The following is a 72,089-nucleotide window of genomic DNA, read 5'->3' on the forward strand; positions in this document are numbered from 1 at the left end:
CAGAAGCCTTGTTTCTGCTTTAAGATCAGCCAGTGTTGTATCCAAACATGCATCCGCGCCGCTCACTGATAACCTGATGTTAAAGAGTAGCCACCCCGTCTCCTCAGTCCTGATTCTTTCAAGCATGTTTCCGCGTCCGACAGGACATTTTAATGGCATGATATGTTGAAAGCATATCAAGAATTAGGCTACATCATATGTCCTTTTTTAAAGTATTGTCTTATATTTTCAATCTCTTCTTTCATCCTTTCAAACTCAGTTTAAGATTTGTGCAAAGACAATGCTGAAAGTAGTAGGCTAGGCTAGGCTTGGTTATGTCCAATCACAAACAAGAAGTGTTGTCACTCCTTTTCTAAAATCTGTAATGTCATTTTTGTGAAATGTTGTTGTGTTTTGACCCTCAGGACCACTGTACATTTCCTTTGTTGCACTGTATAAAAAGCCAGCTCTGATTGAGAGTTGACAAATGTGCTATTGTATACCCACCACTGCAGTGATTGGCCAGATGGAGAGATCTGGGAATTGGAGAGCATTTTTAACCAATTGTCTATTGTCTAATAAGAATAGGAATGAGGATGAGGAAAAACCAATGTGTTTGGCATGTATCTCAGATAAACCCTTACTTCCCCTACTCCAGTAAACATCTAAAGAACAACTGTGAGCCTAATACTGCCATAGTGAGTGGGATGCCAGTCCTGAACTGGGTTAGCCTGTACAGTATTACTACAGCCATTATCCAGCTGAAAGCTTTGAAGATTAAAATGACCAAACACCTAAATCCACTGGTTAATTATAATGTTATCGCTAAAGGATTAAGGCTTTTATCTTAATTGTTACCTATGTGAAAAAATATAAAATGTTTATTGTGATATGAAAACAAAGATCCCTCCCTGCATTCCTATTTGTGGGGGCTAAGGGGGCTTGAGCTTTTCCCAGCATTCATTGGTTGACGGCACTGAAACATCTTGAAGAGGTTGCCAGTCGAAAGGCTAACTCACACACACATTCTCACTCACATTCACACCTACAAGTAATTTGGAGTCTGCAGCTCACATGGTCAGCTTGTGTTTGGACTGTGAGAGAAAACTGAAGCACCCAGAGGAAACACAAACACGGAGAGAGCTTAAAGACTTCACATAGAAATGACAAGGGCAGATATTGTATGATATTGAAGAGTAAGGACGACACCAGCATCTAATCGGACCAAAGTGATATTTATATATTTATATTTATATTGCAGTTACATTTACAAGCTGTTTATGCAGCTGAGCAACTAATTAGCTGTCTAGCCTGCAAACTGACGTCAGCAATGCACTTGTCCTCTGTGAATTTTCCTTTACCTCTCAGTGTCTCAGGTCTTGTTGGACCACTGTGCTCACTGTTCCCACAATTCAAAGAAAATGTTGTAGTGTAATTGAACTATTAGGGTACATTGTAAACACTTGTGGGAACAACAAAAAAGACTCAACCCAGCTAATGTATTTCACATGTTAAAATGCTCTAGGTTCTTCGGTTCACTAATTACTTTTCAGACTTGTATTATAATGTTTAATGTGTTTTCTTTGAATGCTGATATGGCTGTTTATTAAACTTTTAAAAATTGGCTATTTGTTAAACTTTTAAAAATTATTCCTCATGTTTTATTTGTCATTTTGCCACAAAAAAACCCTAATATGAAATCACTGACGTCCTGTACTTAGGTCACATGATGACACTCGAGCAAGTTCCTCCTGCTGAAGAAGACCATGGGATACAACAGAAAGCTTAGTAAGTAATAGTAAGTGAACCTTGAGTTAAAAACTTTATCACAGTAAAATATTTAAATATGAAATAACACACCTAAGTATCAAGCTAGAAACCAACAGGTGACCCTTATATGCAGCACTACAAATTATTTGTAATAACTGTTATTATAATTATCACTACTAGTAGTAGTACCAGTAGTTAAGCCTGTCACTTTTTTCACAAAATCAACGTCAAATATATGACACCTAACACATAATAAATGTACATGTATATAATACAAGTATATTGTATGATTAATGTTGCTCCGTTCATTTGGGGCGCCTCCACTGCATGTCTACAGTACCCTCCCACCCCCAAAAAATAGGGCTCCAGCAAAATCAGAGTGTAATTCGAACATTATCCAAAATGCTTCCTCACATTACTTCTCATATGGTTTGGTGTCATGCCATTAAGCATGGTTTGCTTTTATGCTGGATTTTCCCTTTAAGACAAGTAGCATTACTTTATTAAGTTGTGAAGTCTGATAAACTTGATAAATTGCTTCCTCGAATTGTCTCGTAATAATGCATTGTCATTACAAAACAGTATAAATGATTACTTTTTGCTTTTTCTCGTCTATCTGCTACAGCATCAACTCAACACGTACCGGCCAGTGAATAGGCCTATTGAGCTTTATTTGGAGTGGCTGTCTAACCAAGGTCCTCAAAGTAAATATGAATACAGTTCATTTTGTCAGGGTCACAGTAAGCTCCCTATTCAAACAGCTCCATGTCTACCACAATTTCCTCAACAGCCAATCACCATTGCACTGGAATCCAGGGAAACCATAGCAACCGTGAGGCTTTGGATGTTATTGGCAGGGTCAATGGAAAGAAAGAGAAGGGAGACGGAAGTCAAGTTTAAAGAAAAAAAAAACCCAACTGAATCTATGCAACTGCCAAAACTGCCACTGAGCTGTGGAGATTTGACAGTGAGCCTGTTGATGAACCTACTATGAGCTCAAATAGACAGTGTTTTAATGGCTCATTGGCTTGGTGTAGCTCACAAAGTCCCTATGTACTGTTTAAAATTTCACTGAATTGTCTGTCTATGTCGCTCTCTCTCACACTCCCTCAATATGTCTGGGTTGGTTGATGGTGAGCCACCCATCTTGCTTGCTCTGAGAGAACGAGATTGGTGCCAGGTTCGTGAATGAGTGTGATGTGTCTGTGATGGTTGAAGATCTGCTGTCTTTGCTGTATTTGTATTTAGAGTACAATTTTTTCCTTTACAGAGAGAGATAATGTCTCTGATAAACTTGTGTAAAGTACTGGTTCATAGTTTTAACTTGCTAAATCAACAGAGAAACTACAGGGGCTAACATCAACACCTGTTTTATGTAAAACAATCCAATACAGCACTCCAAAATGTAGCCTCCCAACTACAACTATGTGACAAGAAATCAAACATTCAAAGCGCCTGGAAACTTGGTTTCCAATCTTAAGTGTTTCTCTCTGACATTAGATATTTGTGACTGAGCAAGAACCAAACCTAAAGTTAGTTCTAAATTAGTAAGCATTTAACACTTAGCTAATCTGTTTCAATAGGAATGTATCGGTGTGGTTTGATCAAACCAATTAGAAGATCACAGATTTTGGCTGTATCTGAAATCACTCCCTATTTACTATATAGTGCACTATATTATATCAATCAATAAAATATTTCTGATTCTGATATCTTTACTGCCTTTTTTCTCTCTCTTTTTTTTGAGTGTCTGTGTTCAGAGTGTGTGAATTTATCCACTAAATTTAAAAAAAATTCCACAGTGGAATGAAAAAAGTAGTGTCCAACTTTGACAATGGTGTGTTGATGTAGGACTACATCACTTTTATTTAAGAGGGTGATTATGAAAATAGATTTTCAGGGTTCTTTAAACTTCACAAAGTAGAATTTATTACAGGGCTTTAGCACTGGACTGCAAATGTGTTTCTGTTCTTGTGTGAACCCCCTGTACAGGGATATGATAATCACTACAAATGAAAAACTACATTTAATTAAAGCTACATAGCTTATCCACTGTAGCCTCTTCTTGATTGTGCATTCATGTTTCTTTTTGCATTATTTCTCCTGTTTAGTTTTTGTTTTTGTTTGCTCACAGCATGTGTTCATACATGCATTCTGCTTTAACCTCCCCAGCAGTGAGTGGGAGAGGTTGAAATAACATAACAGTGGCTTGGAGGACATTAACATTGCTATGGAGGACACTCTCTTATAACACACACACACACACACACACACACTGCACACAAGATAGAGAGAGACAGACAGACAGACAGACAGACTGACAGAGAAAGAGACCTCCAGGAACAACCTCCAGCTGCCACCCCTTATCCAGAGCTGCACTGGTCCAAAGAGAGCACACTGGCCTACATTATAATGACACTGACATATACTGTACAGCGGTATATAGACTGTGTGCCTGCTTTAAGGCAGAATAATGGCAGTGTAAATACTTTGCATTACCATAGGATAAAGTATTTTATATTATATTTTATTTTTTAAACGTATCATGCTATGTGGATTTGCAATACATACATGTATGTGTGAGAGCTTTGCATGTTTATGTTTAACCGGCAGTGAATCAGGGCAGAGGTGTGGAGTCCTTCCCTATTAAAGTAAAGTGAGGTCAGTATCACACCTTCTCCACCAACAGAAGCTAGGCATCAGCCATAATTTGTTCATACTCTCAAAGGAATAAAATTCCGACAGCACAATTTTTTTTGAGAAGGTCACTCACCTGGTGCACACAGCCATGTTGAGGAATTCATGTATCTGAGCTGTGACTCACACACAAATACAAAGGACTGTTTCTCCTTCCATATTTTGCTGAAATAATTCAAATAACTGTTTTGCAGTGTAATCAGATGAAATTGTATCTAAATTAATGTGCATGTAATATTTTCTTTGTTAGCTTTGAAACCCTGATGACTGAAAATGTAACTACTTGGGATTGGTGATTGTTTCTGTAGACTATTTGTAGATTTTTTGTGTGTTTATGTGTGTATGTTGATGATGTGCATGTGTGTGAGACTAGCAGTTGGCTCTTCGCTCGCATTAATCTCCTGTCTTTGTTGTCTTATTCTGCCTTGACCCAAAACCAAGGACCAGTGTAATTAAAAAACACGCACCACACAATTTGTTTTGAGGCTTTGATTCAAGCTTATTAATGTCATTAAAATGTACTTTTTCAGTGTGTTCACATCTCAGGGCCATTTTGTAACATGACAACCAAAAAGAATGAATCCTCCTCATTCTTGTTATGAAAAATCACATTTATCCTTTTGTAGAAGCTAAGACATTTAAGTAGGTAGATATTTAAGAGTACGCGCGTAGGCTCGGGTCAGGCCGAAGTATAGAGGTATGGTAAAAGAGTGCAGTCAGGTGTAGGCTGACTAATCAAGTGTTGAGAGAGGGATGAGAATTGAGTCTGGCTATTTCTCACTTCTATGAGGACCATGTATAATTTCATACAGTCACTTTGTGGGCACAAAAAGGCATCAGTCAGTGGAGCAACTGTGACAGAATTTCTGTGGCCTGCTACCTGACCAACACGTCTTACTGCTGAGGACTTCATTAACAGATATGGATCTTGAGGCTCAAGGACTCGTTCCCAACAAACCCTTAACCTCATAGAACGCTGGCTGAAGAGCCTTATCCCAGCCCCTTTTCTGTTGTCTCTCTGCAGATCCTATCTAGCTGGAGTGAGACAAACTATATAGTGGCAGCTTAACCATTCTTTTCACCTCTCCCATCCCCTGCCAATATGGATAGCATGAGCTTCTGACATACTGCTTGCTTCAAAAAGATGCATCACATCTTTGGCTAAAGCTTTATCAGTAACCCATGGGCTGAAAATCAATAGTAGGGAGAAGAAACAGGTGGGCATTAGTGAGCATGCTCCAAAAGACTGTGCGAATTTGTGACAGTTGCTGTGCCAAACAAATAACAAGAGAAGGAGAAGGAGATATAGAAAGGGAGCAAGTAAGAGGCTGCCTTAAAACACAACCTATCCATGCTATATTGAGGGGGTTTCAGTCAACAAGTTTAAGTCAATTAGCATGTGATAAAAGGGAGGGGACAGAGAAAGGGAGACGGCAGCAGTTATGAGAAGACATCTTCACAGCTCATTTGCAACAAGGCAACATACAGCGAAATTCAAAGCATATGACTGACTCAGCTGCTGGAGATAAGGCAGCAGCAACCCCAGAGAAAAGATTCATAGTAACCCTACTGATGCTGTCAGGGAAGGACTATTGTCTGGGCGCTTGTTTTCAGCAGTTAACACAATGGCCATTCCACTCCAGCCCTCACCCTCTTCACCCTCAACACTGGTGCAGCAAACCTGAATTGACTGAATGGTTGATAGTATTGTGTTAATTCTGGACCTGCCTCCCCTTTTGCACACGGAAGAGGAGGAGGAGGAGGAAGAAAAAAGGAAGTAGTTGTCAGTGTTCCTATATGTGGCTGGTTATCAGACACATTAAAGGCTTTACAAACAGCCAATGGCCTCTTATGAAGCCGCTAGTATGGCCAGAGCCACGCTGTGCTGGGGAAATAATAAGAGTCTGCTCTTTTTCAACCCACACATACTGTAACAACCAAGAACATTCTGTTTTGTCAAAGCAAAGAGCAGCCATCACATTCTGGCAGTGATTGAATATTCAGCAGTGTATTGCGCTCACATTTTGAAGAAAATTAAGAAACACTTGACATAGTCATAGGAGTTCCATCTGCTTGTTGAGGCCCACCTGTACTCACACACTGACATGTGCTGGCAGAAAACACTAGCACCTCTCCACCCATCCATTCAGAGCTCCAAAGAGAGAGGAAAACCTCCAAAAAGAAAAAAAATCATTAGAGGTATTTTCGTTATGCCTGCAGCATGTTTTATATGCCTTAATTTGTTTATAGGTATAGTACATCCTATTTAAACAATACAAATATTTAAAACAAATTAAATAAACCCCTGAGAAAACTGACTCCCACTCAACCTGTATTCTAGACTGTTACATAATTGATTTCCCTGTTTTGTTTTACTGCACCAGAAGAGTACCTAATTTAACGCAGTCATCTTATTGTCAGAGGAAATATGCATATATACATCTAGTATCATAATGCCTCACAGCACATGAGTACCCGTCTCTTGATGGTACAGGAAGTTCAGCCTGGAGGTTTTAAATGAAGCCTTGGTGTTCTGTCAACTCACCATGCTCCATAATTATCCAAGGGGTCATACTGTAATTTCCTCTTTATCCCCAAATAGCCTCAGCAGGAGCACTTTTGTATTGCAACATAAACCTTTTCAATGACCAGTAACCTGCAGGGTTCAATTGCATTTGTTGAAATCAGTACAAAATAAGGAGGACTGATGAGTGGTTGTATGAAGGGCAACAGTATAAGGTCATAGGTAAGGCATCTCAGTCACCACAGAGACACTTATTTATGGCAGCTGACCTTTTAACTGTATGACGAAGATAATTCAGATTGCGCAGAAAAGCACTGACACATACAGCATTTGCAAAAACTAAATAAAAAAAATCAGTCTGCTTCTCATTGTTAGGTGACATATTTAGATTCTGGAAGTTCTTGCTTTGCTGAAGTAGGCTCGTATTGTACCTCACATCATGATGAACCACCCACCACTGTGTTTCTAATTATGAAAAAACACAATATATATTTTTTATCACTTGATGTTCTCACTAAATGTCAGATTCCAATAGGAATTAGAACCTGCAGATGATAAGGAAAAGAAACCCACAAACTGTAGAACTGTGGGATACATGTATTTTTCCCCTTCACAGTCACTGAGAAATCAATGTTAAGAACTAAGCTGAGGCATCAAAGACCAACAGCCTATCTGACCTGCATAGAGCCCCACTGTGGGTTATAATGCAGCATTGTACACCAGTTACTTAAAGACCCATTCATGCAGACACTAAGTAAATGCATAGGACCGTAAGATGGGGGGTTTGGGTATAGGATTTACAATACTGCCTCCACCCTTTACAATTAAACAACTTACACACAAGTGGAAATATATTCAGAGAAGAAAAAAACATCAGATGAAAATGTTTCTGATTAGAGAAATACAAACCAACGGTTTTTATTTTTCATAGCCTCCTTTGTCTCTCCATAAAAATAGTGTTGCTCAAAATAAACTGTTAAAAGAAAAAGAAAACAAAGTCATGTTTCAATGTAGTCCATGGAAAAGCCCCGGTATCAGACATTCATTTTGTTTCACTTCAATCCTGTGTTTTTTTCTCCAAAAGCAGAATGGTCAGCAAAGCTCTATATCACTGCACCACATGTCTGTTCCTTTGAAAAATTAGCATTGGAATGAGCCCTTGCAGAGACAAGTCAGGCAACTGCTGTAATGCATTATTAAATTAGCCCTAAACACTACACAAGCCATTAAGAAGCATGTAAAACCTAAGGGAAAAGAAATAATACAAAACGCAACCAATAACAGAACAAAGTATTTGCAACAACTGTTATTAGCCTGCACTTCATCTTTGCCAGTTAACACCAGTGGGGAATCATGTGCACACTAAATAAACATGTTTAGATACGCTACAACTAAGAAGCACTGGCTCTGTCAAATAAACGCATCTTTGCTCCAGCGAACAGAGGGTTAAACCTTAGCTGCAGAAATTCACTGCAGTCCAAAAGCATTTGGCCGATAGCTACTGAACAGCACATTCTATCTGTGCTATTACGCTGCTATCCTTGGACAAATGTTTCTATCTATCTAGATTTTGCTTGTGTGTCTTTTTGTGTTCCTAAGTCTGGAAATACCGTATTATTGCATATATTTGGCACAGTAAAAACTGGAGCTTACATTTGGGGCTGTATTTAGAAACTGGTGCCTGTATAAAGAGTTTTTTACTGCATCCTAAATATGGTCAAAAAACAAACTAAATGCCTCTTTTCCTACAGTAGACAGTACCACCTTCTATTATCAATCACAAAAGCAATTCAGTATCTTTGTCTTTTTTAAATAGTCACCAGTTAGTAGAAAATAGTTTCAAATTACTTTCTTTTCTAATATAATCTCGTGTCTCACCACTGTCTCACAATAGTTTCATTTATATATATTTGTATTTTTTTCATATTTATATACTTATACGTTTAGGCATGTACAAGAAACAAAAAACTGTCTCTGTTTTGCACTTCTGTACAAAAGAAAGTTACCGTTTTGTTCTTTGTGCATTCTATTGCATGGACTGGTGAGCAGATGGGTGGAGAGGAGAGGTTAGGGCAGAGTCAGAGATAGATCCATAGGGAGCATCACTCAGATCTGGGTCTCTTGAACCTTCTCCTTGCCGTGAGTAGTCTTATTGATGTAGGGATCAGCAATGGTGCTGATGTGGCTGTGATGCTGTCTGACTGAGCGATGAAGAGAGTTGTTCTGGGTCCAGTGGGCTCCGTAGCCCCCTTGGCGGGACGAGGAGGAGGAGGACACGTACCCAGGCTTAAAGGTGTTGCTGTTGTGTTCCACTAATGTAGGCAGTACCAACCCTGTGTCATCAGAGCCACTAGATCCGGAGGTGGGTGGTGGAACAGGAGGAACTTCGTCCTCCATCTGTATGATTTCTATGGTCCTGGCTGCTGCCACCGTGCTCCTCTGTTGATGCCGCTTACGCAACTTATAGAATGCTATCAACATGGCAGCTGCCAGCAAGGTAACAGCAACAAAACAGCCAATGATGATTTTGGTCGTTTTCATCACCTCATCCAGGCTGGCGGCTGGCTCACTAGGGACTCTGGCAGTGGGGATTGACACCTGCCTTGGAGTCTGAGTGTTTTGGAACAGCACAGTAGGTGTAGAGATGAAGACAGGCTGAAAGACAGAGGGCGAGGCAGGGATAGTAGGCTTGGGTTTAGGGGTCTCCTCCACTGTGGGCTCCAAAACTTCCACCGTTACGGTGGTAAAATAGGACAGATTAGACGTGTTGAGTTCGGCATTGCTGACGTTTAGGTAGGCCGAGGCATTGGAATTTCCTGCCATGTTGCTCACCATGCAGGTGTAGACCCCTGTATCTGATGGGAGAACGTTGGAGAAGTTGAGTGTCCCATCGTTAAGGACAGATATCCGTGGGTGAGCCGACCCATGGGTCAATACAGTCCCATTAGGGAGAAGCCATCGGACTGAGCTCATGGCAGCTGTGCGACACTTCAGTTCTGCCACCCTCGCTGCTGAGATGTTGAGATCTCTAGGAGCATCGAGTATGAATGGTGCCGAACACTGAAAGGTGGTCTGATCAACTTCCACCAGGTATCGTCCTCTCATGTGGGCTGGGGTGTGGCAGCGTCCACAGCAGGTGGAATTTGTGGGAATGTATTCTCTGAGCCACCAGGAGAGCCACACTACATCACAGTCACATCGCCAAGGGTTGTGGTGCAGGTGTAGCTCCACCAGGTACTGTAGAGGGGTGAAAAGGTTATGGGGGAGGGACGACAGGTTATTATGGGCTAAATTCAGCTCCACCAAGGCTGTGATGTCATCAAATGCATTCCTCTCAATGGTAGTGATGGCAGAGTTCATAATCCACAGTTTGCGCAAATTCTTAAGCCCATGGAAGGCCCCAGGCTTCAGTTCAGGGAAAACATTCTCTGATATTTCTAGCTCCTCCAATCCCACCAGTGGTGAAAGATGAGGAAACTCCCTCAGGTTGCACATCCCCAAATTGAGGTACTTGAGGTTTTGAAGGCCCTCGAATGCCCCATCAGAGATGTACTCCAACTTCCTCAGTTCTCCCAGGTCCAGTCTCATGAGGGAGGGGACACGGTTGAAGGCATAAGAGGGGATGCTCTCAATGGGATTGTTTCTGAGCCACAACTCTCTCAACTTTGACAGGTACTCAAAAGCTCCACTGGGTATGACCGTCAGTCTGTTGTCAAACAGCTCCAGGGTATTGAGGCTAGTCAGGCCATTGAAGGCCCCCACTTCAATCTGTCTGATAGTATTTCTGCCCAACTGCAGAACCTCCAGGTGATGCAAGTGCCTGAAGGTATCTGCCTGTATCGTCTCAATGCTGTTTTCCATCAGATTCAGGTACCTGGTGTTGGCTGGGATGTTCGGAGGAACCCTAATCAGGCCTCGGCGGGTACACACCACCTTGCCGAGCTGGTTAGTGCAGGAGCACACACCTGGACAGTTCTGTGGGTTAGCCGAGCCCAATGCAGGGTCTGTGGACTGGCACATACTGAGAGCAGGCACCATGAGGGAGAGCACGGCGAGCAGGGCTGCGTTCCAGGTAGGCTGCACACTAACCTGGCCCAGAGGACTCATGGTGTGGACGGCTCATTATTTTGCATGGTGGGGGGAGACGGCACACACCAGAGGACAGACCACCCTAGCCTGGCTGGAGCAACTCAAGGCTCCCAAGTTCCATCGACAGTGCAGGGGGATGCTACATCAAAATTAATGTGTGAGAGAGAGAGAAAAGAAAAAAGAGGGACAGAGGGGGAGACAGAGTGAGAGAGATTAATACAAAAGAAGTAGCAGAGGAAAAGCAGTGCAGCAATGTAAGAAAAAGGTTGAGTAACAGTACCAGTGACGTACCTCATTAGTTTGGAAGTGGTCCTTTTTGCCTCTTTCCAAATGTTAAAAGCAACAGTCATGCATCACGTTCATTTATAATTCCCTTCCATGGAAAGACATGAGATTGATGTTTTCTTGTTTTCCCTTTCTAAGAAAGTGAGGTGGCCCTCTATTAGCCAAGGGTACAAAATGGCTCCTGGTTTTAAAGACTGAGAGCAGCATGAAAAGCACTCACAGGCAGAGATAAGGCCATGAAGGCTTGGCAGGTGCCTGGATCCCTTCTGCCCCCACTAACTGCCACCCTACCAAGCTGCAGACTCCAAAATGCAGCTCCTCTGTGGAAACATTACAATGATCCATAATGCAGTTAAACGCGACAGAGGAGGAGAGAAGAAGTGACCAACTGAAATAAATAAAAATCCCCAGTTCTGTCGGCTCCTGATACATGTGTTGGCTCGTCGGCTGGTCGCCTGTTTGGTGGACAGACCTCCCTCACTGTGACTTTGCCAAGGGCTAGTCGGTCGCTGATTAGCCCCGTTGTGACAGAGACTGAGAGACAGAAAAAGGCTAAAGAACTCCCGGCACAGTCACCCCCCTCTCCTCTCCTCCTCTGTGTTCCTCTTGCTTCCTCCCAACATTGGGCTGGCCCTGGTCAGAGCAGCTGCAGGCTGCCGTGTGCACAGTTAGCAGTAATCCGTCTATTCCTCCTGGGAGGAGGGGGGGTTGGGGGTGGTGGGAGAGATGGTGGCGCTGGGTGGGGGGTGGAGAAGGGGATGCGCTGCACTGTTGGAGCTTCGCAAAAGGCGTCGGAAGAGAGAGAGAGCACTCTTGTCCTCTTCTGCAATGAGAGAAAAGAGAGGATGATGCTGGGAGGATGTGTGTGGAAGTGGGCTCCTTATCTGTATCCAAAAACAGAGAAAGGTATTGAGGATTCTTCTCTCCACTCGCTGTCTGTCCCCTGGACTGTCTCCTGCAGTGTTCTTCTGTATGCTTATTTGTTAGTTCTCCAGGGCTGAGGTAGTAAGTTGTGGCAGTTAGCCATGTGTGTGGCTGTCAGACTTGCGGCTGGCTGGTGGACTACTGCAGTAGCCAGAGTAGAACAGAGAGAGAGAGAGACAGAAAGAGAGAGATTGAGCGAGAAGGAGAGAGAAAACCACTGACAGATCAAGAGCAAGAGAAAGCTAGAGTGCGCGAAGGAAAGAGTGTGTGAGAGCGAGAGATGGAGAAGAGGAGGCACGAAAGCACTCAAACAGGCAGCCCACCGTCACAGAAGCAGCAGGAACAGCATTCTAATCCACATCTCCTCTTCTTGTTTATTCTCCAATCTCTCTCTTTTCTCTATCCCCCCCCTCTGTGTCAGTGTTGCAGGCAGCTAAGATGCTCGCTCTGCCCCCTCCCTTTGTCCTTCAGTGGGAACGTGAATGTACTGCTGACGCACTCCTCTCAGCTGCTCAGCCAGCCTCAGAGCAGTGCATTGGTTTGATGCAGTGTTCCTGTGTATTAACACATTCAACCTCCCCTCCTCCCGTATCCCTCCTTCTCCCTCCCCTCACTGTAACTATCTTCTCCTCTCTTTCTCTTTCTGTCTCAGTTTCTCACGTGTTCTGTCCCTCGCCTTCTTTTTTTACTCTCACTCTCTAGATCACTTTACCTGTGCCGATCTTCCCCTCTCTCTTGCTGTCAGTCTCCACGCCACCTCCCCCCAACCTATCGTTAAAATTGAAAGCCTCCCATTCCAATGTATCATACAAGAGGTCAGACTTTCTACTCCAACTCCAGAGTGGTTTTGTGTTTTCTGTCTGGTGAGCGCAGCAGTGCACCACTGTTTTCCAGAGGCGATGCGGTTTGCTGCTATTCCTCACCTCTTGTAAGGCACAGTTTGGTGAGTGTTTCCCTCATGCATTTTTACCATAAAGACAAACAGACAGATTTGTTTGTTGTATCTGCTTTACTTATTTTGTCAGTTGTAGAGGATTAATTATGTGTGTGTGTGTGTGGGTGGGGTCCGTGACATCATAGAGGACTGAAATGCTGACTCTGCTTCTCTGTGTCTGCTGGGCAGTCTTCTCTTCAGGGAGGAGAAAGATGAAAGAGCTTGCACACAGTTATCTCTTAGAAAGATGAGCGAGAAGAAGACAGAAAGATAGAGGAAAAGAGACTTACAGAGAGTGTGGGTGAGAGAGATGGGGTCGGGTAGGAGGAGATATATCCATGTCCTTGGTGAAATGGGGGAAAGGAGCCTATAGAAGGAAGAAGAGAAGAAGGTTGAGGGAGACAGATGAGGGAACATACTGCATACTAGCCTCCTCACTTAAATGGCAGAGAAAGACAGAAAAAGAAGGATGAGGAGTAGGGGTGAGGAGTAGGATGGACGAGAGTGTTGATAGTGTTTAGATTAAGCATCATTTGAATGCAGAAGAAGGAGTCTCCCTCTCTGCCTTTGGTTAATGACCACACTATCTCCCTCTCCTTTCCTCTCTTCTGTCACATATAAATTTGCTATTGGGGTTGTGATCTATACAAAAAACACAAAACATGCAGACAATAATAAATGTGCCACTGTCAATTCCAATTTTAATTCCAATTTATGAAATAAATAGGACATGACTAGGATTTTGCATTCCACTATGTAAAGATGTTATTGAAAAATGCATGCTCCGTGTCCACATTGGACCATTAAGTGATACTGAAGCTAATTTAAATGGATGCAAGATACAGTTTACAGAAGTAGAGCATGAGGACTAATGCATTTGTGTTATTGTATGTGATCCCTTGTTTGTGTTAACATATGTGAATATGAATAAAACATCATACTAAATAAATGAGAATGCTCAGTATTATCCTCTGGATACTTCTAAATGAAGTAGTAAAGAATGTTACTCTTCTCTATGCATTTTACTTGCAACACATTCATTTTAATCCTGCTGCATTTATGTCACCAGTCAAAAACAATGAACAAAATGCGCTTGGTCTTGATATAGAAGAACTATAATGTTTCTTCTCTTTTAACCTTCAGCAGACCAAATTGATTCTGATTGATAGAATGCATTCTAGCCCTAATATGCTTTTTTTAATTGTATCATGTAAAGTTTAAAGAAATGCATTGCTGTTCATACATCGATGACAATTGTGTGCACACATTTATTTTATATTGCACATGGTTTACATATTGTGTCCCATGCCAGCATTCATTTGCCTTCATGTTCATACTGACAGAAGGGTTCTGCATGACTTAAAACTGCAACAGAAGAAGAAACCGATGATAATAATGATGTTTATTTGAAATTAATTATTTGATATTTTGTTTATTAACACAAAAACAAAATCACCATTTGGGATAAATAAAAATAATCTTTGCACATAAGTAGGGCTGCATGGTATATCGTTTCATCATCGACATCGCAATGTCACATGTGCAATAGTCATATTGCAGGACATGCAATGTCAAGTAAGGTAAATTAACTCAAACATGTCATGCTGCAACTTTTTTGCTGCTTGTACAAAAGGAAAACTTGCAAGGTTCTCATTTCCCATGACTAATCTACAAGAAAAGCCCAGCTGATATTACATAATTTAGCCCTATTTAAGGGTTCTTGGATACACAGTTTGATCAGCTCCCAAGGTTCTCTGCTAAAACGGTGCACATCATCAATTATCACCTGCCTGTAAACATGCACGTGATGCGGGTACTGTCACAGATAATGTCGCCTGGATGCTAGAGGCAGGCGTTCAGTTACGTGAGGCGGCTTTTGAGTGCATGTATTCCCATTGTCAGCGGCACCTCGTCTCGGTGCTGGTTAAAAGTTAAGTAGTTACTGTCACAGGGCTGGGCCGTGCCCTAATGTAAGAAATGCTTAACACACAATACCTCTCCACCTGTTCTCTCTCCACTTGTCCATGCTGGTGTCAGAGTCGCATATAAGCTGATTTCTGGAGGGGTGGCAGAGGGCTGAACCAAGTGTGGTAGAAGTAGGAGGGAGGTTTTGTTTTGTTAGAAGAGAATATACTTTTAAAGTACCCAAATGATGAAAATTATGATTGTTAATTGTATATCTGTACATGAATAACACTGCATTTTTTCATATAGCAGTATATATAGCAAATAAAGACAAAATGTTCTGTGTGAAATGAGGGGTTATGGCTTTGAATTAAAGAAGAATGCAAACTGTCCTTCATTGCCCTTCGGTATTTTGAGAAATACCATTGTGTGAGCAACAAAGGGAATGAATGAAACTTGTAACTCACAGTTTGTTTAATTCATCAAAGAATGACTTTGATGGCTGAAATAACAGATGAAAAACAAAAAGATGAATGAAAAAGCTCACTAACATCTATTTTTTGAGAGGTAACATGCCAGATAGACTAGACAAGCATTTCAAAAATGTGCCTAGTGCAGCTAATGTACTTATTCTATTCTAATTAGATATTGTGCTTTAGCATGAGGAGTGAAGGAGAGGAAGCAAGAGTGAGAGAGGAAGAGCATGGCGTGGGGAGGTGAGGGAAGGGTGAAGGGGAGATAACTATTAGTTAAGGTGGCGCAGGCAGGGTTGGTCAGATAATTGATGGCCATGGTTGTAGCTGCTGTGTTAATACTGTTACAGGGGGCATGCACATGGAAAGGTCAGTTAACACACTGAATACATGACGTTTCCTCCTGCTGTCTTTATGGCTGTCTCCTTCTCTTCACCTCTCTGTCTTTCTTTCTCTGTCCTTTTTCTGTTTACATGGATCCATAGGGTATTAGAGTAAGGAACATCAGCCACAGCCTCTGTAGGCCAGTTCTCCTTTAAATATCTGAAATGAGCTTCTGGTGAGGATTTATTGCCATCTGAAAATTAAAATATGGTGTGTGGTAAATCATAAAGAGTTTTATGGAATTACTCTGTAGTATGATATAGCACCTTTTGTTAATTCCACAACATGAAAACATTTTTTAAATCTGTCTTCCAGTGTCATATATTATGAGCTCGATGGATTATCTGTTTAGCTCATTTCTGTTTGGGTCCTTCAAATGAAATTATAAATGACAACAGTGGCCAGATCAGGCAAATAGGTTTGTGTGTTTTTTTCACTGATCATGTAGCACAGCATAGCATTTATTTCCACTTTAGTCAAGAATACAAAAATGTGAAATTGTCATTATTCTGTTTATTGATAACCTCTATTGCTTGACATGCATATGGAGCAGCTGCCTTTTTTCATACAAACTGCATGGTGAACACTATTTCTATGCGCTTAATCATGAGTCACTTATAGAACCATGCTGTATGCTTTGTTTTTGGCGCGTCATCTGTAGTTTTAATGCGATACATACTGCAGTTGAACTAACAAAAATCTTGAGTCTAAATGTCTTAAAGGCAAAAAAAACTATTGAAGAAATTACAGAACCTATGCCTATGCCCTGTTCATTCACAGCTGGGCATATCTGAAACAGTTTCTCTTTGTGGACCTGTTATGATGTGGTCTGAATATGTGGATTCGGGGGATCAAGCTCCTGATACGGGACACTGAGTTTTCTGCCCCATTGCAACAGCTGTCAAACTTCAAACTCACTCTGTTACTCTGTCATGGTAACAGGCAGGCTACATCCACGCCCCTGGGAGAGGGGGAATCTTTTGGACACAACATTGCCATATGGCCCCAAAAGAGGCAAAAAATTATGAAACATTTAAGGCAGACAAGGCTCAGTACTGCTGAGAGTTAGAGAATGTGGTTACAATCTTTGGAGGGTGTGGGTCTGTACCACACTGGGATGGAGGCTGCTGGTGCTAAACATCTGTAGGCCAAAAGCAGCGTGGTGTAGGAAACAGTGGGTCAGGTCAATACTGAGCGAGTGACATCCTGCCCTACAAACCTGCGGCAGGGTTGGGGAAATTGAATGTTGCAGGAAGTTGAATCTACATGCTGATAAATGTGTGTCTCTGTGTGTGTGTGACCCAATTAGCCTCTGTGGGCTGTACCATCACTGAAGGTTCAAGCTGTGATGCTAGATGGCTCTGGGATTGCTACCAGTCGTCTGTGGTGATGCTGTCGCTTCCTAGGTCCGATGCTCTTACAGTGGATGGCCCGTAATTTACACATTCTACTACTTAACCTTTTCTGACACTGTTCACTCTTACTGCTGACTGCTGAGTTGCGAAACAACGTGATGACTGGTAGCAGCTGTTCCTCCTGAAGTGAGTGAGGGTTAAAAGCTGGAGGTCAAGACTCCTATAGGCCGAGACTAATAATGCCACTGCCAGCTGCTGAAGCTAGCACTACCACAGTCACATTACCATCACCCACTCCTACTAATGTTAAAAGAGCTCATACAGCTATTCAGCTGCAGGGCAGGCAAAACAACATCTATTGCTTAGTTACGGTTAGTGACTGTTTCACCAATGCAGCTTCACCTCATTCTGTAGTTAGAACTGACAGATCTAATTAACTGCTAGCATTAGCCATTACCTCGCCTTAGCTACTGCTCGATGTCTCCTCGCCCCTCTGAATCCCTCGCCACTCAGCCTGTGCTTAGTGTGGCAGGTCAGCAAAGTGCTGGAGCAGCATTTGGCCTGAGAATAGAGGAGTGGATGGTGAGAGAGAGGAGACCGGTGGAAGCAGATCGATGTGGCCTGTATTCATTAACCCTCGCTCACGGCTCCCTTCCCTCCCCAATCACATCCCCGCCATTTTAGGACAGCAGGAGGTGATTTATTAGCTGTCCTGGCTCAGTCAGCACCATCGACCCACAATCTGAGGAGAGTTGACTCACACCAGGATATACCGATTCCCTCACTGTGGGCTGAACTCACTCAGTGATCCGACACCATTCAAAGAGGAACCATTCTGGAGAAAGCAGTATGATCAACATATATATGTTTCTATTTGTAAATTTTGTCAGAAGGCAGGAGAGGAGGCTACAGTAGGCCAGTTTTTTTTTAGCACTGTTCATTGTGAGCCCAACACAGTTTTACAGGCAGTGGAGACACAGACCTACTTTTAGTGATGATATATATATATATATATATATATATATATATATATCATCACTAAAGGTTTGGTTGATGTTTGAATTGTTGCTCACAATATAGACTTGTGGAAGCATCTGACATGACCCTGATTCATTAGGCCTCATGTAAGGCGAGGCATGGTAAAGCTATGACTAAATAAAATACACCATGTCTCTTTTAAAACTGTGTTAAAAAAAAGGTGGATCATGAGGACAGGAGTGGACAGAGAAGTGTTTATCTTACCCTTGTTTGCCAGTACCAGGTTGCTGTGTCTTCTTTACAGCAAAACACTTGATGTTAGAACTGAAAATAATAAGTCACATGTCTGAGCAGTTATTGAAAAAAAGAAATATGGTATGCTTTTATTCAAAACTGTGAGCATAATTTTTTACAGAAAAATACCCAAGATTTTAAAGAGCATCAGTTTGAACTGGTTTTATCCATATTTTATGACCCCACACACATAAGCTGCTTTTTCCCCTGGCCTTTTCATCTGGTAAGTTTGTTAGACTTCATTTCAGCACCAGGAGCTGTCCACAGTATGACCCAGTTTGCATCCCTCTCTCCTCATTTTAAGGTAGTGATAATTAGATCGTAAATAAGGTGAGTTTTTCCACAGGTCTTGTATTTATATTGTTAAATCTATACTGTATATTTATGGAAATGCTGCAAAGGCTGTGATGATAAAAAGAAAAAAATTCACTGAAGGGCCAAATGATTTTGGTTAAGGGGAACACATTTGTTCCACTGGTTGCTATTTGCCCACTCCTGTTAGTTTTATAAAATGTGAAATATATGCATTAAATGTAAATTATATACAGTACTTTGCATATGAACATTATCCCATCGTCTGGGACTAACGGACTATTGTGACGTCCGTGCAAAACTAATCTTTTCTCCCGTTGTGACTTCCTGGTGGAAATGTATTTTTTCTTTCTACGGGCTCTTTTTACATCCCCATTGTAGACTGACACTGGTTTTACATTTGCATAAATACACTGCATATTTTTAATACAAAAAATGCCATTAAATGTTCATGGTTGCATCATTATACTAACTAAATCAATTCATATTTTGCAAAAGACTGAACAAACATGTTATATATGGTCATCTGAGACAGATCTTATGCAAAAAGTATTGAGTGCCTGTCAGATGTAATTGAGTTTTGGCAATGCAAATGGGTGCATCTGTCAATTAAAGCCCATGCTGCGTTTCCATGTTGTTTTGCTAAGCTTCCTTATACCCTCTAACAGCTGACCATTTTGTTTTATAAATCCATCATCCAGAAGTCACATATTGTCTGACAACCAGCTCTTAATAGGAACAATGCAGCTCAATGGATTTTATTGATTTCCCTCAACTGAGATCACAGCAGGTATTTGGTAGTTGGGACAGAAACAGCCAGTGAATGGGGTCGGTTCCTAATCCCATGTTCCTTACACAGGGGGAATCTGTACATTAGGTAAAAAACACAGACAGAATGAATGAGATTACCAGAAGGCAGTAAAAATCAGAACACCAGTCATTGCATGCTTGTCAATGTCATACAACAGCTGCTGTCCATTAGTGAAGAATGGCATGAACACTGTTTACACAATTCTGTTTGTTGTGCTAAAACTCTTTACCAATACACAATTGTGTCATTGCTTTCAATAAATGCCATCAACAATACAGGTTATATTACTCTTGTATGATCGCTTTGTTTAAAAAAAGTATTAGGTAATGTTAGGGATGTGAGGAACACTGATAACAGTGATTATGACAGTAAACACTATTAATCAGAGCCGTATGCTTTTGTGGAAAATAAATAAATAAAGCCGGAAAGCAGGAAATTAGCCTTCAACAGGTTACGGTATTTATCTATTTTTGTTTTCACGTCTGGATGCTCATACCCAATTAATTATATTTGTGTATCCCATTAGTGCTGTGATTGGTTTTGTGAGGTTGAAATAAAATGTGCCCATCCTTACTTCCTATGTGCAAAGAGTGCATTTCTGGACAGAGCTCTTATTGTTTGCAGACTGATGATATTCATCACGCACTCATTTGTATCTGTGTGTGTGTGTGTGTGTGTGTGTGTGTGTGTGTGTGTGTGTGTGTGTGGGGGGGTATCTGTTGCACTCTTTGCTGAGTCTTTAAAACTGCAACTTCATTATAGTTACCACAGATGATCTTGGTCATTAACTGCAGTACTATTTATTGCGCAGAGTCCACAGGAAAGGATCAGATTTCGAAAGTCTGGTGAGCCACACTGGTTTGAATGCTCAAATACTCAGAAGTAAAGCCTTGAACACTGGGTCACAACCCTGAACCAAAAGCTGTTGCTCAACTCTCCTATTGACTACTTTTACAAATGAGTCACAGAGCAAATTTTTGCCAGCCCCTTTTTTGTGACAAATGTACACTTAAGCATGCACGCAGATACACATCCCACTATGCTGGAGATGTATGAAGGCAGTGTGTTGGATGGACTCCTTCACCTCTCATATGCAAATAACTTTCCCCCATGCAGCTCTGTGATTGGCTTGCTGTTATTAATATTCTGCCAGCGTGTGACTTCGTTAGCCCGTAGTTACTGTGCCAACAGGCAGCACTAAAAAGGGACTTTGTCAATGTTTGATGTCTCGTGAAGTGATGCAGTGTGTGTGTGAGTCTCTGTTTTCTAAGGAGATTCAAATTTGGACAGTGGGAGACACTATTCCCCACTGACATCAGATTGAGGAGGAAGTGGCTATCTGCTTCTGAATATGATTGTAATAAAATTCTCTGTATGAACACCCAGTTTGTGCCATCTCTGTGGAGTAGCCAGCCACACATCCGGCTCCATTCTGTCTCTTGAAGGTCTAAGTACAGGTTTGGCTTATGGACTCTGTCAAGGAGAAATCTCAACCTATTGCTTTTCATCCATTTAAGTCTGGGCCACTGCCAAGTACGTCTGTGCTTGTAAACAACAAACATCTTTAGTTGAATCACACAAGCTAACCTAAATGTATGTATGATGTGAAGCCTAAACTAGCTGTGACATATTTGCCTGTGGCCAGCCTTCAGTCAGCCGTCGTCACACTAAGTTGCACTGTCACTGCTGTATTTCAACAATGACAGCATGAGCAATGTGTTCTCAACACAGATCATAGGGTTTGTCATGACAAGTGTCGAAAGGCCTCTCTACTGTGTAGGTGTGTAGTGGGTGTGTGTTTGTGTGTGTGTGATGGTACAGTAAATCCCCTAAACTGGAGCTTGTGACCCTCAGTAATACATTTCCTTTGGCAGAGCAGGTCTGGATTTCCCCCCAGGTGCCCCAGGGTTTCGTAGGGAGAAAAGTGTTGGGCAGCATTTTCTAAATTGAAGTCAATATCAATCGGCCATTTATCTACAAGGACCCTGACGCTAAGGGAATCTAAAGGCTCATGTGTGCACAGAGACACACACAGCTGAGTTTTCATTCCAGAAGCTGAATAAATGATTTATAGCCAACAATAATCTTAAAATGAGACTCATTTTCTTAATCCTAACTCATGTAAATAGTGCCCATTCACTGAAAGACTCCTATTGTATGTGCGCTTGTGTGTATCAAGCTCCCAGGGCCAAGTTTCTTAGGAAAGGGATTGTGTCTTAGGAAACAAGAGGATTTTACAATACAGAAACTAATTACTCCTCTTCACCCTTGAATTGCACAGACTATTGGAACTACAGCAATAAAAGGGCACATTATGCATACAGCAGCAGTCAGCTTTCATACATCTTTGTACTCCATACATCCTGAAGATGTTGAGTCATCATGCTGGAGCTCTCTCTCTCTCTCTGTGTATCTTATATTAGACAGTTTATGATGCAATTGGTTTACCTATGCTAATGCTGGATTTATGACAACATAATGTCTTAGTGTATTAAAAGACACAACATCAATGATCTGCCTTCTTTGCTTTGAGCAAAGGTTTGTAATCAGATTTTGAAAATCTTGTATGGTTTCTCAAAACAATAAGATAATAATAATAATATGTTTTCCTTAGCTTCCCATCCATAGCGTGTTCATAATGAATAAATGGACAAATGAATGAAAAATTTTATAACAAAAATCTGAATGTTTTTTTTAAGTTACTGTATGTCTTTCATTTGTCTATCTTCTTTTTTATTCAAATTATTCAACAAAATCCTTTGTCTTTGCACTTACTCTTGTTGAGGATTTAGAAGATTTGAGTGGTTTTATGTGTTGAGTTTCAGAGTTTGTGGTGATGTAGTGTAGTTTGTTTTCCTAGCTTTTAAACAAAGGGATTATAAGTCACATAGGTTTTCAGTCATTTAAATGCCAAAACTCACTGTGATCCATTGTGGCCACCTATGCCAGAAATGTGTGCACTTAAGATGTGATGAGTTTTAAAAAAAGCTAAACGAAAAAAAAGAGACTTGATTGTTCATGTTAACAGTAACAGTAAACAGGGACAAGGACACTGTATTTCTCCTTGTCTCTGAAAATTACATAAATTGTTGATCTGATTTTGTAGTCTTACACTGACTTAGAACAGAGGCACTGCTGTTGAGTTCAGTCTGTCAGTCGTAGCATTTGTATTTTGGCAACATATTGTGGTGCTACAGTATGTAACAATTAGCACCATATTGCAAACTGTCACCAGATATCTTAAGTGTAGACTAAAGACCTCAGGTCTCCTACTCAGTATACAGTGTTTGTCACTATAACGCCCTGCAGCAATGCAGTATTTTCTGCATGCATCATTTATGTACAATGTTGTGTACTGTTTACCTTATTTCATCATGGCTTTAAAATCACCCCAAATATGTGAGTGTATGTGTTTACCTGCTTTTCTCCCTAGAGGCTGTTAGCTCAATGTCTGCATGATGTTCAACCCAATGAATAGTAGCACAGCTGTCATGTCAGTATGGCTATTGGATACCGAAGAAACAAAAAAAAAAATGTGCAGGTGAAAAATAACCGACAGAACTAAAAAGAAATTAGAAAAAACATCTCACCTTGGAATAAAACAAATAAACCAGCAAATATATATAATATAATAAAAATTGATCCATACTATCGGAATTTTTACTTTTGTCCTTCACCATGAAAGGGTCACATGCTAAAACTATCTTTCTAACGATATTGCACTTGTCAGAACAGTGTAAATGAACCATTTTGCAAAGAAACGACTATGCCATTTTTCTGCAGATTTGCCCCGCATGTTCCTGCAGAGTGCAGCTACTGTTGTTGTGTAATTTCTCCATGAGTTCCTTCATTCATGAGAAGTACTCTGTATGTTCTGCACTGATCTATATTCAAGGCCTAACCCTGCTCTTTGTGATGGGGATTACGCGCTCTAGAGGCAGGGTAATTTGATATCCATTGATTGAGTCAAGAGCCAATCTGAAATTGAGGAATTGTAGTTATTGCTATTGATTTTAATAACTAGGCTGTTACAGTTCATTCAGTGCAGCTCTAGTCGATACAGAAAGTGAACTGCTCCCCCTCTTCTGAGAAAAGCACAGTGCTTGATCCAGTGATATTGTGTGTTATTGTGAAATATGCTGTGATACAATTATAACAGTGCCCTCTGCTATTGTTCATTACAATATGTTGTGGCATGATAATGATGAAGATAAGTCCCAGCAATTACAGACAATGAAACATTAACACCATTTAAAAATCACAGTATATGAAATGAGCTATTATGTGTAATATTAATGGATACAGTGTGCATGTGTGAGCCACTATCACTCCCTCAGCATGCATACTTTATAGTGCTACACACATTCTGTTTCAGCCCTTTCAATAACCCCACAAAGCCTGTTGATTTACTTTATAATAATAATAATAATAAAACTTTATTTATAGAGCACTTATCAAAACAAAGTACAAAGTGCTTCACAACAAGAAAAATAAAATAACACAGTGAATGACGAAATATAAAGAAATAAAACACATGAAATACAGAAAAGCAATAAAATAAACAGTAAAATAAACAGCCAGTTCACGTAAAATCAGGATATGCTTTCAGATAAAAATGTGTTTTGAGACGAGATTTAAACGAAGACACTGACTCAGACAACCTAATTTCTTCGGGCAAGTTGTTCCAGAGCCTCGGGGCCCTGATAGCAAAAGCTCTGTCCCCTTTAGTCCGTGGAGACCTTCACTCAAAGTTTCTACTGATCCATATTTAACTAGTTATTGGTTTCAGTCTCCCTTAGGAGGTAGTATTCATTACAGATTTCAGTCTAGAACTACAGACCATAGGTATTTCTTGAAACTGTAAAGTATATTCCAGGACCACGTTTAAGGCTAAAACCATGTTATCTTAATTTAAGTAATAGCAATGTTATTTGTGCTTTCTTGTTTCTGTTTAACTTTTTCGTGTCATGTAACACTTCAATTTATTTGTTTTACCAAGCCAAAACTAATGCAGTTGGAAAGGCTCATTAAAATTTATAGCATTAATGTTAATTGTTATTGTCAATTATCCTCAGAGTCCTTGGGTTCCAGTAGTAAGAGGAGTATTTTCGAATGCGTCCAGCAGTTTCTGTACTGTATATATACAATATATACAGTATGTTTCCCAGGTCCAGGAGAGAGTAGATGGAGTCTGAGCCTTAGGCAAGAAACTTCAGGCCAGCAGTGAGGTGTAAGGCTGAATACATGTTGGAGATGTTGAAGCCAGTGTTGACTTGGTTTTCAATCATTTTCATAACAAAGCAAAAAACATCTGACAGGGTGAGACAGGCAGAAAGACACAGCAGTGGCAAAAGTAAATTACATCAGGTATGTATGGTGAGTAATTGTTTGTTTATAATAATCTGACGTGCAGTCACAAACATTAACCTTCCATCATATTTTCGGCGTACATATTGGTCAATATTTTACAGCAGCTTGCCTTCTGATCATACAGTCACGTTTGCATTGATGTCGATGAGCTTTCCATTGTTGGCTTGTTTTTATTTATTTCTAAGCAGGAATTAGACAAATGCATGAAACTACCTAATAAGACAATGACTACTAAGAGTCCGTACTTAGGCACAGCAGTGCTTTGAGCTAAATGCTAATGTCACAATGCCAACATGGTCTCAGTGACAATGTCATGTGCTGATGTTTTGCAGGTATGAAGTTTACTATCTTAGTTTAGTTTGATTTTTTTTAGAAATCTTGTTTTAACACAATGGTAAATATTTAAATAGCAAAAGACTAAATTCTGACAAATGGATGACTTTTTCATGAATAAAGTGCAATAAAGACAGCTTTTACACCAACCAAAGCCCATAATTATGCTTTTTCCATCATCATGATGTTTAATGATGACACAAACGATGATTACTACAGAGCTGGCGACGGCTGGTGTAGGGATGATCATGATGTTAAGGATAATTGTGACAGTGGTTGTATTCAATATGGTGGTAACAGCAAAGATGATGAAAGCAAATGATTTACGCAAAGCTGAATATTTAAATTACTACAATGTGTCTAATGTTGAATGTGTGACATTTTTCCAACAACATATCAATCTTTGACTCTCTTATTTTGAGCCTTGGAAACCATATGCACGTGTAGTGTGAAGATGGTCATTGTTGATTGCTCTGCATGGAGCGATATAGAGCCTGTGGTTGTGCAGTGAGAGGCAATCCTTGCTAAGCAGACCAAGCGTGGCTCTAAGTGGGAATGAATGGAGGGCTAATTTGATGGGAGCCACTTTTCTCCCCACCACATTTAAAACCCAATTACACTAACATCCACTGTGAATACACCACAGGTCCTTTTGAGATGAGTGAAATGCATAGGTCACACACTGATACAAATGCATATAGTGTGTATCCTGCAGTTTACCTCAACAAGCAGTGTTGAAAAAAATGGTGCTATAGAAATTACTGGCTTAATTAAATGTGCCATGGAATTATGGTGACTAGACCATGAACAATTCTAAGCATTTCAAAGGTTATAGCACATAGTCTCCCTCTCCTTCTCCCTGTCTTTTCTCTCTCTTCTCTCTCTCATGCACACACACACACATTCACACCCACACACACCTGTCACTGAGGCCCATTAGCACCCCTGCTGAGGTTCTATTTGGCTTTTAGACTCAGGAACAGAGGAGAGGGACTGGCACTGTCTCTCACTGCCGCCCCTCCTCAACTGTAAACAGCAAGTGGAATGACTCTGAGACACTAACTGTACCACAAATACAGTTTACAATATGGTCCTCAAAAAATGTGAGTCGTTACTAATGAACAAGTGAGGATCGACCTGATAATGAATCGTTAGTAAGTAGTTCCTGAATAACTCGAATCGAGGACTATATAGTAGATAATGATGTGTTACTAGAGAACAGACTGGGAGATACTGTATCAATTAATCACTAGGTAATGATTAGATCATAAATATCTTTGAATCGGAATAATTTCTTTCTTCATGAGTCATTCCTGATTATTGTGCTGCACGGCACAATCTAGTAACGACTCAGTCATTACTAATTACTTAATCATTAGTTACTCTTTTTGTTCACCCCCAAGTAAAGTTATGCATCATACTGAGTATTTACTATCTAATCCCTCACATCATGATTATCTGACCTTTACTTAGACTTTTTGTGCCCCCCAAAGTAAAACTCAAGAAGTCAAAATTCTATTTGCTATTAAATTTAAGGATCAAACATAAAAGTAAAGGGGTGCATTTCCTGTGTGAAACCAATAATCAGCGTTGATTGTAATAAGGAAGTAGTTATTTTAACCCAAACCATGATTTTTTTCCTAAACCTAACCAAGTAGCTGCAAACTGCAATCATCAACTGAAATGTTTCTCAGCAAGTCTAACCGGATGTTGCATATTTATTATTGCTAACTTGACTGCAGAATGAGAACATGTTGAAAACGTGACGCTGCCACGGTGGACCAGCATGCGTATTACACAATTTGGAGTGATGTTGGGTTGCGGCAGTAGACCGGTGTCAAGTGATAGTTTAGCAGAGTATCTGATGTCCCGTATGATAAACAGTGCCGCAAAACTAGGAACGCTTGATATTCTCAGTTTTGCGGCACTGTTTAAACGCATGTACAATACACATATGGTAGTGTGTGTGCATGTGTGACACGGACAGCAGAGGACATAAGCAGTGTGCCCGTAAATGACACCAAAACGTAGTTGGCAATGTAAATAAAAGGCATACTCTGTTTAATATAATTTATTTTTAAGGCGTCAGTATCACTAATGCTACAGAATATGACTTGGGATACTTGTCATAATCATGATGTAATGAGGGATTACTTAGTAACTACCCAGTATGACGTATCATTTTACTTTCGGGGGAGGGGGGGCACAAAAAGGGCAACTAATAATTAAGTAATGACTAATTAATGAGTTATTCAGATACTACTCATTAATGATTCATTCATTATCAGGTCGTTCCTGATTCGCTCCTCACTCGATCCTTAGTAACTACTCACATTTTTGTGTACCGTATTGTAAAGTGTTACCACAAATACAATATAATGCAAGCATGTATGTGCACACACACTCACACTGAGCAGCTGCTAGCAGCCCTGCAGTGCGGGATCACCTTCACAGGTTAAACTTCACTGAATTTTCATCTAGTGCACACAGACCACGTGGTGATCGATTCAACAATATCAGGAGTGGCAGAGGTGTGGATGGACAAATGGCTTGTTCGTACATGTATGTATTTCTGCACATGCATGTTGGAAAGTGTATGCTTGTGTGTGTGGGTCTGCTGTCTTGTCTGTGTGAGATGTACTGTGTAAGTGTATGTGGAGAGGGAAAATATCAATATGTTACAGGATTGTTTTTTCTCACCGCTGTAATCTTTACTTTCCCACCTCCATTACATCCCCATCAGCCTTGGATGGATTAAATCAGCAATAAAGACCTCCATCCATGTCTCTGTAAAAGACATGAGACACATTAAGAGCACACACACAATGAGCAGTCTTGTATCCAGAGGCAGATTTTACAGCATCTATATTTATTGAGCCTGCTGTTGTTGTGTACATCTTTACTGTAGCTGTGCAGGTTTGTGTTGTCATACATGCATCCATGCGTTTGAGTATGTAAAAAAGAGATGAGATGTAGCAAAGACAACGGAAATGTGTAGTCACAGCACCTTGGGCAGTGCACATTCAGATGCCAGGCAAATGATTAGAAATGGTTTTTATTGACATTGTAAATGTGTTTTACACAGGCAATAGGCTGCCAAGGGGATAAAAGACTCATGCTATCAAAGCCACGTGCAGCAGGCCTCCCACATCGCAGGACTGCGTGTGTGCGCCAGTGTGCGTGTGTGCCTGTGTTTGAGTGTTTTTCATAGCTTTTCTTTTAATTACCCCCCTTATGAATTAGCTGAGGAACAGGAGACTGGCTATGCAATGTAAAGTATCTTTGGCTGGGAATTATCTGTTTAGTCTGTTCCGTTTGATCTTCAGGAATAAGTCCTTAGTTTGCAACCAATCTGCTCCCTCTCCATCCCTCCCTTTTAGTCCCTTTTTCTTATTTTACTCCTCCCTTGCGTGGTGTCTTTATTTAGGCAGTTTCTTTGGAGCAGGGTGACTCAAATTGCCCAGTTATATAACAAAAAAGGGTATGGAGATTTTGCGCAAAGAAGGGAGGGTTTGGTGAGGACATGGTTGACAGAAAAGATAGAGAGAACAAGTGAAAGATAGAAGATGTGAATCTTTACTTCCAGCTGATCGGGGAAATTAAGGGGTTCATTGTACAGTACATTGCACATGGTGAGAGGAAGCCGCTTCTTCTAGCTACAAGGCAAGAGCAAAGAAGTGTGTGTGTTTGTGTGTGTGTGTGTATGCTTGTGTGTGGTGCTCAGACAGAGTGCAGATAAGAAGATTGTTAACACTGGATGAAGAGCAACCATTAGATGGTAATTGGCTGACCAGATGCTCTTCTCTCTGCATACAAATTATAGTCTTTAACTTCACCATGCCTCTGGCTTACTCCGTGCCATTACTGGTTAGTGTATATACAATTGGAGCCTTCACTTACAAATAAAATCCTACTGTTTTCAGGAACCATACTGTACCCATCTTCCTAGACCACAACCATTGTATTGCTGTTTTTCTGTTTAATTGTGACAGTGAAGTGTTTATTAGTGATTTTGTTGTCTCTGTAATTGAGTTACAAGATTTTGTTATCCAGTACTTAAAGGAATGTTTCAGTAAAAAGAATTAGTAATAGTAGAAGTAAAAGTCTGTCTCTCTCCCTCTTACTCTGGGCTGTTTGCTTGGTGTTTCGGGGGTTACTCAGAGCACTTTCTAAGTCTTTTTCAGACAGGGTGCCAAACTGTGTCAATGCCAAGAGAAGCATTAGCGGACCCCCCCCCCACACACACACACACACACACACACACACACACACATAGATATTAATAATCTACTCTCTTACCAATCCCACTTCTTCACCCTCTCCATCCCCTTTAATCCTCTCCTACCTTGCACTTCATCCTCCTTTTCGTTTTCTGTCTCCAGTCCTTTTCCCCTTAAGTGTCAATAACTCTTGCTTGTAACACACACACACACACACACACACACACAGAAACACAGTAGTTGCAGTGTCAGGCTTTCCACTGGGGCCGGTATAGTTATATAGTAGACTCTGTGGGTTTAGTAAAATCCTCATTAGGACTCAGTGTAGGTGTGAGCATCCCTGCTGCTGTCTCACAACAAACTGCTTACCTCAACAGAATACTCACAAACACAAACACACACAGCCGCACATGGACCAAACAAAAAGGAGAGTCAGACACCGATACAAGGCAGGAAACATTCATGTCTATGCATATGCACACTCACCACAATGTATGTCAATTATACTAATGTATGCCCCCACCGGTTTTCCAACATCTCAAACACACACTCACTAACAAACACAAAGTGTTAGTGCTGGTGTGGTGACATTTTAATGGAGGATGATGTCTCTCCCTAATTAATGTCAGTCAGGATGGCAAAGTATTCAAAAATAACTCTTTAAATAAGGCCTAGTACACTGCAGTGCCATCACCCTGGTAAACCAATTATAAATATTCATAGACTTTCAAAATACCCAGCATCATTTTTAATCTGACAGCTATTTGACCTGAATGTTTCTGACGAAGGTATTTGTGTGGATTTTTTTAAATGTTAGAATATTACAGTTAGCTATGTGAAATCTGTCATTCCAGTTTAACAGGCAACATTATTATTCCACAGGATCTGGTGGTTCGACATCATGTACTAGGGGGAGTAAGCTGCACAGTGTGTGCAAACTGCAAACTGAGTGGTGGTGGGGGAGTAAAGCAAGTACAGTATGTTTCTGGCATTAACCAATGAGCATATTTCATCACCATTTGTACAATTAGAAACTTGAAACAGGCAGAGCACAGATCACCACAGCAATCCAAAACCTTTGTCTGGATAATAATCTTGAAACGAGCTGCAGAGAGTTCACAGTATTTAGGGACCAAGTCACGAAAAAATGTCAGCCCTTGTAGTCCAACATGATGAATAGGCAAAACGTAAGTATTTGACATATTCCATATATAATGATTTCCAAAGGTTTTCCATGTCTACTCTGCTTCCAGTTAAGAATATTTTCTGCCCTACTCAGCATGCTATTGTCACTGAGTCCCCTGCTGCTTCTGATATGTGTGAAAAGTCCAGCCATTCAAATAACTGTTTAAAGACTTGATGGCTGTTAAACATCAGTTACATACTCATTCAAGTTGAGATTTTGGTAAACGAGAAAAAAAACGTATTTTAATTTTAAAAAACATTCTCTAGAGTTATCATTTTCAAGAGAAATATTTTGTTGACTCACTGTCTGTTCTTTATATCACAGTTTAACAAAAGAAACAGCTCCAGATTGAACATGCATTTTCTTTTTGTTAGTAGAAATAAGAGAATTGTTCTGGGATTTATTTTTAATAAAATGAAATTTTTTATTTTCCCTTCATTTGGTTTCTTTTTGTCTTTATATTTTTCATACCTTGGTAATACAAATAATTCTCAATACCGTTGCATTTGCATAATGTAGTATCATTATTACTGTCAGTTCTGCTTGTTAATTAATTAAAACCATATTCATCATGCCCTTTTCAAAATACTATCTGGGATTAAAGCAGCAGTGGGCTAAAGTCAACACAGGTTCTGCAGTACTACTGTGGGATGTTCCACAAACAGGATCCAGCCTGCAGCAGGAAACTTCCTACAAACTAGTATTTACCACCTACAGGTCTACAATCTTCACGACGGAAACATAAGAGCTACAGAAATATTCATGTAAATTCTTGCAAAAATAAATGGCCATATTGGTTTGAAGCACATCTGACTGCATCTACCTGATTACTGCTGATAGCTCCACATAAGAGCACACATCCAGCGTGTCAGCTGCACGCTCTGACTAATGATGTCTTCAAATATTCCAGAGATTAGCTACAGATGTTTAGTTACATTTTACTGTATATTTATGGGCGTAATATTTGTAAGACTGAGAGCTTTCCATGACTGATTGTGAAGAACACCTGTGCAGGCTGCATGTTATGAAAGACCCAGACACAACGAGCATGTGTGTATGCACGCAGAAAAATTAGCATGCACTTATATGTACTTGTGTGAGCTCTTTTCTCTGTATCTATCTGCCACTTTTACACACAAAACCACACACACACACGCACTTACACTTGAAGGGCTGCTCATTTGGCTAACAGACCTCATTACACGGGTGGATGGACCATCGACCCCTTGGTGGAGGAATTAAAGAAATCTCCCTTTTCTTCTCTTCCATCCAGAATGTGGGACATGATGTCCTGGAGTTATTTACCTGCTCTCTGTAGCATGACAGCTTATCTCACCTGCAGCCCCAAGACTCTGCACATGACAGCTAAAATTTCTGCAACAACATTAGGTGGACAGACGAATGTGTTCTAAATCCTTCTGTGATTTCGAAGAGTAAAATGACCATTTTGTATGGGCTTCCTAATGATATACAATACTCATAAGAGTATAGTACAATGTATAGTAGGTTAAAATATCATCCTGCCCTTTGAGCTGTGATTAAAGGGACACTTCACCGCTAGTGTGTGAAAAAAAACCTCCACAATACCTTCTGTGTCTCTGGACAGAGCTTTGTCAAGTTTGAGAAAATGACAAGATTTAATTAATCACATGGAGGGATGGTCTTAATGCAATCGAGTTGCAGTATGGGAAGTGCAGGGTCCAGTGTTTTTGAAGTTTGAGGGAATTAAAGTTTGGATATCTTGGCCTCTTCTGCATCTATGTTTATCATTCTTTTTCTACTCTGTGTCTTGCAAGTCCCCCATCTTTATGGAGGTGCAATACTAAAATACAGGAAAGAGCTTTTAATTTTATTTTTCTACAAAAATATGATCAAGATGCATATTTTCAGTGTCAGTATATGGCAAGTGTCACCTCAAATATATTTTCTTGAGAGCAAAAAAAATTGACTTCCTCCATCTTCAACCTGTAGCCACAGAATTCACGTTGGAAAAAGAATAAACATGTTATGACTATCTATACTCACACTAACCCCAGATATGTAGGAGGCTGTGTGCACAAAATGCTGACATTTCTTTGCTGGCCATTACATCTAATAGCAGTTCAGACCCCCTTTCCACTAATCCAGTTTAGAGCATGTACTGTCTGATTCATATATAGACACCTACACACGTACATCAATACACACCTGACCAACACGTGCACACATGTGTTATGGAATGCTGATTTCAACTCATATCTCAAAGGGCTAGTATAGATATTATTTATATTTGATGACAGTGATGACTTCTATTTATTCTAATTGTAAGGCAATCAGGGCTTCCAGATGTGTCCTGAAGACTTCGGGCCTGTTATCCAATCTGTGGCCGCAGCCATGGAGACTCAAATTATCATGACAACACTAATTAACACGATGACAACCAGTTAAATCCCCACCACAGCTGGGCTCTGGTCAACATGGTAACACATCACAGCCAAGTGTTCTTGACATCCTTTCCAGAACAATGGGCATAGTGTCCCAAACAAATGCTTGGTCTCACACACCCACACGCACACACTGCTCACTGCACTGTGCACACACACATGAAAACATAGATGTACTGTAGACACACACAATTACAGGCCTTAGGAGGTGTATATGTGTGACTGGATTTTGGAACAGCTTGAAGCCATGTCTCATCTTTTGTGACCTCCCAGCTGCAGGCCAGCAGAGAAAAGAACTATCAAATCAATGAAGCTTGGTGAGGCGAGTGGGTGTTTGTGTGTGCGACTGTGCGTATATATCACAGCTGCACATGACCATCAAATGCCTTGGGGGAAAAATTAGTCACTGTGCCTCCCTTCAGTCATACAGCTTCCCTCCATCATTGAGAAATCTCGAAGAATTTTAGGTCACTTTTGGTCACTACCATCCCTCAGCTCTCCTCCCTCTTCCTCTCCAATCTACCTCTGCTCATATATTGCATCCCTCAACCTCTTACCCCGAAGCCCCCATCTCCACTAAAGATGTCAGACAACAGTTTCACACTGATCAAATGAGGCAGTGTGTCAGTTCCATCACAGGCCACAGGGAACAGTAGGAGCAAGTGAAATTGTTTGCTCGCGCGTGTGTGTGTGTGTGTGTGTGTGTGTGTGTGTGTGTGCGCACAGGCATATAAAATTGCAAAGGTCCAGATGTGTGTGCATGTGTGTCTGTCTGCGATGTTGTGACGTCAAGACATTGCCTCAGAGAGCGTGGAGGGGAGGAAGAGAGGAAGGGAAGGAAGGATGTGCTGAGAGAAGGATGAGAGGTACATCAAGCAGAAAGAAAAGTGTCTATGCCACAGAATAACTGTTATGGCATATAGAGTTCACACACTGTCTGTCTGTTGATGTGATATTCTGTATCTTTCCTGCAAGAAAATAAAAAATTCTAGTCTAGCTTATTGCAACAACTATCATAAAGTATAACATATATTAAAGAACTTGAGAAGTCTGCAAAAATCTAATTTCAAGTGCTTCACATAGGGGCTTGAATATAACAGTTATTATAACCTATTCTGCATTATTCCCACAGTGTATTCTGACCATTTCCACTATTTTTTTTTTATGTAGACTAATTGTTTTTTATTCATTTACAGCTCAAATTGGACCTCAATTTTGTTTTGTTTTTTTTTTCTTAGAGAGCATGTGCTGGATCTGCTGATGTAGACCTTGAGACATTATATGTGATATACAAAGAAAACCTGACCTGACTTAATTTTGAGTTGTGAACTAGATTGCTATAATTAAAGGCAAATACATGTATATGCAACCACCCTGTTGAAAAACGTTCATTTTTAACACCAGTTCGATGTTAGATGCTACCTATTTGTAGCCTTGCCTCCTTCACTTAATCGTTTCAAGGTGGGAAAATGCACTATTGGTGCAGGAAGCGAAACATAATACCCGTTAACAGAATCTTGGCACAATTTCCAGCCCTGTTTCCCATAATTGTCTTGGAGCTATTAACATTTGATAAAATGAGTTCATAAAAACGTTTTTTAAATGTTTCCCTCTCTGACCGTTGCAAGCTAATGCTGGCCTAATACTAAACTATATTGGAATAGATTTCAGAGTTCTGGATTAAATATGGTCTCCATTGCATTCTGTGAATATAGCTTTGTCAGCGCTTGGAGCTAACAATTTCCAAATATACAGAAAGAAAGAGCAGAGGTCAGGACTTCAGTGGCACTGAGTGCAATAGAACAAGGTAGGACTAATATGAGCTTGTAACATTTGTGTAACATGTTGCACAGGAAGGCCAATTCAAGAGATGCTACAAATTGCAGACTGCACATTACTACCTAAATGGCTTTAGATGCCATAAAACCTGGAAAATTAAAAGAATAAGATCTGCAAATTTCTGGAAAATTGAATGAACAATGAGGGCATCTATTTTTGGTTGTTAATTGGGGTTATGTATCTTGTGCATCTGTCAATATGTATCTTGAGATTTATATAAAAATGGATGCGTTAAATGCTCTCTCTGTTTGATTTTGCTCACTATTGGAATTCTGAGACAAAGCCCTGTCTTAACTTCACAATCTGTGCCAAATTAGCCTATTATTGAGTGCTGCTGTGCTACAACAATGAATAGGAACAGACAAATGACAGTGACTAAAGACAAAAGACATGGATGGAGATAGAAGATGTTGTGAAACTGGCATTATGAAATTAAATTCTATTTCATATTATAAAGAATTACGTATTTTACTATTTCTGCACATGAAACTGAGTATATCCATTTATTATATTGGCATTTACACTGCACTTGTGACATATCCAAATATCAGCAGTAGATCTAAAAACAAATATCGTAAGATACCTTCTTCAAATGTAAGCCAATTCATTCCAAATTCATGTGCATGACACATATTGTTGATATATTTGGTGCAGACTCTCAGCTGCTAGTGCCATTATTGCTGCATGTGGTAATTGTTTACATTCTTACTAAATATGAGCCAAAATGAATCTCCAATTATTCTGTCATTCACATCTTTAATATTTTGAGATACACACAATTTTATGAGATGTTTCTTCCTTTGCATACAGTCACAGTTATTATTGCTTTTATTATTGTAGTCTCTCTACACAATTAATGTTATTTTAATGGGATTTAAACCTTATAATAAGACCTGCTTATGAAAGCACACAAAATCTACAGTGCATATTCAATGATTTATAATATTGCAGAACAGCAATAAGTGTCCATTTGCTTCAGCCACTTTAACTCTTTTAAAAAGATTATTTTCATCTTGCCCCATTTTTCTGCTGTCTGGTAGAGTTTTGACTTGTGTTAAAATGCTATAATATGTAAAATCTCAGAGTGCATTAAGTCTAACACCATGTCCCTCCATTCAGTTTACTCAGCTTTTAACTCAGTATTTGGATGGTCATACTGTCAGTCCCTTTAAAATACAGTCCATCAGTTTTCAAACTTAGACACAACCATCAGTGAAACATGCACACGGACACACACATGCAGCTTCAGCCTTTTCCTCTGGGTATTGCTGAAAACCTGGTCTAAAGTAGCAGAGGGAGGATTACAATTGCAAGCTTTTACATATGCATACACACACACACACACACTACGCAGGCCTTGAGCAGATGGATAAAGTAGGGAGAATGTGACCAGAGGGATGATGCATGACAGGGACAGCTGTGCTAAGCTCACTTCATTCAACATATACAAGCTCAGTCACCGTACACAGGCAGTGGGGCAAAGTGTTGAAGCGAGACAAGTGCAAACACATGCCTGTTATGCAGACAGTCAAAGGAAACAAAACATATTGCATTTCAGAGGAACAAATGGAGATGCATCACAAATGGAGATGCATCACAAATGGTGGGGCCAAAATATGTATCCCCTCTTTCAATATAACTTCACAGAGGCTTAACGGAGTTTATTTAATCCCCACACCAAGGACATTTTCAGAATACAAACTACATTTTATGTGGTGTGGTCAAACTCTGGGACAGATTTGGAGATTTGGATTAACTCATATATTTGTACTCTATTAAAAATAATCTCGATCTCATTCCGATCTTTTCATTGTTAATTTTTTTAAGACAGGATAGTGTCTCTAACACAGCTGTGTGTGATGTGGCTGGAGTGGTTGAAAGTGCATGTTTCATCTTATTAACTGAGATATCGGACTCAACATGTCAACTTGTTTTTGTTTGTTTGTCATCTTCACTGTCAGCTACACCTAACTTAGCATGACTGTAGTTAATGCTGTGTTCACATAATGAAGGAATAGTCATTGGACAACATAAAGGCTCAAAACAACAATGTGGAAATTATCCTGCGTTCAAAGTCATTTGAAGCCTTGACTGAATTTGCTGCACACTTATTCTGCTCATAATTCTTATCCGTTTTTATTTTATTATTTCACACAACAAATGTGTTCTGAATTATACAGTGGACTTTGTGTTTTACAGTGCATTAAACAACTTTACTTGTGCCTTGTGATTGCATTTTCATGATCAGTTGTTATCAGTTGTAATCTGCAGCAATCTATTTAATCAACTAACATAGGCACTTTATGTAATTCTACTACGAACACAATGACCTAACATTTTGTCAAGTACCCCAGAGAAATATGAAACTAAAATACTTCATGTGAAACTGGTGACAAGTCATGTACATGTAAGTAATGGGCTGAGAACCTGCCTGTAATATATCTCTGGCTATACTCTAGCTACACTTTTTGTATCAGTAGCTACCTGATGTTTATTACCACAGTTTTTCTATTTGATCGATGCATAACTCAGCCTGCCAGCAGCAAGAGAGAAACTAGGAGTTCCATAACATGTAAAATAAAAAATGCATTAATTGCAGGCCAGATCACATGAAAACGACTGCAAACATATTGAATTGTTTACTTATTTCAACGTACAGTATATTTTATGTATTGAATTTCCAATTACATTGTGATATTTATATCAAAACAGATTCACAGCTATAATGAAGACACACTGACTTGTGGAAGTCCAGTGAAACATACTTCTTATCTTAATATTTCATACATACCAGCGGAAGAACAGAGCAGCTCTCCATTTTTAATGACCTAAGGGGGGTTTACTACCAAACCTTAAGTGGGTACAGTAAAAACAAAGAATTTCATGGCTATTTAAGTTGTTGTCTTTGAGTCGATTTAGAGTATTGTGCATATTTTAGGAAATAAGGGAAGAGAAAAGAGAGAGATCCTGTTGAGTTATTTCTGCTTTTGTCACATTTGTAAAATAACAAACCATGAAGGCTTGTCAAGCATTGGTCACAAAATGCTTTTAATATTATTTTGTGGAAAAAAATTATTATGCAATACAAGTTCACCGAAGTTTAAGCAATAGTAAGACAGTTTTGACAGACTTGAAAAGATGGTTTGATGATATATTGGCGAGTGAGATCTGTCAGATTTTTCTTTTCTTTTTGGAAGAATCGTATGATCTATAATGCATATCAATTTCATCAGAAGCTGACCATGGGTAATGCATTTTCTTTTTACCATTTAATTTATTCTGTTTTGAATATATGCTAAACATATACACTTGAACACTTGAACATACATCAGCGTGATAAGAACTACCTAAAATGACAGAAACTATCTTTGGTGAAAATGTATTCGATGTGTACTTTGATTTTTTTTGGTTTTTTGGCCGTGTCCCATCCGCTAACATGAAGGGGGCGGGGTTTATGACCTGTACTGCAGCCAGCCACCAGGGGGTGATCAAGATGTTTTGGCTTCACTTTTGGGGAGCTGTCATGACAGCGACTTGATGACCATTCTAGCTTGATGAACTCTTTCTCTGAGCTAAAACAGCACATAGATGCGCCAAACGTAAGACGAAGGCAGTTCACAAGTGCGGAGGCTTATTATTGATACATAACCACGCAGTATTAAAGCGTGAATGACACTAAAATTCTACAACATATTATGCTAACTTACATGTATCAGGTTATATGAGACAAGTGAAAATCTGCCATTCAGGTATACAGGCTGAATCGAATCGGACATCGAAATGAATTAGGACCTTGTGAATCGGAATAGAATCGATTCAGGAAATCAGTGGTGATACCCAGCCCTAGAATCTAGTGTAGCTGAATTTCATTTGCAGCATCAACAATACTGAGAACCCTTTTGATATCATGGAAAGCTTGACGACTCTTAATAAAGGGAAGTTGGCCTTCTTTAAAAGTTTCGTCTATGATTGCATTTTCTTTTTAAAAATGGTATAAATCTCTATTGGAAGTCCATCTGGACCTGCTGCATTTCCTCCCTTCATAGAGGTAATAGCCTCAGAGATCGCGCCTATGTCTAATGGGGCTTTCATCTTATATTGTTCCTCCACTGACAATAAAGGCAAATCTATATGATCAAAAAGAACTTCCCTGTATTCCTCGCTAATGTATTTATAATGAAATAAAAAGAATGCTATCGTTTTGCTTATGTGTTTTTTTTCGGTGAGTTTTTCTTGGTTTATTTAGGTTGCTTGGTGTGTGTCAAAGTAAACAGTCTGCAAATCAATACCTTAAAAAAGTCTAATATGTTGTTATGTCAGGCACAAATCCTCTTCCCTGGGGAACCTAAAGAGCAACAGAGGCCCATTCAGAGTGTATTGTCATCATCCAGAGCTATTGAGCTGAACCTAGCAGTCAATACGGGGCAAATGGCTTTCATTGTGTTTCAATGGTTCCCAAAAGAATAGGGAAGAGTGCGCAAACAATCCACTTTCAGATGATTGCTGTGTCTTCGTGTTTCAGCATGAAGCAAATTCAGACAATTTATAGAAACCGGCAATCCTCAATAAACAGTGTATAGCCTTGCAGCATCAAGGTTGATAGCAAGAGGTGTTACATTTTAAAGGAAGAAAAGATGCCACAGGGAAAAATTAGATGGCTATGGCTGAGTACCTCTCTATTCAAGACAGCAATTACATAACTTCTTACCACAGCATAGTCATTTAGTTAATGCTGTCAACTTCAGTGACAGAGAGAGAAAAAAACAGGAATGTAGTGGTCAAGCAATAGTGTGTACACCCAATATTAATTGAATGTTGATTAATTTACATTAGGCATCATACAGTAAAACCTCTAATGTAGACTTTGTTATAAACCACCGATATCCTATCACATTTGTGTGTATTTTGTTCATGGATATTGATGAGATTAGATTGGAGGATTCCTGTGTACCTGTTTAGATTTTACAAAAATACTGAGGTACTCCACTGTTTGCTGGCTAAATGATTAATTCATCATGCAGCTCTGCAGCAAAACAAACAGCTGTTAACACCATCCTCTTGCTCCTCTATTCACTCGTCTTATATTCTGTTGTTTGCCTTCACTTGAAGAGCTGCTCTTGTCTTAACTTCTTCTCAAAGTCAATTAGAAAATTAGTACGGCTAATTAGTGCTGATTAATTTATTAATGTGAAGTACAGTGACAGACGGTTGATATTTTGTGGCCAAGCCAAATTACTGAGTGAAAATATATCACAAACACGGAGGCACACAAAAGCAAAATCACTGCTTCAATAAAACTAACCCACTAATGAAACATCACATTAATTATAAGATTGAAAACTACACTACACAGGCGATTTTATCCCAGGCATTATGAATAATTTACCTGGACACTCACAAGTTTTAGTTAGTTAACACTTGTGAGTCCAGCCAGGCAACATCTTTTGATCTCAAGTGTTCCTGAGAGATTTAAGTCTGACAACAATTACTTGACAATTGAATCAGTCCAGTACAGAACCATCTTTCTCAAGCTATATTAAACATGCCCATGCCAGACCACAGTGAGCATAGCAAAAACTGTGGGATGCCTTTGCATTGCTAACACAGGACAGGAATGAGATGCAGGAACGCCACACTTTGCACTGAATCCAGTGATTCAGAACTGCTAGAATAAAAAATGAAACAATCACCGGGAAGCAATTTGACTTTCCTTTGGGCCTCTAGCAATTTATTTTCACCTCCAGTGAGAATGAAAATTATCCCACTAATAGATTTATGCTTAGGTTGAACCTTTGGCTGAAACCGTAGCTGAGCTTTTAAAATAAGGATGAAACCACGATAATAGCCGAAGGAGCAAAAGGGCCTGCTCTGATTTTCCAATTGCTCAGTTCTGAACAGAAGCAGAATTGCTCATGCCTGCCACACAGTGAAGTCCCTGAAGCAGTTAGACATTAAACTGGGGATGTACATTTAACATAATTCCCTTGACCGATTAATGATGATTAATAGCCTAATAAATCATCAATATTTGTGCCAATTAATGATGCTGTGTAGTTTAACAATACGTCATTTTACTTTAAATCTTGAATATGATAGTACTTATAGGCCTTTTTTACAGAGGACATTTTGACATGTCACAGTTGGAAAAGTACAGGTGTAAATAACAAAATTAATGATGGCTGAATTATTTAGCTGCTTCAGATTCAGGGTCCTGCTATTATCATGCTGGCTCACTGTCACACTGCCATGGCTTACTGGGGCACTTGAAGACAACACTATCAATGCTATTAGTAACACCTGTGCTTTTCCTACTATGACAAGTCAAAACCTATTACCGCTTTCTGTTCATAACTGGTAGCCTACAAGACATTATTTTCACAGAGGTTGCAGGTTGCTACCTACTGTAATCTTATGCATGCCTGTAAATGTTTGGGGTTTTTTTGGTGAGAGTTAAAACTTAGCCAGCCAGTGTTACATCTGAGTGAAATACTAAAACCATGGGAAGGCACATTAGCTGTCTCAGGGCAGGGTGCACAGGCTTCAGTTTATGTGGGTGTCAATCTATTTAAGTGCAAATTCCTTGGTCATTATGGAAAAATCTCTAGAAAAACTCTTGATCATTCATTCCCTATAAAAGCCCTCCTGCCTCTGTTAACACACGTAAAAAAAAAGAAAAATTAGCAAGCTGTTTGGTGGAAGGTTTTTGCCACTTTCTGTTTCTTTCTCCTAGCATCGTCTCATCTTTGGCCATTGTGTGTTTTTGCACATGTGATGCTCGTACAGATCCCTTCACCAACAGAGCCTCATTTCCATTTCATTTCAAAATGTCAATCTGCTCAACCAAAGAACACCTATCATCATCAACCTCTGAATTGGAGAAAAAAAAAATCAATTTCCTGAATGCTACCTACATGACTTTATGAATCCATAGCAAAGGAGAGCAGCTCTACCACATTTCAGTGCAGCCACCAGTTAGCTCCACGCTCACTTCCCCATGGGAGACATCAAGCAGAGGGGGGAGGCAAGAAACAAGGAGGGAAGCATATATGTAGCTGTGCTGTAAATGGGAGAGGTTGATGACTTGTCATGGCCGAGAGGCTTGCAGGAAAGGGTCAAATGCAGAGTATAGAAATAGAGAAGGAAAGAGATACTGAAGGGTGGTGAAGCGAGCAGACAAAGTTGTGGAGGTAGATATATGGGAGTGTGGGATGCAGAGAAACAGCGAAGACAACGGAAGAGGGACGGGACTGGAGAGAGAGAGAGAGAGGACGGGGAGGATTTTCAGTGTAAGCCAGTAGTCAGTCTAAAAATAGTCTTGATGATATATGTCTGAGAGCATTGAAATGAGTGTTTGTGTGTGTTTGTTTGTGTGTGTGTGTGGGGGGGGGGGACTGACTGACTGACGCGCTCAACGCTAAACAGAGTGAATTTATTACATTTTATTTACAAATGTGCCGAATCTCAAGTCTCCCAGATTAATGACTCAAGGCCTGAGTGAGTCAGTGGGAATATAAGAATATACGAGATTGTCAGAGTTTAAAATATCAAAATATCAGGCTTCACGATTTTGAATTTTTGTGCCATAGTCAGCGTATATGTCACTATGGTCGACTACGATCGTATTAAAATCAGTTATTCAGCGTGTTTGCCTTCTTCCATATGTTTGTAGCATCTCTCACCACATCCTCTCAGCAGAGTGGGTAAATGAGCAGAGTGACATGCAGAGCAGCTATCTTTGCTGACAGCCCGTGTGTGTGAGTGACATGATAAGGGTTTTCTCTGGTGGCACCCTAAATACAGGTTACACAACAATGATGACATTTTTTAGGTAAAGGTATTTAAAGATCTAGTAACTAATGTTTTTTTTTTCCCAGTCAGCAATAGATTACTTTATATTTCCAAATGCAATTGCCTCATTTTGCAACAAAACTATTTAAATATTCAACACTCATATTCAAAGGATGGCAAATGGCTTAATATCTGCCTTTAGTACACTTTGTAATTATTGTGCTCATAATGCCTGAAAGGCAGCAAATACGAAAGAAGAGAAAATTAGTCTTGTAGAAAGAGATAAATAAGTGATGGCTCACAGAATGACAAAAGCTCAATGGAAACATTTGCACTCACGGAACAAACTGAAAAATTGTGTTGAGTGGTCGTGAGTGGTGTGTATGTGTGTGCGTGTGTGTGTTGGAATACAGCCTGCAGTCGAGGTCAGAGTTGTATGTTGGTGCTATAGTTAGCAGACAGGACACACATGTCCTATCCTCCGCCAACACTCATTAACACTGCATGGCCCTTTGGACGGCAGTGTTTAGCATTCTATAATGAGTTTCCCTCCGGAGCAGCAGACTTGAATGTCACTCACAGTCAACTGCAGTTTAAGTTGGGAGGTGGTGATGTGTGTGGGTGGAGCAGTGGACACCATGTTTATGTCTATTTTCTGATGACTGAAGACAAAGTAAACTACGAAGTAAACAGACGCCTCTTCTGAAAATGAGTGAGGGCAAACAGAGAAGAGGAGAAGGCAGAAACAGAGAATTTATAGAGTATTACGACTATGTGTTTAGGGACATGTTCAGCATCAGCATGCTCTCAGGACAGACAAAATGCCAGAATATATGCCACAGACAGAGTGCGTTTTTTGTGGGCATGGCCTTTTAGGCTAGACAGAGTCTATTATTCAATTAAGAGCAGTTGAACCTACTGGCTTTAAATAAAACCCCAAATTGGATCCAAGTTTGCAAGCCATGCATCGCACAATGAGAGGGAGTGACATTTTTGTTGTATAACCTTAAGCTGATGAGGTTGTGCAACACAACAGCCCCATCTTGACATTTGTTAGCCATCCTGGTGTAAACAAACATGGTATAAAACCTCAAACATCCTTGAAATATACTTCCATACACTAATTAAATAAGAGATACTGGGCAATAAGTTTGTGAATGGACTCCAATTTTGATTTAATGGCATGAAAGTGGTAGCATATTAGTAGCGTTTTGCTTTTAAAGACACAATCATTAAAATGATATAATTAAACAACATGTCTAGGCAGGATGTAATAAGTCTGTCCTCCCAAGACAAACAATAGCGTTTATGTTTTCCTGACAACTGACCTCTTGTGGTCATGCAAATAATGACTCTTCTTTCTCAGAAACAAAGGCATAAGTACAGTAGCTTCAACAATAACCACAGTATTCCCCTAGCCTTTCCTCTTGGAAAATGCTGAAGAATTTTTTTTGGTGACAGTCATATAGGTTATTTTGGAAGAGTGATATGGGACACCAGATCAGAAAATGCTCATCATTATGGAAAGCAATGGCAAACAACCTATTTTGTCATGTCAGGTATGTGGACTTGTATGACTTGTATGTGGAGCTCCAGTAAAGGGCAAACACTAGCAGCAGACATAGTTTGGAAAAGCCTGAAATTCCATATTTTAACCCACTAAGTGCTTTAGCGCTCTTCCTGGGATGGAAGGATCAAGGTGAAAGTGAGATAATAGAAAAGATCAGTTTTCTAAGTCTGTGTGTGTCTGTGTACTGTATGCATGTTTCTGTGTGTATTTGCTCTGATCACTGTATGTGTGATCACATGCTCATGTGCTTTTTGTACTATGTGTGTGATTTTGTGTAATGTATATGTGCGTGTGTATCTATGTTCTGCCTACACAAAGTGTGTTCAAGAGTGTGTGTCTGTATTCTCGTTAGTAAATGTGGTCAAGCGTGGATTAATTAGCATTAATGTAATTCACACTGTCACCTCTCATTACTTTCACAGTGCAGGATCCCCACCCCACTCTCTGTATCCCTCTTGCCCTCTCTCACCTTTCGTTTCCCTCTTCTGTAGCCTGTTATGTCACCCCCATCTCACTCTACACACTTTCTTGTTGTCTCCGCCCCTCCCTGCCTCCCTGCCTCCCTGCCTCCCTCGCTCCATCCTTTCTCCTCATCTTTTCCTTTACACTGTTACTCTCTCTCACCCTCACATCACCTTTCATCACATCATCTTTTCTATCTCTCAGCACATTGAGCATTATTGTACCCTTCCCATGGTGGACATTCTCAATTCTCTTGTTTTTACCCCAAGGGCCTGGTCACAGCAACAAAAAGAATTTAAGATTCATAGCAATATTTCATTTCATTTCAACTGAATTGCCTCCATCAGTGGATCCATTTGTAAAGCCAAAGTAAATCTGCCTTGGCCAATTGCAAATTGTCCTAACAGTGCTGACATGGGAGGTCCAATGAAAAAAACTATATATTATTAGCTGTGTTGCACCATCCAATTTTATTTAACCCTGCTTTGCTGAGCATAAACTGCTCCACAATAGAGACAACCAGTCATGAGACATGCATCAATGGTACAAATAGAGAGCTGCAGTGAAACAGGAATCAGTTCCTAAAAAAAACATAATTCAAAATCAAACTGACATTTGGAACAACTCAAATTACAAAAAAAAAATTCAGCCTTGGAACATTATCTTTCTCAACAGTAGACCTGTGTTATGCAGCTTACTCCATTTTTCAAGATAGGGATGATCATTTTTATAAAACGATGTAATATTATTTATTCAATATTTCTGTTTATAATGATCTGTAACAAACAACATTTCCCACAAGCCCAAGACCGTAGCAGGTTAAATGTCACCAGCATGACAGAGTGAGTTCATTCGAGTAGCCCCAACTAGTCCACACAGACTGTTTGGCTGTAACAACAGCAGGACAGGGACAGGTGAACAGCGAAGGTGTTTATTTACTGCAGAGATTACACCTACAAAGTTGAAAAGATTACTTTAGAAGAGATAGCAAGGTTAAGTATCAGGGATAAAAGAAAACAGCAGTAACGATGATGCAAGTGCACATGCTAGGAGCTGTGGTTTATTGAATGCTAACAAATGAATCCTTTTTGAATGCTGTCAAATCACAAAGGGTTGGAATTTTAATAGCAAGTACTGTAGTAATCATAGATATGATTTGAATATGAATAGTAAACTGCAAGAACACATTTCATTTATTCAGAAAGACAGATGAAAGACACCCTCAATGAGAGATTGCGTTAAGTTACAGAAGCTAGTTAGAAGTTAGCTGGCAGTTAGCAAGCCAGACAGCTAGCTGGCAGGATTTCATAGCTGGCCAGCACTGGCATGTTTCCGGCCAGCTAGCAAGTTACTGTTTAGTTTGCCAGGTACAGTAATATGCCAACTTTCTCCACAATTAATCAGCTTCCAGAACCACCGATTCCACGAGGACATACAAATAAAATTTGTTTTGGAACTGTGTGTGGCCCTGCACTAAGGCCAGCTAAAACCCGGTTCCTTCAGCTTTTGGCTTAGCTCTTATCCTTTTACAGCCGCAGTCTTTCTCTCACTCTTTGTCCTTAACTTTCTTACTATTTCTAGCATACACTTACTCATTATATACACATCATCTGATAGAGCATCTTTGTGTGAGAGAGTGTGTGAGAGAGAGAGAGAGAGAGAGAGAGAGAGAGAGAGAGAGAGAGAGAGAGGGTGAAAGGCATGTCAAGGTTTAGTGAGGGCAATATGTCTCTATTAGCTGTTCATCAGAGTAACATTACTGGCTCATAATAGATGCATAATACATGGACAATGTGGTATTACATAATGATTTCATATTTCAAGTGCAGACAACAAATGGTTAGCAGAGAGTGAGATGTGTGTTTGCTTTGTGGATTAAATATACTGTATATGCAGCCTTTGTTCTGGACCATGGCTACATCTCAGCCTGTTGTCTGGTTCAATACAAATGCTGTGTAGTATTTAAGGGAACAGTAATAGGCCCGTGTGAAAACCTCCTGTCAGTTACAAGGACAAGAGTAAAATGAGAGTGATACATGGAGAAAAATCTCCCTTTTTATGTTTCATGTCTCTTAATATTGTATAATGAGACATGGAGAGGATCCCCTTCTACCAGTCTCATGCATTATTTCACCTTTATTAGGACGTTAGTTGGAGAGCCACATCGGGCCGAAGAGAGGTATCAGAGGGAACAAGGATAAATTAGTGGATGAGAAAGAGAGATCCAGAGGACGGCACAAATTAGGAGTGACATACTGTGCTTTTTCTTACCAATGTCTCATAAGATTTTAAAACAAAGGGAAGTTATTAAAATGGTGCATTCAAAAGACAAACAAAAGCGTTCAAAATGTTCCACTAGACTGATCAATGGTCTGCCAAACATCAACCACTGCTCGTTTTTGGCGCAGTGTTACTGTGTGTGTTTGTCCTTTCTGATGGCTGAGGTAGACTGAGGACATGTACGTGAGAGACACTGTAAAGGCAAGTCCAACAATAAGTTATGATTGATTTTGTCCCCTGCCAGTTGTAGGAAGAGACAAACACATTCCCCACAGGGTCTAGTGAGACAGATTGTGTACCAAGAATGCCGTTGTTACTGAAAAGCACATTTTCCCTGACAAGGCAGCGCTATTTCTCCTCCTCCTCTCATCCTTTCTCTTAGTGACAAATACTCGCCTGATAGATGGTATTGTTTCCAATCACACATCTCTTTCTCTTTGTTTCTCTTTACCCCCATACCAAACACACACACAAACACATATACAGTAAGCAAAAGAGAGAGTTAACAGTGAGTCCACATACTGTATCTCCCGTAATGTTTATCAAAGTCAGCAGGGAAGAAATTTAAGCTCAGCTGGACAGAACCTGATATGCCCACAGAAGCTTTATATTACAATTAGAAGGGATGTTAAGCCATTTGTTTATAAAATAGGGATGTAAAATACATGAAAGTCTTGACACAAGGAAAATAGAAGAACATATTAAACACATGGAGAACAATAGGTTCTTTGTTATGGAGAGAGTACTCTTGGAAAATGCAACTATGATTTCCTTATTCAAGCAAGATGTTTCAAGAATGTTTCATCCATTTGCAAGTGAAAGTGGGTTATATTCAACATTGATTACTAAATAAAAAGTGACATAGTTTTTTCGAAATAAACTTTTGTAATACCTTCAAATATCCATTGACATATTTTAAATTGAGTAACTCTTCTTGTAGAATTCTGTGAGAATAGCACAACAATGAAACTTTCAAATGAACAAACAAAAAACTGAAATACGCCATACAACTGTAAGGTATTCGGTTCTTTAGTTCTCTAGTCATCGTGCTGGTGCGTGTTCGAACAAAAGCTGTGTGGGCCAATGGAGCCTCATTGTCACCATGCAGGACGCTTGCTGTGTTTTCTCATCTGCCAGTCAGCTCCTGTTGATTACAGCTGGCTGCCAGGAAGAGAAAAATTAATCAGTGCTGTCAGATCACTATGCAGATCATCTGATCAGGCGCAGGAACACACTCACTGACACACAATTTATGCAGAAAATGCACAGAAAATCCATCTATTACATTTTTAGATTTGCCTCTTTGGGAAGTTGTTTAACCTTCACAAAGTTGCCTTCTGTCGCCAAATGGTGTGTTGACTGAAGCTTAGACTGCAACCAAGTGTGTGCAGAGCTATCTTTGTCTTGAAAGCACAAAACAATGTTTGCAGCAAAGAGTCCTTCTGGGATATAGTTTATAGTGAGTCAATTTAAGTAATTTAGCTGATTTGTGTTTAACTTATGCGTTTGCTTTGTGTGGACAATTTTGAGTAGGAGTCCTAAAACCATGTGAGGTTACTATCTCAAACACAAGGCTGGGTTATTGACAAAGTGGGAAACCGCTGCACATCCCCAAGGGCCATTGGGGACCCCTGGAGGTTGTGTAGAACTGTTGTAGGGCTACTGATTTTTGATTACTGGCTTATGAAACTGCTCTCTGTGATTTAGGCTGCTTCAGCTGGCCTTGACAGCATATAGAGAAATGCATACCAGGCAACAAATCACTCTGCACTGACTGCTAAAAGAAATAATCTAAATAAATAACCCTGTCTAATTTTGCCAAATATGTTTTGAGAGAGGAGGAGCCCCGTCTGGCAGTGAGCGGTGTTCCTCATAGTGGAAAGCCCCAAGAGCTGCTCGACATCTTCGGCATCAGCACCAAGCACATTGCCAACACTGTGCGTCAGACCGTTGCAAGCTAAGGACTGCGCCTGGTCTTCCGCTTGCTGCTCTGTTGCATCACAACCAAGTTTTCAGTTTATGTTTAGTGGCAGTGTTTTTTCATATGAATAAAGCATTACGTTTCTGTACTGCGCAGAAGTTGTAGGGAGGTGGCTGGGCTGGATGGTGGGCATACAAAGCACAGGACATTGACACTGGCGACTGGAGTTTGCAGCCTGAGTCCCGTGGTGTGGTTAGGTTTTGGCAACAATAGCACTTTGGTTAAGGATAGGGGAAAATTTGCTTTTGTTTAAATCTTAATGAAGTAAACATGCTGTGTCTTGTGCTCCAAGACATTTTTGTCCATGATCTTTTACCTTAACCAATCGATATGAGTGCCCAAACATAAGCACAAACAAGACTTAGACTCTACAGACATCCAATCGACTCTGTGAGACTATACTTGAGCTAAATGCTCACATTAGCATGCTAACATGCTCACAATGTTAAGTCTAGCATATTGATGCTTAGCAGGTCAATGTTTACCATGTTCACCATCTTAGTTTAGCGTGCTGGCATGTTAACATTTTCTAATCAGCACTCAGCAAAAAGTACAGCTGAGGCTGATGGGAATGTCATTAGTTTTTGTAGCTATTTGATCATTAACCAAAGTATTGGACAAAATGAAATTTTGACCAGATGATGATGCTACATTCTCTGTGGTACATGAATTTATGTAATAAATTTAACAGCAAGATATTTTAATAAAAACTCAAAATTTCCAGCTCATGGCGGTAGAGTAAAAGTCAGTAGGATTCATCCATATTACAGTTGCCGAGATAATTCAGCCTGGTCCAAAGTGATGGACGGAAGGACCAACATTGCCATCTATAGAGCTAGCTTAAAAACATTAATTATGCTTTAGTTGCTATGAGCATATTGAATTGCAAGAGTGGATATTGTAGTGTAAGTAAATAAATGTTGTCAATGTACATTTTTCAGATACATTCTGTATCAACTTTTCATCACGAAAGTGTTTTCTACTCATGTTGATAAAAAGGTAATTCAGACAGTATTAAATTTCTCCCTAAACGTATTTGCTGTTGAAAATCTGTAGTATATACATTCAATTTCTTGGAGACAGGGTAGACACCAAAAGACTTTCGTTAGGAAACTGCACTGTTTATGCATCTTGTGTAATTTTGATGCTGGATATACAGCTATCAGCCTATTGTTATTTCAACCTGAAGATCTTTCCCCTTAAGGTGAAACGGTGACTCTTGCTACCACAGCTGAAACCTCTGATGATGTCTTTTGTTTTACACACAAAATGTCCTGACAATTCTGCTCCCACCATTCAATTAATCTATTATACCCCTTTCAAAACTATTTCAATAACTATGGTCTGTGAAAAATGACGTAATGGTTGTTGAGAATGACACACTTTATTGATGAACGTTTTGCGAGCCCTTTAATGAAATCATTTTAATGCATGCTTGCAATTTCATTATGATCAAGCTATACAATTTCACAGTATTTAGTTAGATTAATATCTTTGCAGTGCTCTACTATGATCTTAATGGGTTATATTGGTCACAAAAAATAAAGTGTAGCATTTATCAGAGGTTGCTAACACAAGGACCTCTGTCTCCACCACCATATCCATTATCCTGCCACATTTTCTCCAAACCCCAGCTAAATATGGAATATCATTTTTCTTGTTGAAGAAATGTCATGGGAGCATGCCTTTCCCATTCTCTGCCACTCCTGGCTTAATTAGAGTTCTGTAATTACTGGGACTGTAATGTCTGGATTGAGGAGATTGGCTGTGTAGTATGGGTTGCAGAGGAAATCCTTGGAGATTTCATGCAAAGCAATGCTAAACACTTTCTCTCCGATGCAATCATGTAGAAAGGCTCCCAACAGTCTAAACTCTGAGTGAAGATAAATTGGGGTTGGTTTGTCCCATTATCTAGGCTCATTTTACAATTTCTAATCCATTTTAATCAATAAGGGTGCTGACATTTATCTGCCAGAAACACTGCCACTTGGCCTGAATCCAGTCACACAGATGAGAACAGGTTGAACTATTATAACTAAGGAGTAGGCCGATTGTGTATTATGCTGTCGGGCTGACGATGATGCAATCTCAGGCAGCAAACTCTCCCTCTGTTATTTAATTTCCCTCAAGCATCTGTTTCTAAAAGGGGATTTTATCCTTTAAAGCTGAGGCATGTTGTAACCTTCAGCTGTTTTATTATTTTCTAAACACAATACTAAGCAGGATAGCCAGAGGGAACAAACTGCTGCCAGGACACTGTACACTCTTCAATACGAGTAATTACCGCTGCAATCAGTTCCACCCATTACTAACTCTGCACATAGTAGGGAAAGGGAGGAACATGTATGTGGATTTACAAATTTGCGCCAATATATAGTGCATGCATATCATAATTATGGTTGGCACTGTATGTAGTAGAATTTAAATTATTCAAATCCAACATTTTTTTTCTTAGAATGGTTGTGAATGCCTTCCACTAAGCTCTTTTCCCACATCCCTTTTGCTGATTTAGATTTGAAAGCCCTCGCAGAAGTTGTACATTTATAGTCAGATGCTTGATTCCACTCTCTTCTGTCTCTCGCGCTCTCCCTCACCTGTTCTAAGCTTATTATGTGTTTATTATAGCTTTGAATTATAGGGTTTCATATTTGTGAGCTATTCAAGCAAGCTAAAAGCAATGTGGATCTACTTTACAGACAGAGAGCGAGAATGTACAGTAAATTGACTTGTTCCAGTCCCCATCATTAACTTGTTTTTCTTTTCTTGTCTATTAATATGGGCAATTTCAGGTCCTGAATGGTTTACACTGTACTTGAGCAAATTAACTGACTGAATTCCAAGATGAAACCAGATTCAAAAGGTTTTTTCTTGTCTTTTTTTAATCTTTTTATTGTTTTTTAAAAATGAAATCCACATTCTTTGTGTTAAAAAGATGTAGCCTATATCCTGATCTTGTATCCAAATCTATCCAGACTGGGTCCAGATCCAGTTCACACCTGGCATCCAAATGTTTCTCTGATGCATCTCAGGCAATCAATTTTTATTTGATTTTATTTTTTTAAGATACTGCAATCACTTTAAAACAGGAATCACATTTGCACTCAGCCCTACATTTAGAATGTACATTGCTGTGGCTATTTGTCAATTAAACAACTTCCCACTGGCACAAGCTTCAATCGCTTGTCTGAGGAGTCTGACACAAGGTAATCTGACTGTATTCACCTCACTTAACTTAAAGACATTTCTTGTGCAATATACTACAAAGTCTAGATGGTTTTTCAGCATTGTCAGAGATGTGTTAAACATCCCTACATTCCTCCCTGATTACTGATGAACGTGATCATATGAACCAGTTGTAAATAACGGCAGAACATGACCAGACCTGTTGAATTATGAGACAGGATACTGATCATGTGTCACCAACTGTATTCTTACAAAAACAATTGAGGAATGAAAAAATATGGGAAACATATCAAACTGATCACAAACAATAGCCTTTTTTAATGTGTGAAAGGGGCTTTCAAAATATAGGCTACCATCACATAAATATTAATGTTCCTGTGATTTCTGTAAAAGTTTTAAGTTTTAAGAGCATCGCTTTTTCCATCCAGAGAGTTCCTCAAAGTTCCCCCCCACCGTCAAATTACATCCACAGTCGATGTCAGCAGTTCTCCTCCCATGCAGAGGACAACTTGGGCAAGGCCCTGCCTTCCTGAGTCATCTGACAGTTTGTCAAAATGTTTTTTGAGGCAAACTGAAAAATTAGCTTTCATTTCCACAGAAACCTTACCTGTCTGCTGTGTGTGTGTGTGTGTGTGTGTGTGTGTGTGTGTGTGTGTGTGTGTGTGCGTGCATGCGCATGTCTGGGTGAGGTGTGTTTCTTTGATCTGCCTCCGTATCAGACCTCCAGTCTAACTTGTGCACCTAACTTTTTAATTTAGGTCACCAGCACAAAGTTTACCCAGTAATACATTTCAGGCATTCCCATACACACTGGTAATTTCTTAGCACATGTAAATGATTATAAACAGGAATAAAGGTGCAGTAAATGTTTTTTAATGGACTTAAAATTAGTAAAAGGAAGCTATATTATGAGCAGTGTTAAATTGTATTATTATTTCTGACTCATAACTGCTTCAGTTTGCTGCTGCCTGGCGCTATGCGGGGCTGCTCTGCCGGCTACGCACCTGTCACACCACAGGACATGTTTCTTGAAGACATTGTGCTTTTTAAACATTTCAATTCAGAATGTTGGCGCTCCGACTGCAAAAGTACTGTTCCCAGTAGTGATGCGCAGTTATATCCGTGGGGTCTGCAGGTATCTGTGGATCGGGTGGGCCAGGTCTTTCTAATTATTAAAGTTAATCGTTAAAGAAAACACTCATCAATACAACACACAATAAAAAAATCACCAGGAAAGCTTGCACTGATCGACATCATTTCAACGGCAATAAAGCCTACAGGTACCGGTAGCAGTGGAGTGAAATGTCCATGCTGGTGTGGGTCTGGAGTGGCAGGTGGATGATTAATGTGTACATGTGGATTCGGATCACGTCAGAGCTGATCCGTGCATCACCAATGCACACCCTGTTTATTAAAAAAAAAAATATATATGGTTATGGTTATGTTTAAGGCCAAATTAGAGGCGTATGTGTGTTATCTGTGTTGGATAATGGAGCCAAGTTAAAAGGAGTCAATCTGTCTGTGTGGAGCATAACATTACTAACATCAATTTAACCATGGCTGAGAACGACGGTTACAATAATAACCTCACATAAACCATGGAGAAGATCACAACAATAAAACCTCAACAAATCAAATCAATACATTTGTCTTGTGCTTAGTACCAAGCTTATTACCAGTCCATAAAGGAAGAAGATGCTTTGGTGCTGCGTTGTTAACTGGCGGTTCCGTTGTGGATGGGCCAGGTGGGGAAGAATTGGAGTTCAGATTGCAGTCTTTTGCTGTACCTTGGTCCGACTGCGCAGATGGAGGAACTGGTCACCTCACATCTGTTCTCCTCAGAGTTAGCCGCTCTGCACTAAGCTACTTTGTTGCTTATGTTAATTGTTTAAGTTAGCTGGCAAACTTTGTCATAGCTGCCTGCTCTCACAGTGCTGCTATAAGATCAGAGAGTTCAGTTCTGCTGTGTCTGCCCTTGGCAGACTACATGGCCAAGGACCACTGGCCCGGGTCCGACAGGCGAGCCGATGAGAGTGGGAAAGAGAGAGAACAAAAGGGCACCTGACCCTTTTAGTGACCTGATGACATCAAGTATAATAGGTCAGACTGACCAGAGTTCATACACAGGTGTGAAGTCCTGGAGGACTGAGTTTAATGGCTCATTTTCATAATTAAAGTCACACAAATGAACAAATTTATCTTTGGAGTCCCAGTGATCCCAACATTAGTTAATCATTGCCTTGAATAGAGCAGCAATATTAGTGGTAGAAATTCTATAAAATTACTTTTTATTTAAAGAAATGCATATACAATATTTATTTTCAAAATGTATTGGATTAGGACATTGACATTGTGCTAAGATTCTCAGATTTCTCTGAATTGTTTATGGCAAACAACGATGCTGAATAAAGCAGACTGAATTTACTGTAGATTCCACTCCATTCGACCCACAGTTACTATATGAGTCAGAGGATACCTAACATTAATAAATGAGCATAGGGTCAACGAGCCATTAAAAAGTGCTTTGAAGTTCAATTTGAGAAACGATGATTATATAACTTGCTCTATGTAATTTAAAAGAGAAATAGGCTGTGTCAGAACACATTTATACAAATTAATATAAATGTGGTTTTGGAAAATATTTGTCAGAATGAGGCAGTGGTTATTGTAATTACCTTCATAAGCCATAATTTCACAGTAATACATGCCATATGCCTCTATCTATCTGTCTATCTATCTATCTACTGTAATAGATGACAAGAGGCAATAAGCAGAGAAGTGGTAAGATGTTTGTAGGAATCAAAGAGAACCATAAGCTGTGGGAGCTGACGACACTGTTTTTCTTGATGGTGTTTATTTATTTATTTTCCACTCATACAGTTCTGACAGATCTGAGGCACCGAGACAACACTCGGGAGAGGGATGGATGCTGACAAGGATATAGTTAATACATGCTGCATGGTGAAGTCAGTAGAAAGGAACAGTTAGGCCTCTAATCACATAGAAGTCAACACAAAGGCCCTTCACCATGCAGCTCAAAGGGAAAATAAGGGAAACTCAGGTGGACGCAGAGAGGGGAGAGAAAAGAAAAGTAGATGATGGAAGAGAGGAGATAAAAGGAGAAGGGAGATGAAGTGATGTTTCAACTTTCAGGTCTTTGTCTTTAGCTTTAGTGTCATCTACTTCCACAGCATGGCTCCAGGCTTTGCATATTTACATATTTATTTTATTTACATAACCATTTACATAATTACCATAACGGAAACCTTACCCTGCCAATGCAGTGTGGTATATGAACCTGCAATGAACCCATAGTTTCTGAACAGGCGTTGATGCTACAGATGCATGTTTACATACAATATTCTCTCTCTTTCCTTCTTTCTTTTTCTCTTGCCCATCATCTGTTTTCTTTTTCTTGTTTTGTTCTCTTATTTTTGTCCTCTGTCTGCCCCCATGCACACCTCACCTCCCACAGCACCAGTATAAAAGGTGCAGGATGTATTACCAATGTGCATGTGTGTATATGACCTACTGTGCCCCTGCTGAAAGCACGGAACACCATAAGGACCTCTCTATCTGATCTGCCCCATCTGCTATCAAGACAGGTAGTGTCTACACCTGGGGGAGAACTCTCTTTCTCCCTTTGTCTTTCTGTCTCTCTCAATCTGTCTCTCCCTCATCTGTTTTACACACACAGACAACTCACACACCACTGTGCCAGGATACAGAGCACTTGTTATTGAGACATCTGCCAGAGTGTAGACTGACTGACATCAGTCATCCGGCTGTAACAGATGATGATGAAGAGCAAGGTCAACATTCTCTGTCCTGTCCTCTCAAACTCTGGAGTGTCTTTGGCTCTACTTTGCTCTGATCTCTGAATCTACACCAGAACAGTAAGTAATGCTCACTAGGTATAGTGAGCTCTATGTTTTGCTTTTTGTCTGGCTCAAGGGATTTTATTCTGGCCCTGGACGTTAAATGGAGTGCATGTTTTCAAAATCGGTTACAGGATGACTTGATTTTCCTTGGTGACATTTCTGCAGAGACATTTCGGCAACTAACATAGTAGCAGAGCACATGCGGACAGATGTGGCAGAGGCACAGTTGGGACCTTAGCTTCAGTGCAAAAAAACAGTGCAGGACTTAAGATAAACCGTGGTCCACAATCACTCTACAATAAAAAGGAGTTTAGGTTGTGGGTAAGGGTCTAGGGTCTAATATGAACCACAGTCCTTGAAGTAATTGTATTTGAAAATGTTCTAAAAACACTGTTTTACCGCAGAATCAAAAACAACAAAGGCAAAGTCAAAGCAGCTTTTATAGTCACTTGTTGATGGAGTCATCATGACTCCACTGAAGCATTTCCACAGAGCTGTGTTGTCTGCTATTTGTGAATACATGATTGGCATTACTCTCTAGAAAATGTGCCCTTAAGGGCATTTCTTAGAATTAAGTTAATACGCAGTGTTGAAATGTCATTTATTTAGTGAATTTCTTTTTTATATCAGAAAATGCACTTAAAAAGCAGTCTCACAGCTTTGACTTAAAAGAATGACTCTGCCTCTGGTAATGGCAAGTAGAGCTTTTTGATTATTAACAACATTCTGCTGTTAGTTAGTGCACACCAAATTGTAACAATAAAGCCCTTTATAAGCTCTGTTGTTAGCACAGGCACATAATGTACATTTTTGATGTGTGCATATATACTCCAGGCAAACTCTGTGGACACTGAAAGGTAAAGAGTGGTATGCAATGTTTGTTCTAGAGAATGTAAACAAAGCTTTTGGGTGTACACTGAGGAGGCTACAAATGTAGAGACATTGTCCTTGCTGTTGAAACTACTTGTTAAAGAAAAATAATTGAACGAAAGTGAAAATGTCAATGTATCCCTTAAGAAAAAATGTGCTGCATCACTGGTTCACATCTCAAATGCACTCACAGGGAAACAAGAAGAGAGCCTGAGGGAGAATGAACACAGGAAGGGAGAAATATAATATACAACAGATTAAAATTCATAATGTCAAGGCATCCTTTTAACCGTGCAACAAGTGTCTGTACCTCCACTCTCTCTCTTTTTTCATCTCTCCATCCCTCCATCTCTGCCAAGGACACCATCCCTGCTGTTGTTACCATGGAAACAAGCCCAGAAGGGCTGTGGGCGAGACATGTGAGGGACTGTGGGTGACTGTGTGTGTGTGTGTGTGTGTGTGCATGTGTGTGCGTGTGAGAGATGGAGCATAAGCATGTTTGTGCATATCTTTGTCCTTGTGTGTTTTCTCATGATTTTTCAAGTTTTCTTCATCTTTGTTTCCTTATTTGTTTTCTTCATTATTGCAGTACCAAGCATACATTTGAGTGGTAACACGCAGGTGAATTCACACTACTTCAACAACTAAGGTACTGTGCAACGTTGGTAGAGAAAGTAGGGGATCAGGGCTAATTAGTCAGGGCTTTTTATCTGCATCATATCAATGGCGTTAATGTGAAAGGTCATATTTTGTTGAAAATGGCTAATAAAAGAAAGTAAATGCATTTGGAATAGCGTGAAATATTTTGAAGTGCAGTTTGGTTAAGGCTCATAACCTATTTGCTGCTGTCCTTGGCTTTCTGACGCACACAGTTGTGGATCAGTATTGTATTGTGTAAGACTTCACAGGATTTTGATTTATTTCCCAACAAACATTTCAAGCCTCCAAGAGTATGTGCCTGTGTTTGTTTGTGTGACGCGATGTGGGGTGGGAGGTAATGCATGTGTTGACAGCAATAATTCACCCCATTTAGTGAATGAGATGAGAAGAAAGTGTCATTTTCTTGCTCCAACCACTCTCCCAAATAAGAGATGGTAATGTCTCATTTTCACCATTTTTGTCTAAAAAGCCTAATGGCCCAACATTAAAGTCATCGTTTTCCTACCAGCAAACAGAGGTTTGCAGCAGTGATACATGTATTATGTGAGAGTTTATGAGTAGCATATTATCAGTTTGAGCAGAATGTTGAATGAGGCCAAATTCAATGGAGCTGGCTGTAATGCATCATCTATTCATTTGTTTTAGATCTGCAGATTTTATTTAAGGTGCTGTGAATGCAGGTAATCTGAAACTTGAGTACCTCAGTTAAAGGGAAACACAAAGGAGATTATTGTACTGATATAAACTAGCCTAACACAACACCATAGAGCAACTAGGCACGGGACAATATGAAAATTTCATGTCACAATTATCCTGGCCCAAATAATTGTGATTTCCTATATTATCCCCATAATCATCAATATGCTTAAAACTCTTAAATGACATTAAAACATACTGGAATTACTTTACCTTACATTTTGTTAAAAAACAAATCATTTTATTGCCTCACAGATAGGACACATCTTTTTAGTGAACATCCTTGAAAAACAAATAATCTCAAATAAGGTAATATAAACCATAAGGTCCCCCTGCATAAATACATAAAAAATAGCAACATTGTGTGACTGTTCTTACATGATAATTCCTGTATTGTTTTAAATCAGGCTCTATTTTCACTTATCTACAATGATGTAAAATGGTACAGACAACAATTTCATCAACTGTATCAGTATAGTAAAAACACATGATGAAGTTCTTACAAAGAATGGAAGTTGAATGTCTTTATGGACATCATACTAGAACAGTAAAACACATTACATAAGAGGGCAGATTGTTCTGTTTACTTACAAATCTTACTATAAAGAAACTGCCTTCTGTCATTCACATTGAGCCAAAAACCTGTTTATTATTGCATATGTAACACCTATCACATATTTTCAGTCGGGGTCTGGTGAATGATGATTCACTGACCCTGAATGTATAAACATATCGTCACCTGTGATACAAACTACTGGTGTAGCAGGCTACAGCCAGCCATGCTGACTGATATCTGTCCTTTCCACTCCATTTTATAAGCTTTGAATTACCTTGTTCTTTCCCTCTCATCGACTCCCATCCTTCACCTGGCAATGAATGAACTTTTCAAGGCCCCCATTTACACTCTCAGCATTATACTAGTATTTTCCATTTAAGGTTTAGGTTTCAGAAAGACAGCAGGAATAGTCAGAAGGAGAGGGAGCAAAGGGCTAATAAGAGAGAAATAAAGACTAATATACTGTAGGTAATTACCCTCATTAAACAGCCATATATTCAGACAGGAGATCATTTTTAACATGTGTGTGTGTGTCGTTCTCTGTATGTGTATGCTTTATATTGCCTCAGCTCCAGCCGTCTGGCATTGATGGAGCGTCATCATTATCACCTGGTCTGATAGTAAAGTGGCTCCTTGGCTAGACCCCGTCGACAGGCACTGTTTGGTGTCACACTTTGTGCATATGTGTGTGTGTGTGTGTGTGTGTCAGTGAATGCATTTTGCTATTGCAGTTTCAGTAATTCTGTGGCCACACTAACATGGCTTTACTGGCATGTCCCTTATGCAAACAAATGGCCTTGGTTGGCAGGTTCAGTGAAGGGTGACGGTTGTATCTGGTTGCATCAGGTCCGGGAGTGATAGGCACAGCAGATTCAGAGGAGAAACTGTTTCATTTTACTTGCACTCAGACCCACCACATGCCCCAGTGAAACACACAGTGCCCAGCTTTGGCCTCAGACATTGTGATGATGATAAGCTTGTTCAATTGCTTTACATTTTTAGTTATTTAGGATTAACTGCCTGAGTGCACTGACTCATGAACACTAATGTCAACGTGTTTTTTTGAAGGTCAGTTAAATAATAAGCTAGTGTCTGCCTGTATCTAGGCAACATACTGTATCTGCATTGATAAAACAATCATAGTCAGGTTAACAGGGGGGACTGACGGAATAAAGGAAATAAATACAATTATTCAGACTGGCATCAACAATTATGTCTATGATCCATAACATTAATATAGTGATAATAATCCTTCATAAGGTTCTCCTAAAGCTTGAGCAATATTCACCAATGATAGTTCAATCCAGCTATAATGGAAGGACTCTTTCTCGTTAGCTGTTAACAATAACAGCCAGTTTATTATCCTACATTCGCTATTAAGTTGAACTCTATTTTTGCTTGAAATGCACATTCCTAATTGTGTTCTGGGCATCACCATTCAGTAGCCCTGACTCTGCTGAATCTGGGGATATAAGACACTTGATGTAAAAAACAGCCAAAAAAGGCTAGACTTTTGGAAAACAGCATGACATTGACCACAAGCCACATTTAATACAAGTTTTGCTTTTCCTAACATTTTAGAAACAAAAAGCAAAAGACACTGGTGATGGACTCTCACTTTACTGAGATGGGGTTCAACTTCCTGCGGTGTCCTGCTTTATTTTTGTGGCTAATCCTACAGTTTAAATATGAAACTCATGCCAATACACCAAATTGCTGCAGAGATAGGGCTTTACTTCCTGTTTGGCAGCAACACCATCTCTTTTAGAACAAAATAACTTGGGAAGCCTCAGTGCATGGCCAAGACAGAAGTAGTTCAAATGTAATATACCTCTTTGAATGTAAGTAGCACTATAATTATGCCTCATGTCACATGGGTGTGATCAGAGTGGTCCTTCAATAACCGCATGAAGTTTGAGGCTGATCAGCCAAAGCACTGCAGAGTTATTCCTACTTAATGTTTAACATGATGTTATGTGTCTGCAATGGCAACACCGTTCACATCAACCATACCTTTTCGATTAAGAGTCAGGCATGCTTGTGGGATATGGCGACAGAATTTGAAGTAAATAGTAAAAACCGTTGAGCAGAAGTTTAAAATTTAGTACATTCCTTTAAATATAGGTGACACTATAACTAAGAATCATAAATGCCACGTAAGTTTGATCAGGAATGGGCTTTCAAAAACCATATGATGTTTGAGGCTGATTAACCAAAGCACTGCAGAGTTATTCCCACTTTTTCTTTGGAATTGCTTCAAGTGCTTGCCATGTCAACTGCTGTAATAAACACATCCATTCATTGGGTGTAAGATTCCAGGTGCAAGTCCTGGCAAGAGTGTGTTGGTTGTTTGCCAGATCACAAAAGTATTTCATTCAAAATTATTTTGAATGAAAATAATGGCAGGGTGCGGCAAATGCCATAAAAACTCTCAATGGCCAGACAGACATCAGTGGGCATCAGTAGGATGCAAGACTGTGTTTCCTGATAAATGTCATGCCAATGGGAAAGAAGCGATGTATGCAAGTTGTGACATCAGTTAGTGTAAAAACAACAGTAATTAGCCAACTTAGTAATATGATGTTTGGCTTTTCCTTCATGTAGTTTGAACTCTATTTTTGCTTGAGTTTCGTAGTTGAATTCTGCTGTCTAACATCAACTCCTGAAGGAGAATGTCCGGCCATCTGTTCGTGACCTCAAGCTGAAGCGAACTTGGGTTCTGCAGCAGGACAATGATCCAAAACACACCAGCAAGTTTACCTCTGAATGGCTGAAGAAGAACAAAATGACCTGAATCCCATTGAGGTGCTATGGCATAACCTTAAAAAGGCAATTCATGCTCGAAAACTCTCCAATGTGGCTCAATTACAACAATTCTGCAAAGATGAATGGGCCAAAATTCCTCCACAGCACTGTAAAAGACTCATTGCAAGTTATCGCAAATGCTTGATTGCAATTGTTGCTGCTAAGGGTGGCCCAACCAATTATTATTTTGTGTTTACTTGTGTTATCTTTGACTAATATTTTAATTTGTTTGATCATCTGAAACATTTAAGTGTGACAAACATGCAAAAAAATAAGAAATCAGGAAGGGGGCAAACACTTATTCACATCACTGTAGTAGACAAAAAGGAAGAGCAATTAACCCATTAAAGTACATTCATTTGTCCCACTTCAACTTACTGCCTTCTGTGATCATCAATCTCAAATAATTTGCTGTCACATGTCAAAATTCGTTTTTGGTTTTATATATATTGATTTTGTTGCCTAATACCAGTTTTAAAAATTTAAAAGGCAGTTAAAGACTGTAGAAAGTCAGTACTGTGTTTAACTTAATAACAAGACATTCTGACATTATCAAACAGGATTTGTGAGGGTTTCATAAGCCAAAGAGGTTGAAGAATTTCTCGACTCACTGAAGAGTAAAAAATCCTTCATGTGAAAAAAAAAAACAAAAAACTCACATAAGTTGAATGCTTTTTTGCACTGATATGCAACTTATTACTTTTTAACAGCACAATGAACGCATACATTTGTAATGTGAGTCAACCTTCTTTCTATGGGTTACATCAGACTACAAGTCATCAGACTAAGTAATAGCTTTGTAATCCTTTCCTTGTTTTGTTACAAACTAGAACTCCATACCATACACCCACACATAAATGCAAACATACAAAACCTATCACACAAACACATTCTCACACTAACACACAGTTTGTTCCATATTCCCCATGAGCAACAGGTGTGACAACAGCCTGTGTGAACTCTGTGATTCTTAGCGTGGAGAGTGAGTAGGTGTTTCTGTTTTGATGATTAGCTGAGGATGAATACATGCCAACACATTAGGCCTCATGCAGCCAAAACACACATACAGTTTTGCCAATGTCCTAAGAGAGGTTTAGCAACTTCTCACCTACGCCCACCACCTGTAAAGTAATTGCCTGAATAACATCTATCCACTGCCTCTTATTACACAATGAGGCAAAGCTGAGCCCTTTGATGAAAATATGTGTAAATAAAAAAAAACAACCTTGTGTTTTGAAACTTATATCCTACTGGTTGGAAAGTTTACAGACATTGTGCTCGTGCTCAGTACTAGCACGAACAAAGAAATTTTTATACCAATGGTTGGTGGCAATTTTTGGAATTGCACAGTGAGTTCTGTCAGTTGAGTACACAATTTGACAGAAAACTGGCCCAAAACAAGGAGGGTAACTATAGAATAAAAGGCCTTCTATGCATGAACTGTAATTTAGTTCAATAGTTTAAAAAACAACCCTCAATCTGTGGTTAAATGCACTATCAAGTTTTCCTTCATGGACTTCCTGAAAAACCCAATGGAGGACTCCCACACAAATTCTGTCAGTTTTAAAATATAAACACTGACTTGTAATGTATGGACAAGCAGCACATCAATAGTAATTTGCTTATGTACTGATTCATTTTAATGGCTCTGGATTTGTAATTTTATTCTTACATATTTACTTTTTTACTGATTGGGTGTTTTTTTTCTCACGACATTTATTGTAAAAAAAAATTCCAGTCAATAAATCTGCTTACAAAGTAGACTTATTTTACAGTCAGGTGGCCAAATGAGAAACTCTGCACTTGAAATAACCTCACAGACCTTTACAGTCAGTCTCTGAGGTGTGCCATGTGTGGGTGCTGTGGATCAGTGAAGCTGTCACTTCAGCACCAACAGTCTGCCACTGTTCAGCACCATGGACAGCGATCCTTAGTGCCAAGCAATGCAAATGGCAGCAGAGTGCTTGAGAGCTGTTGAGTTAATTTCAAACTGACTCAGCGTCACCATTTCACAAAAATAAGCTCTGTAACACAGCATGTATAATGTATGTTGCCTGCTGAGGAAAAGGAACCGACACAGACAGACCTGACAGCCCCAGGGAGTCAATGAGTGAAAGAGAAAAGTTGATTATAAGGCTCTTAACGACTTTGCTAATTACCATTGATGCTAATTAGCTGGAGCTCCAAGTTAACTGCACGGAGGGTAATCAGTGTCTGGAACGAGACAGAAGTTAGAGTCAAACTATCATCTCTCAACCCTTCATGGGGCACAGTAAGACGTAATACACTGTGCTGTTATGTCCCAAAAATGTTAGTGTGCTTTTCATGGTGACATCTGACAGGCCCTCAAGACAATTGAAAGTTTTAATTGTAAGCCAGTCTTAGCATAGGAATGGAGTTACTTTGATAATTACAAGAAATGTCATGGCATCTTTGTAATCTGAGATGAATACACAGAATTAATTTTGAACATCTGACCTTCATAGCAAAGGTTAATGTGTTGGTTTCTTTCCCAGTGTGCAATCATACTGATCAATGCACTATTTCTCATAACACACACACACACACACACACACACATCCATTTAGCTTGACTTATGTGGTCTGTGACTGTTATTTTGTGCAGTAAATCCAGGTTTCTCCCGATGCCGAGATACCAGCCTAATCTTCTCCCAGGCTGTCGACACAACAACCGGGTTGATTTACTGTGGTCAGCTTCAATTACCAACCCTGAGAGCCAGAGGTATTCCTCAGGGTCCTGATGGCCATACGTTTCAAGGACAATTATTTTTAATGAGACTGCTTCCAAGCCATCTGCATGTGGGTCGAGGGACGCTTGACAAATCTGTCCTTCAGAGGGCCTCCTCCTCACTCTGATCTATGGTTCCGCTTCATTTCCTCTGTCTGTCATGCTGTGTGTAGAGCCACTATTAGTATGTTTCACCTGGCAGTACGTCTCACCAGTGGAAAGATAGGCCGTGTTACTGATACGGCAATATGGTATTTGTAGTTCTAAAAAATGAAGTCACTCTAATATATTATATGATGATGAATGAGACTAAAAGTAGTAGGCATTTGGGGGAAAATGAATAAAGACATCTCACAGAACATAGAGTAGAGTAAGTGCATACATTACTTACATGGGTGTCCCCAGTGTGAATTCCTGATCCTGGAAGTGTTATCCAGGCTTTAATTTTAACAGATCAAAGATATTCTAAAAATATGAAACAAAACAAACAGGTCTCATCATGATGATGTTAAAACGTGTCAAATCATAGGTCAAGAGACATTTTAACTTAAAATTGCTATAATCAATATTTTTAGTATTAACAATGGATCAAATGACTATTGCATGTGAGCGGGGTCACTCGAAGTGGTGAACCCACAGATAATATCACCCAGTTCCCCTCAGCTCTACAGCGTTCTATAGTAATTTTCAGCTCATTGTTTTGGTTTTCCGGCTCGCAATTTTACTGGTTTGGCTCTCTCACCAGCGTTGTTTTTGGCAGGAGGAGGCGATCGTTTTCATCTCTAAAAACCCACTGTATACTACCTGCCCAGCACCAAACGGCAGACAAAGTTAGCGACTAGTTGGTGAACATAGTGGAGCATTTAGCAGCTAAAGAGACAGATACAGTATTTCCCTCAGAAGTTAGTGGAGACCAAAATCAAAGCTAAAAAGAGGACCGTAACTGCTGGGTGTGTAAATACGCAACATGTTGACCACATCTTAAAGCATTGTGTTGCAGTGACCAAAACTGTTTATTACAGGTTTACATGGTAGAACTCGGCAACATGGCTAATAAGCAGTCAGATGGTCGCGTGGGCTTTAATATTAAACCAACTTATTTTGATAAGAAAACAAAGGGAAATGGTAAAATAACTACCCAAAGTTTCCAGACCAACTTCCTGGTTAAACTTTGACCTACTGTACTTGCCGTAGTTTTTTGTGCAATGAGGGATAACTACTGATTTAACATGTGCCCCCAGTTTTGGTTTTACCTCCAAATAAGATGGTCGATAATATGGCTAAACAGTTGTCTCAAATGACTGCTCGTGTTTCTTGCCTGTCGGACTTTGTATGTTGTAACGTTCCCAGATTTCAGCAATTACTTTGGTCTGTAAAAGTAAATCAATACAAATGATGGCCAAAACTAGGAAAATAAGACCCAAACTAAATCTATACACAGTGATCGTGGATTACATTTGAAAAAAAAAAAAAAACAGAACTCAAGGACTTGGTCTTTGACAATTTATTAACACAGCAATTAGATTCTGCATTTCAAAGCACATTTCAGTTTTATCCATGACACTTTTTGTTTACAGCGTACAGTACCAAAGAAGAACTGTTACGAAATCTGTAGAGGTGCAGATTTAGCCATGCTGATCACCATCCATGTCTCTGAGCTGAAGAAACAGCTTGGCTTCATTAATCTGATCTATTTTCTCCACCAGCCTTTGATCCTCTGCTGCTGCTGAGTGTACATCTCCAAAGGGGCTCCGGCCCAAGGGGAGTCTCTCCTGCCACGATTCCCAGCAGAGGTCGTGGTAGTAGGGTTGTGACAGCACTATGGGCTCGGCAGTGTACTGGTTGTCCAGGCCTTTTATGTCCCGTAGGGAACTGGAATCTACTGGGAAGGCTGTTTGATTTACCAGCTTGACCTTATGACTGTAGGCAGTAATCACAGTATGGGGTTCTCATGGTGTTTGTTTGCTCATAAGCACGAGTGTCTGGGAGGGAGAAATAAAAAGTCTGAGTAAGAGGAGCGAGAGTCAAAACAGTGGATATGATTTGTGGCATGTGCATCCAATTGAGTGTGTCATATATGTGTGTGTCTGTTTGTGCTAACTGTGTGTCTTGGAGTCTTATTCATGTTTTGTATCTTTTGTTCTAAATCTAGCTTACTGTTCTGTCTGCTAGACTGCTGAGTACCACATTCTTATTGCTTTTTCAGTAACTCTAGCCTCAGGCTGTGTTGCGTTTGTTTCTTGCCTCCACCTGTGTTTCTTGTGGTAATTAAATGCATTGCATGTGTCACACTGAGTTTTGTCTCCTGTTAAACTCTGTGACCAGATAGTGATTGAGTTGTAGCACTCTTTTATCTTCTGCTTGGTCCTCTGATGAAGAGTTCTCCCTGTGGGCCTGGCACTCTGGCTTAATTTGTTGTGGTAAGAGAGCCTGTAATGTTGCTCTACACGGTAATCAGTCAGAGCTGCTCCACCAACACACCATCAGCACGCAGACACAGCATTAATGGGAGAATAGTAGCCAGTTTAAAAGCAGGAAATCTTCCCTGTATGCATCCCTAACCACTGCAGGGAAATCCCTTTCAGTTGCAACCCTGTCCAGCTCACTCTACTGCTCTCCACTTGCCTGCATACTGACAGTCTTACATGGTGACCTCACATTACACAGTACAGCACACAGAAGCATCACTCCATTGAACTGGCCTGTTTAGGTTAGCAGCAACAATTATGTGTTCTCCTATTGGTACAAAGCGGAGCCACTTTTGCTCCTGCTGCTCTGTTAGTGTGAGAAACCATTAGTGCTGCACTAATACAGGTACAAAGTTTAGGACCATGTTAGTGTTGGGCTGATGTAAAAACATTTAAACCGATTTGATTATATGTATCCAACCGAGTGTGCCATATATGTGCGTGTCTGTTTGTGCTAACTGTGTGTCTTGGAGTTTATCCATGTTTTGTATCTTTTGTTCTAAATCTAGCTTACTGTTCTGTCAGCTAGACTGCTGAGTACCACATTCTTATTGCTTTTTCAGTAACTCTAGCCTCAGGCTGTGTTGCGTTTGTTTCTTGCCTCCACCTGTGTATCTTGTGGTAATTAAATGCATTGCATGTGTCACACTGAGTTTTGTCTCCTGTTAAACTCTGTGACCAGATAGTGATTGAGTTGTAGCACTCTTTTATCTTCTGCTTGGTCCTCTGATGAAGAGTTCTCCCTGTGGGCCTGGCACTCTGGCTTAATTTGTTGTGGTAAGAGAGCCTGTAATGTTGCTCTACACGGTAATCAGTCAGAGCTGCTCCACCAACACACCATCAGCACGCAGACACAGCATTAATGGGAGAATAGTAGCACTGGAAAAAATGTAACTTTGCCAACATCCAAAGAACACAGCGTACAATAGATGAAAACCGCAATCTAAATAACAAATCAGCACCCATGTTGCCCATGGCAACGATGGTGTCTGCTTTCTGCTGCCTTTTAAATTGCAGAGAGATATTGAATATTGGAGTGAGTGAACTTGGTTACATAGTTTTTTTTTTTCTTTTTAACCTCCAGCAATGCAGTGTGACTAACATTAGCAAACAGGCACAAGCAGAGTGTTTGATGCCTGTAGGAGGCAACAATGACTGTGAGGGCTGTAGGCAGTTGTGCCTCACAAACTGTTCATCTGGGCTACCCTCTCCATGGGTGCTGTTCTTTAGTGGAACCTGCACTGCGACCTCCCTGAAGGTAGGTGAGCAAAAATGCAAAAAAAAAGCAAAAAAAACTAACCTAAAACATAACCATTTTGATTGAATATACCCTATAAAAGAAGTGAATGCATGTACAATGCACGATATACAGTATGTTATGTATGATTGCACCACATGCATTGTTAATGCCCCAAGTCAAAAACATTTTTTTTGCTTTTCTTTGTTTACTTAAATTACTGTGCTCTGCTCTCCCTCATAAATACATGCAAAGGAACTTAACAAATCACATTTGCAAGAACAAACACACACATACACATAATTCACTTATACACACTGGAGAAGTCCCCCTAATCCAAATACCATATTTGGCAAAGCGCAAATAATGTTTTTCAGTGAAATGTCGTGCATGGTATGCCTGTAATAAACAAGAAATACATAGAGCTTTAATATAGAGGGAATGAAAGAATTGCTTGCTAATTGTTTTAATTCCTCATTTATCATTTGTGAGGCCAATTTTTTGCTTTTTCTTGTCCCAGCGGGTCTGCTGCTCTGCTCTGCTAATACACAGCAGCTTGTTTGCCTGGTAGTGGATGAAAAATCCCTGTCCTCTGAGCATCTGTTCAGTGCAGCAGGGATGTTGTATCTCCCCAATGCCCCAGACTACTTGTCTTCACAAAATACAACTTAGAGAGATGTGAGCAAAGCTAGTGGCTAAAACCTCACCCTCTAACCACAGTGTAATGAATACAAAAAATGAAATTGTTTACTCTACACAGAGAATAAAATCCACTTTACAATTAATGAAAGACACTTTTGCAGAGGGAAAATAATATTGCTATCATTCAAAATGACTTTAATTTCTGTATGTAAATGTAGCTTTTAATAAATTCAATATTGTATTTTTATCTTTTTCTCCCTCGTGACTTGAGTCATTATGTACTGTAAATCTAGTTCATAAGCAGCACATTATAAACATGGGATAATCTCTCTGACAGTCATCCTTAGATATGTTCTCATCATTGGGGTTGAAGAAAAATGCATACCCACTGTCCTTTTCTCTGGGAAGGACGGTTTAATAAGCTCACTGTCAGCATGGTTAAGGTGAGTAGTTAAGCTTACAGAGGGCAGGCCTGTGTGAAACTGTACTCTGCGTGCCAAAGTGCCCTCTGTTTCTGAAACCTTTATTCAGCCAGGATTTGTCCTGTTTTATGGTTTAAGGCCCAACCCAAGGACCAACTGGTAAACCCGAATACTCTTCTAATTGGCCCTTCTAGTAAATTCTGTCCTCTCTGATGGCCAGTGTACACCTATGGTTAATTCAAGTGCTGTGCTTGTGCGACCTTAGGGCAGAAATGAGCCCTAACCATAACCATGTGCATGTGAAAGAGATGCTCCTTTTTATTCTTGCCACTGCCCCTAATCAAATACTCCACTGATTTAGCATTGCACTTCTATAACATTGCCGGACTCATAATGGATAGTTTGAAGAAAAGAAAGAAAAAGAGATATGGTCTTTTTTTATTCCACTCATTCTTCTTCCTTGTCAAAACCTAGCACTTATACTACCCACAATTCAACTCGAAGTCCGACAGTTCGGTCTGGGATTCAGGTGTGTTATGCAAGTAATGTAGCGGCCAATGTAGTGTCGAGCCGCTAGCCTCATGCAGAGATGATGAGTGGGCTACAGAGGTCTGGTAAGCTCACTTTTTTCCAACTCCACAACCCCTAGATTTTTTTTATTTTCCAACTTGTAGTCTTCAGCCCCACCCTACACTGACTCAAGTGACACCACTTGAGTAACTTATCAGACTTTGTGACGCTCCCTCTGGAGCCACAAAAGGCTTTATACAACTTTTATTTCACATATGCAGTAGTACTACCCAACAGACTTTAATGTGTAAAATCAGTGGATTTCCCCTTTAAAAGAACTTGCTAGATGGTTGATTTCATTTTGTTATTGTAAGTACGTTCTGTCAAATTTGTTGCTCATATTTTATTAGAAGATTATCAGCTTTTGCCATCAAGCAGAAGATGTAGAGTCCCACAGGCTCGACTGAACAGACTGCGTAATTCTTTTGTTCTTCAGTCTGTCAAATAAAATAGGGTTTGGATTCTAAGATTGCACTGCAGCCACTTATTCGTAATGTCTGATATAATATACGTTTGTAGCATTTGATTTGTCGTGTGGTTAAATGCTGTGTTTTGTGAAACAGTAACTGGTAACTACTTTTGTTGGAGAATATATTGTCCCAGAAATAATTGCAATAAACTATATTATTGTCATTTTAAGATCATTTTATGCCACTGATATAATGATAATATTATAGCATAATAATGCATGTACAACCTTTCAAAGAGTAATGATGTTTTAATGCTTAAGAATATTCAGACAGTGGATTTGGAATGTGAAAAAAATATTGAAATATCCTAAATAAATGAAACAAAATAAGACCACATAACCAAAACAATAAATAAAATTGACACTTGGACTCTGTTAACAAAAATTGTACTTATAATAAATATTAAACATTTGACACAGAGGTATAGAGAATCATTCATTCTTTAACAGGCAATATACTGCCAATCTAGTTTCTCAATGGTTAGAAGAATTTGCCACTTTTCGTTGCCACTGTTTTTATGGGCTCTCCTCTCTCATTCAGCTTAAATCCAAAATGTTCCCACACTGGAGCTGTGGAATGCGGCTTTGAAACCAAGTCCATTTGGACATATTCTTCCAAACTTTCTGGATGGAATTATGCAGTTGTTGGGAAAAACACCTATTAGCCTCGAGTAACGCATTTTCTTCACTTTACCTGTTCACTGTTGCTGTGTGTGTGTGTGTGTGTGTGTGTGTGTGTGTGTGTGTGTGTGTGTGTGTGTGTGTGTGGAGGAGCTGCCTGAGCCCCGCCCACAGTGAAACTCTGACACAGAGAGCAGACGATGCAAGGACTGAAGCAGTGCTATGAAATGACAGCAAAACATGTCTCAGCCTGTTTTATACGTGGTCTCCGCATAGTTTTTTTCTGTTCATTCAGCTTAGGTGCTGCGAAAAAACGCTTAGGCGCTGCGCCCAAGTCTGGTAGGGAAAACCTTGCTGTTTATTATGGCATCACGTTTGCTAAAATGTTGGTGCATTCTTATGTAAACAAACACGCACTTAAACACAACGAGAAACATCGAGGTTGGCAAAAATGATCGAGGTCATGTCTATATACGATAAGTCGATAACATAATTATCATGACAGGCCTAAGAGTAAGTCTCCTGCATGTAAACGCCGCCTTCTCTTAATGCAGAAATAAATAGCTAAAATGTACAATGAATAACTCAAATATCATATGGTCATCTGCCATATCGCTCATTAATTGATACTTGAATATATATCATATATTCAATATATCGCCCAGCCCTAGCTCACTCCTGATTTTTTTTTTTTTAGATATAAACACGAATAGCATCTTCACACATCCCCAATGCAAACACACACACTGTCTGTACCACAGCCACAGCCCAGTCACAATCACACACTGGTCACAGACCCCTCTTGCCCCACAGTCACACAGACAGACCACTGCAGCCAGCGCAGCAGACACCTTCAGCAACAGTGGCAGAGGAAAGCCAGGCCCACAACTGTAAGATATTTAAAGTTTTCGTAATGCTGTTATTCCGTCATTACACTCTGAGTAATGTTGTAACATTTTAAGTTAAATCAAGAGACATCTGGCATTCTTGGCTTATAAAACTTAGAAGCACTTTGGAAAAAATAAACAACAGAAGCATAATAAAGGGGACTGTCATTACTTAAATATGATAAATAGACATTACATATTGTTCTTG

General features: G+C 39.8%; 1 protein-coding gene across 1 annotated transcript; it reads right to left on the bottom strand.

Moving 5' to 3' along the window:
* Positions 1-7,552: 7,552 nt before the first annotated feature.
* lrrc4.2 (leucine rich repeat containing 4.2) lies at positions 7,553-12,790 on the bottom strand. Its single transcript, XM_044194784.1, has 2 exons — positions 11,351-12,790; positions 7,553-11,198 (listed from the first exon to the last, which is right to left on the bottom strand). Exon 2 carries the CDS (start codon positions 11,075-11,077, stop codon positions 9,077-9,079), a length of 2,001 nt encoding a protein of 666 aa, XP_044050719.1. The 5' UTR covers positions 11,078-11,198; positions 11,351-12,790; the 3' UTR covers positions 7,553-9,076.
* Between the last annotated feature and the right edge of the window lie 59,299 nt (positions 12,791-72,089).

The sequence above is a fragment of the Siniperca chuatsi genome, linkage group LG4 (assembly GCF_020085105.1).
Source record: "Siniperca chuatsi isolate FFG_IHB_CAS linkage group LG4, ASM2008510v1, whole genome shotgun sequence".
Lineage (NCBI taxonomy): Eukaryota > Metazoa > Chordata > Actinopteri > Centrarchiformes > Sinipercidae > Siniperca > Siniperca chuatsi.

Coding starts and splice junctions, on each gene's coding strand:
- lrrc4.2 (XM_044194784.1), bottom strand. CDS start 11,077: ATGAGTCCTCTGGGCCAGGTTAGTGTGCAGCCTACCTGGAACGCAGCC.